The sequence below is a fragment of the Cebus imitator genome, unplaced genomic scaffold, assembly GCF_001604975.1.
Source record: "Cebus imitator isolate Cc_AM_T3 unplaced genomic scaffold, Cebus_imitator-1.0 Scaffold227, whole genome shotgun sequence".
Classification (NCBI taxonomy): Eukaryota; Metazoa; Chordata; class Mammalia; order Primates; family Cebidae; genus Cebus; species Cebus imitator.
Genome location: NW_016107542.1, coordinates 1,236,571 through 1,306,891, shown reverse-complemented (window position 1 = coordinate 1,306,891; position 70,321 = coordinate 1,236,571). Strand labels below are relative to the sequence as shown.

The 70,321-nt window shown below is 39.1% G+C and overlaps 1 protein-coding gene across 3 annotated transcripts; it reads left to right on the top strand.

Annotated features, from left to right (window-relative positions):
- Nucleotides 1-9,745: 9,745 nt before the first annotated feature.
- On the top strand, nucleotides 9,746-49,020 carry PUM3 (pumilio RNA binding family member 3). 3 transcript variants are annotated; one of them, XM_017496967.2, is made up of 18 exons: nucleotides 9,746-9,962; nucleotides 15,398-15,489; nucleotides 16,844-17,062; nucleotides 20,151-20,286; nucleotides 20,880-20,955; nucleotides 22,946-23,039; nucleotides 23,302-23,368; nucleotides 24,579-24,753; nucleotides 25,746-25,849; nucleotides 27,348-27,426; nucleotides 29,334-29,432; nucleotides 30,344-30,397; nucleotides 33,660-33,740; nucleotides 39,704-39,846; nucleotides 40,501-40,723; nucleotides 42,841-42,928; nucleotides 45,336-45,426; nucleotides 48,710-49,020. In XM_017496967.2, exons 2-18 carry the CDS (start codon nucleotides 15,408-15,410, stop codon nucleotides 48,840-48,842), a joined length of 1,944 nt encoding a protein of 647 aa, XP_017352456.1. In that variant the 5' UTR covers nucleotides 9,746-9,962; nucleotides 15,398-15,407; the 3' UTR covers nucleotides 48,843-49,020. The 3 variants fall into 3 exon arrangements, with proteins under 3 accessions (XP_017352456.1, XP_017352455.1, XP_037583224.1); XM_017496966.2 differs by lacking the exon at nucleotides 9,746-9,962 and adding an exon at nucleotides 12,598-13,468; XM_037727296.1 differs by lacking the exon at nucleotides 9,746-9,962 and adding an exon at nucleotides 13,782-13,938.
- The last annotated feature ends 21,301 nt before the right edge of the window (nucleotides 49,021-70,321 follow it).

Here is a 70,321-nt window from a genome sequence, read left to right as displayed (position 1 = left end):
TCCTAAATCGAAAAGATTTGGCTAAGCTGCCACCCACTAGGGGTGGTGGAATATTTTCAGTGGTGTCTCTAGAAGCCCTTCCTTCCCTCATGCATCATGAAGAGTCCCACAGGGCTTTGGCTGCCAGGGAAAAAATCAATGAACGGAGCCTTTAATCTTTGGTTCATTGTGGTTGTCAAGGAAATGCTCATTCCCCAAGCCCTCCAGACCCTCAGGGGCAGCATTCCCTTCTGTTCCGCCTTGTGTTCCCCTACATCGCAGGCGTCCTGTCTCTGCCCACCGCCTTCCACCTCCATTGCAGTCCCAGCACCACCTGCACTGCTCTGACACCTCGAATGCTTTCCCTCTTGGACATCTCGGGCCCATTCTTCAAGGAGCACAGCTTTCCTTTATCTTTCTTTTATTCTCTTTTCTTTTAAAGTCTGTTCTGTCTTGCTGAGGAGCAAAGGGGTGAAGAAAAGGGAAAATACCTCCCATTCTTTTTGTTACAGCTATGAGAATGAGACTGAATTAATGCCTCAGTATATTATCCTCCCATGCTTCTAGGTTTTTTTTTCTTTTTTTCAGACTTGACGAGGTTTTCTCAAAAGCTCCTGCTGGAAATATTTGGACAAACTGTTAGAATGTACTTTAAATTTTTTTTCATTTATTCCTAGTCATGTTTCTTGATTTCCATTATTTCTTATTTTTGGCTTCGTCTCCATGAAAAAGACAGAGTGGGTAAAACGAGCATGCCTGGAGTTTGAGGTACAGTTGTGTGTCACTTAAAGACAAGGATACATCCTGAGAAATGTGTTGTTAGAAATGTTTCATCATTGTGTGGGACAACAGGATGCACTTACACAAGCCTACAGGGTGTAGCCCAGCATACACCTAAGCTGTCTGGTACAGCCTGCTGCTCCTAGGCTACCCACCTGTACAGCACGTTATTGTACCACACAACTGTAGGCAATTGTAACACAATGGTCAGTACATCTGTATTTAAACATATGTGAACAGAAAACGTATAGTAAAAATATGGTACAAAAGATAAAAAATAGTACTCCTGCCTAGGGTACTTACCATGAATTGAGTTTGCAAGGCTGGAAATTGCTCTGGGTGAGTCACTGAGTGAGTGATGAGTGAAGGGAAAGGCCTAGAACACTACAGTATTCTACCGTAGACGTTATAAATACTGCACACTTAGGCTACATTAATTTTTTAAGTAATTGTGCTATGACATTATATCTGCAATGACAACACTAGATGATAGGAATTTTTAGCTCCATTTGTAATCTTGTGGAACCACTGTTGTATATGTGGATGGTTGTTGATTAAAATGGCATTATATAGCTCATGACTGTATGTTACACTACTATTCCATTAGTGTTTATTCCACCTGTCCCCACATCCTTTCCTAATGTGTATAATGTATATGTATTTTAAAACATCGATCTTATGAATATTTACTTTCCTTACTGTATTAAAAATAATGCATGTGGGATCGGGACAACATTTCTTTAGAGGCTAACCCCAAAGTCATTAAATGGCCGAAATCCTTTGTCACCTCATAAGACAAGGGTCAATCCGTGCAAGTATTCCTTTATACAAACAGAAAATCTTGTATAAATCTTGTAGAAAATCTTTGTTTTCACTCCCTTCTATTGGCACACTGGTCTGGGCCCATGCGACTTTCTGCTGAGGGGACTGAAATAGTCCACTGTTAACAATCCTGTAGTGGACCCTGCCAGTAGACCATCCAAGCGCCCACCCACACCTGTTCAGTGCACATTGTCCGGCCCTCCATTGCCAGCAGATGGATCTTTTTCTGAAGGTTTCTCTGATGCCACCAGATGCCACACTGATGGAAATGTTAGGGAAGTACTACCCCTGCACCCACCCTCAGAAGCAGTCCTCAACCATGACTGATGGGAGTTCATGTGTAAATACCCCAACTTCTGATTCCCATGGGTGGGTTATCTCTGAGGTTTATGTACTACACTGGCTCCCAAAGTTCCCCAATAAGATGACTCTTCAATTATCCACAATGGTAAATTGTTTGACGATGAACACTTTGTTGGCTATCTTCTGTTCCCTGCCTCACTCCCCACTCCCATACAGACATTTCCAGACTAAGCTATTTGCATTTAAATCTTTGTTTTAGGGCCTTATTAAGATTTAAACTTCCCTCCTGCAGAAAGAGAACACAGATGTCTCTTCCTGAAAGACAACATCTGCCCTCTTTCCCCACCCAGAGCTATCCCAGTTGCAAGGACCTGCAATAATTACCTACAGCATGTTCTTTCAAGAGTGGGGGAGTTCTCAGGGACAGGACTATGAGGGTTCTTGACCAAAGGACTGGAAGACCAAAGTGAACAAGCAAGAGTGTATTGACCTGGGGTCACTTTCTCAGAACACGGTTTTTAGCACCCTGGTAAGGCCCCAGGGATGGGACAAACACACGGTTATGTGGCTTTCCAACACCTAGAAGAAGCAGTGCCCAATTGCTGAGCAAAGGTGAAATGCCTGAGTTGCCACAGCAGATGGTAAAAAGGATGGAAAAAAAAAATAGATGGAAAATAAGATCAGAAACAGTTCACATTCCTTGGAATGAACAACCATATTCATTTACAGTTTTGCACCAGGGCTATGTTAGCTCGCCCACCCTCTGTCTTAATATAGTCCGAAGAGATCTGGACCATCTGGACGTCCTGTAGAATACCGCATTTGATCCATTACATCAATAAAATGAAGACATAGCTGCTATGCTAGGAATCTTGGTAAGAAACATGTGTTCCAGAGAGTAGGAGAGGAACCTTACAAAAATTCAGGTACAGGCCACTTTGGTGAAGCTTCCAGGAGTCAGATGAGAATGTACACAAAATATAAACATTTTCACATGCTAATACCCATCAAAAAGCATCCACTAAGGGAGAAACATTGAACAATTAAGTAGACAAAGTATTGGAGCGAGTTAACGTTAGTCAGTCTTCAGCATTGGGCATGATGGACATATGAACAGAGTGGCCACAAGGGCAGAGGTTAGGGCTACACATGTGCCCAACAGCACAAACTGATACTCACCAAGGCCAATCTAACTGCTGCTTCCTCTAAATGTAGAGTCTTCCAGAAACAGGAACACACGCAGCACTCCTGATATGGTTCTATTTCCCAAAGAGACCAACAAGCCACTTAGTGGCAACTTGACAACATTTGGACTACTTTTACTCTGGAAGGGCCAGCAGTTTCTCCTCAGTGGGGTAGTCTTATTCCAGGTATGAGTTTGCCTTTCTCACCCACACGGCCTCAGACAGCATCAATATCCAGACACTTACGCAGTGCCTAATCCGTAAGCATGTAATCCTTCATAACATAGCATCCAAATGGGCGGCACAGCTCACAGTAAAGTGGGTGCGGGAGTGAGTCCATCGTCATGTGATTCCCAGATCACATCACAGATGCTCCATCAAGAGGCAACGAACCCACAATAGAACATTGCAGTGGCCTATCGAAAGCACAGCTGGAGCACCAGTTCACAGGCAATAGTCTGCAAAAAGGAGGTTCTATCCTCCAGAATGCAGAATAAATAAATCAGAGATCTCTATAGAGTGCTATGCTCCTAATAAGAATACATGGGTCTAGGAACCAAGGGAAGGAGGCAGGAATCATCATTCTTGCCATGATTCTCAATGACCCTCTGAGGAAATGCATGTTTCCTGTCCCCATAACGCTGGGGTCTGCAGGCTGAAAAGTCCTTGTCTTCAAAGGAGACACATTCTTGCCAGGGGACAGAGCAAGGGTTTCATTGAACTATGGATGCCTCCTGGACATTTTAGACTCCTTATGTCCAAGATCAACAGGTAAGGGGTGTCTCCATCTGGGAAAGTGTGATTAACTCCAATAACTAGAGGAGATAGGATGGCTTTTAGTTAACTGAGACATGGAGGAATACATGTAGAACCCAGGTGATCCACTTCAGTACCTCTCAGTTCTCCTTAGCCTCCACTCTAATGGTAAATGAACACGGGAAGTAACCCTTGCCTTAGAGGCTACGATTACTAGTCTCAGACCCTGTACAATCAATAGTTTAAGTCACACCACCAGGCTAGCCATCAAGATCTGTCAAGCTAATAGCCAAGGATGAGGTGAATTTAGAATGGAGAGTGATGGAGTGAGATGATGAGTACTTGCTGCAGCCTCAGGAGACTATACTGTGTCCCCCAGTCTCGCTCTTCTAACTTTCCTCTCCCCAGCAGAGGACCACAGGAACAATGGAGGAGCCGCTCCCCAAACACAGATGGAGAAGTAGCTCTGTGCTGTGTGAGTGGTAGACCCTGGCAGCCATGGAGTGAACTGCTCCAATCTCCTTTCAAGAGAGAACCTGCTGCGAAAGGTGTAGTTAGCTGACGCCTCCAGCTGCCACACCTTCAACATCCACCACAGCATTCATGCTGAGGCCATGCTCTCCCTGGGTTGCTCCCAGCCAATGACAGCACAGCTGGGGTGCTTCAGCTGGACCTTTCCTACTCAATTTGGGTTTTCTTTAAGGAGAAATCTTTTCTCTGCAGTTCCATGCTGGCCTCACCAAGGCTTTCTCGGAGCTTTACTACAGCCTGAAGACTTTCTACCACACCCTCCTTCCTTCTGCCTCTCTCTTGACACATCAGATCTGTATCATGGTCTCAGGCTGCCCCTATTTACTGCTATTTCCTTTCCCCTCATCTTATTTTGAGGTTTTTCTCACAATATGTCTCTTTGCCTCCTAATTCTATCTTGGCATCTGCTTCCTGGAGAATTCAAACTGACGTAATAGGTTTGAAAAAGTGGGTTAATTTTTTCTTCATTTTAAAAGAAAGAGGTAGTCTGGGCACAGCTGCTCATGCCCATTAATCCCAGCACTTTGGAAGACAGAGGCGGGAGGATCACTTGAGGTCAGGAGTTCAAGACCAGTCTAGGCAACAGAGCAAAACCTATGTCTCTACAAAAAGAAAAAGAGGACTATTGGGTAGGTAAATAGAGCTAGATCATTATTCTAAGTTCAAACTTGAAATTTCTATAGTTTTTAGACGTAAAGTGGGAGGAATAATTAGAAAATTATCATTCTTTATTCATATTTGAAACAAGTTTCTTATTTTTTCACCACATAAAATATATGCTTGGTTATCAAGTCTTTATTGCTCACTAAGGAAATCACAAGAAAAAACTAATCGATACTTCCATAGGAAATAATTTATCAAGCCTGAAAGCAGGATTTTAAAAACTTAAAATGCCAACATATTAATCGTTCTTATCCTAGACAAAAAACTGAAGCTGATATGTGTTGCTTGAGGAGTTTTGTTTTACAACACCACAGGGCATTATAAATGCATTATAAATGCACTGTGTGTAGGTGACAGTTCTTGGGCTTTAAGTGATACTACCTACTTTTTATTTCATTTCTCCATCATGAGCTGACACAATCTTTTATTAAGGTGAGACTACTACAATCAGATAAACTTATATCTTGGCCATATAATTTTCTGCTGCTCCAAAGTATGTCACCAAAGAAAGCAAAACAGGACAAGGTTAATACTGTGTTTACTAGACTGCAACTGGAGCAGTACGAATGCTCAGTTAATGTTTAGACTATATTAGCGCACTTTGTAGCAAATGTATGTTATTGGAAAACATAATACACACTATTCAGAAGCAGTTATTTTTCACTAAAGAAAAATGTGTTGGCAACTGCTCCGTTTCCATGGATTTATGATTCTAATAAGTCCTGAAAATAAAACCAGATCCTTGCCAAAATCTCACTTATGCTTTATATCAGTAATATGCCCTCTATCCCTGCTTACGCATTTGAGAAACAGAAAAACAACACAATTTGTTAAAAATCCACTAATTAGAACTCAAAAGAACTGATTTTAGGGAGGGGAAGATGTCGGAGCTGACACCTAACCTACTTTATTTTTATGAAAAAAAGAAAATTGCACAAAATTATGTGAAACAAAAGAGAAGCAAACATTTTATAGAATATGTTTGAAGTTGTATAGTTCAAATTTAAACCATTTTTTAAAACATCTAATGACATTAAATCACTTTAGGAGAACTCAATCAGCAAGAAGGATACAATTCTGCCCAATATGTTCTACTTACAGAAAGAGGTATATTGTACATTTAATTCTTAAATTCTGGTACCTGCAATACAAGGAGGAACTAGGAGATTCAAATCCTAGTTAACTAAAAAATTAAATCAACAGGCCAGGTGCTATGGCTCACGCCTGTAATCCCAGCACTGTGGGAGGCCAAGGCGGGTGGATCACCTGAGGTCAGGAGTTTGAGACCAGCCTGGCCAACATGGTGAAACCTCGCTTCTACTAAAAATAGAAAAATTAGCCAGGTGTGGTGGCACACACCTGTAGTCCTGGTTACTCAGGAGGCTGAAGCAGGAGAATTGCTTGAACCTTGGAAGTGGAGGTTGCAGTGACCCGAGACCATGCCACTGCACTCCAGCCTGGGTGAGCACAAGACTCTGCCTCAAAAAAAAAAAATAAATAAATAATCAACAACTTGGAACTCCATTCCTTAAATAACTGAGTCTTAACCTTAGCTGCATGTTAGCCTGATCTAGACACCACATTCTCAATGTTCAGGTCCTACTCCAGACCAATTAAACCAGAATTACTGCTATTTAAAGAAACAAAAACAAAAACTCCACAGATGATTCGGTGTGCAGCCCAGATTGCTATCCACCACATGGGATACTATAGTTATTTTAAGTGTTAAACCAGATTAATTTAAGTCACAAATTAAATCTCTACTGCTGGATAAAAGCATTTTTGCTAAGTGACCTTTAGCTTTACCAGAGTACTAGAAAAAGAATGAAATCCAAAGCCTATTTAATATTATATCTGATTGTCTTTCAATTCTGGGTGGCCATGTTTTTGGCATTGAAACAGGAGTCCCCGCTGTGCTTTTTCCTTCTGGGATAAAAGGACAGAGACCCACTGGGAGGGAGAAGTGGATTTCATTTCTTTCTCCACTTTCACTAGCCCTCAACTCTTACATAAATACAGAAACTGAAGAGTACATCTTCCAATCAAAAAACAGTAAGTGGGAGAATAAACAGTCAACATGCTGAGGATGGTGGTAGAACAGAGACTGGAAGAGCTTGGGTCTTTGCTGACATTGCTGTATCTTTAAACCACAGCAACCAACTGCCTTCTAAATGTTTAAGAAAATGATTGCTTAAGCCACCATTAGCTGAACTTTCCATCATTTGAAGTCAAACATATTTCTTTTCTTTTCTTTTAAGATAGAGTCTTGCTCTGTCGCCCAGGCTAGAGTACAGCGGCCCAATCTCTGCTCACTGCACCTCTGCCTCCCCAGTTCAAGCAATTCTCTGTGTTTCAACCTCTGGAGTAGCAGAGAGTACAGGCATCCACCACCGCACCCAGCTAATTTCTGCATTTTTAGTAGAGATGGGGTTTTGCCATGTTAGCCAGTCTGGCCTCGAATTCCTGGCCTCAAGTGATCCGCCTCCCTCGGCCTCTCAAAGTGCTGGGATTACAGGCGTGAGATACAGTGCCCAGCCCTAAAGTATTTCAAAGGGATACACCTTGGTTCTCTCTTAAGCTACAAATCACTCAACATTTACTATTGGCTAAGAACTTTAAGATATTATCACTTTTAAGCCTCACAGCAACTCCAAAAACAAGTATTCTTATTCCCATTTTACATATGAAGAAAGTGAGGCCCATACAAGTTCACTATCTTGTCCATGGCCATACAGAATTTAGATTTTAAGCCAGGTTCCTTTGATTCTAATCTCAATGCTCTTCATTGCATTACTTTGGTACTGTTATTAACCTCTTGGATGTGTGCAAGTCTAGTTGCTGTGATTAAATTGTGTATCATGCAAGAAGAGCATCTTAGGCTTCAAGTACACCTGGTGGTCTACATTTACATCATTAAATACTTGAAGAATTAATGAGCTTACTTGACAAAAAACAAAATTACAGGATGAATATTTTTTGTGCTGTTCTGCAAAACCACAAGATACTTTCAAGTCACTCAAAAAAAAAAAAAAAAAGTCCAAATCAATCCACTTTCACGGAAGCCTTGATAAAAATGTTATTAATAACAATCGAGGGCTTTGGTATGTGGTAACATTTTTTTTTTTTTCTCCCTGGTAAAAAAGCAAATGAATAGTAGGGTTTTAGCATAGATGTTTAAGGCAACTACATGGACACATCTTCAAGGATATGGGGAGCTGTTATCTGTCGAGTTGAAACACAAATGTATCCCTTCCCAGGGTTGTGTGATAGGTAGGTTTTGTGATTTTTTTCTTTCTGGCCAGCATTTACTTCTCTGGTGTTTCAAGGTGTCTAATATCCCCACTACTGTACTATTTGCCCAAAATGCATTGCTGACGGGCCTCCTCCAATTCCTGTTCCATACTCTCTTAGCATTTACTGAATTATTGAAAGGAGTACAGAGGCAGCCACGTTGTTTAGAGTCAGGCTCACCGGACCATAGCTACTATGTTTTGCCTTTCTCTGTAAAATGAGAAAAGACCTACTTCAAAACTGTTCTTATGAGACTTAAATAAGCTGAAATATAAACAAACTAGCAACAGTTAAGGTAGACAAGAACTTATCAAGTATCTATGTGCTGCATAGTGAGTTAAGTGCCTAGGAAGTAATGATGGCCCCTGGCATCAAGAAACATAGAATCTAGTAAATTACCAGTTTCAATTCTAACTCCTTAGTGGGCAGAAAACGGAGTAAGTTGGAAGATAGTAAAATCTCAAGTCTGGCACCTGGGACCAAGTGCCAGTTCCTCAACTTGCCAGATGTGGTGGGTTGAATACGTAGTCTCCAAAAGATATGTCTATATCCTAACTCCGAGAACATGTGAAAGTGACATTATTTGGAAATAGGGCCTTTGCAGATGTGATTAAATTAAGGACTTCCAGATGAATCTGATGATCTTGGATTATCCCCGTGGACTCTAAAATCAATGTTCAGTGTCCTAAAAGCACGCGGAGAGATGACACAGGCACAGAAGAAGGCCATGAGAAGACAGGCAGAGATTGGAGTCATACAAAAGCCAAGGGCCGCCTGGAACCATCAGAAGCTGAAGAAGCATAGAGCCTTCAAAAGGTGCAGACTCTGCCAACAGCTTGATTTTGGACTTCTCGCCTCTGGAACTGTTAGAGAATAAAATTTTGTTGTTTGGCACGACCAAGTTTGTGGTGTCAGTTTCTTCAGCCGGAAAACGTGGCATATATCCTAACCACAAACTTATTTCCTGAGGTGGAATATGGAATAACAGCACTATACAGGCACGAGCAGACATTAAAATGGCAAACATTTATGAAGATCGTTCCATACTAAGCACTTTGCACGTATAACTTAATTATTTCTGTCTTATTGATCGGGAAACCAAGGCTCAGAAAAATTTAGTAATTTACCCAGAGCCACACAGCTAGTGAAAAAAACGGGATTACAGTTCAAATCGACTCACGATACCCTTGTTATCCTCCATGCTGGACTGTTCAGAAATTACACAAATTAACACACTTTAAAAACTTCAGCTACTTCAATATTAGTTCAGAGTATGGGATTAACCGTCCTTTATTAACCGCGCCAGTGAAGTCTCTCCTTCAGCTACCGAAGTTCGCCTTCGCAACAGCTCTCCTTTTCTTTCCAGCACGGAAGCGACAGGGTTAATGACGTCATTTCGCGTAGCCCGTGTCGCATCCTCTGCCCCACGGATCCTTTTAAGGGACAAAACCCTCACGGCTCAAGAGACGGCTTAACAGCAGCGGACCAATGGGAACTCCGAATTTTTGTATTTTTCTGATAAGCTCCACCTATTAGTCACTGATCTGCTGGGGAAGAAGAAAAAAGCGGCCCTAGGGCGGAGCAAAGCAAGGAAGCGGAAGCGAAGCTGTGGTGGGTATCCGGCGCGCTAGCTGCTTCTGCCCCACGTGTGCGGTGAGTGTGGCGTGCTCAGCGGTCGCTCTTGGGAAGGGTTCGCATCCTGCCGGGCGCTGGGGTCGGGAAGGTCTCTCCGGGCTGTTGTCCATTGGGCATTCTTCCGTGACCTCTTTCTGGGTCAGGAGTTCGGGCCTGGCAAGGAGGGCAGGGTTCCGATCTCTGCCCCAGCAGGTTGCCCTGGTGCAGGGTTAGATTGAACTAGCTTCACTCCAGAATCCCAGCCCGTGCTGGGTCTGATCAGCCTGTGCCGTTTCACAAACACCTACTCCAGAGCTAGTTGTTGAGTTTACAGTCTGAATGAACAGTTGCAGGTTGTAAGTGCTTGGAAGGAAACAAACTGGGTGCTGATTTGGGAGATAGTGAAGTCTGAAGAAGTGATCTTTAAGCGGAAATCTAAAGCATGGAGAGAGGCAGCCCGGAGATCTGGAAGCCCAGGGAGTACTTCAAGCAGAGGCAATAATGGGCTAAGTCCCTGAGGTGGGAGCTAGGAAGAAGTACAGTGAAAGTTAGAGTAAAAGATAAAGTTAGAGGGATAGAGTGGAACCAGGTTCTGTAGGGCCTTGAAGATCATGATGGGGATTTTTTTTTCTATACAGTAGGAAAACATTTCCGTTCCTGTTACCATGTGTAGAAAACATTGAAGGCTTATAAGCAAGTTAAAATCATGAATAGGCCCTGGTTCTCTTTAGAAAATGTGTTTAATTTGGAAGCTCAAGAGATTGTATTGTATTGATAAATGTATTTAATTTGGAATCTCAAGAGATTGTATTGTTTGTATTAGGGAGGTGACTTACGGGGGATTTAAGAGAACTTATGGTTCAGTGTGGCAAACAAGGGAGAGGAAAATGTCAAGGGTAACTCGTACGTTTCTTACTTGAGCAGTGAAGTAGACGATGTGCCATTGGCTGAGATGAGGGACAATAGGGCAGGGGAAAATAGTATGTTGTTTGTGGGTGGTTTGCAGTAGAAATATAGAGAATTTAGTTTTGTACATATTAAGTGTAAGGGGACTGTTAGACACATAATGAGAGGTGTCAGATAAGCAGTTATACACAGATTTGGAGCCCAAGGAGAAGTTTATAATGGAGACATGATTTGGGAGTACTAAGCATAAAAAACCAGGAGATTGGATGAGACCACCTAGGGAGAAGTGTGGAGAGAGAAGGGAAGTTCACTAGGACAAAGATTTGAGGAATGCTAACATTTTAGATGTTGGTCTGTAAGAAAATGTCATTTAAACTGAATTTGAAAAATGGGTAGGAATTGTGTTGGCAGAGAGAATGGCTTTAAACTTCGCTATGCTGATAAAGGATAAGAAGAAAGATTGGCTCCTCTGTCGTGTGGATAGGTGAGTTGAGTTAGGACCACATTTTGAATGGTTGTGAATGCCTGAGTTGGAACTTTTTCCTGAAGGCAGTGGGAAAGCTTTGAAGCTATTGGAGCATGGAAATGACGTGAAATAGGTTTGCTAGTGGAAGATTAGTCAGGCCACAGAAAGTGGCTCAAAATAGATTGGATCTAAAGAAAATAATCTGAGCAAGAGGTAACCAGAGCCCGAATGGGGTAATAGAAGGAAAGGACAAAGAGGGGCCGATTCTGAGAGACACTATGGAATGCGATGATTGGTTATGAAGATAAATGGTCCCCGAGCACATTGCATTTGCAGAGTGCAAGAAGCAAATCCTGAAAAGTTACATATTGTGTAATTCCATGTATATGAATGACATTCTGGAAAAGGCAAAACAGGAATGAAAACCTGATTGGTGGCAGTCAGGGAAGAGGGAAGGAGTTAATTACAAAGGAACAACACCAAGGCATTTTTTAGAGGGATAGGACTTTTCTGTAAGATGCTGTGGTAGTAGATACATGACTCTTAGCCATTTGTTGAAACCCATAGAATTATACACCAGGAAGAGTGAACTTGACTATATGCACATTTAACAAACCTGCCAGCATTTCTGGACATGAAATGCAGACTGTGGCAAATCAGTTAAGCTGTATTATAAACATAGAACGTCACTAAAGAGAGTGAGGAAGTGAAGGGGTGATCTAAGTAGCTTTTTTTTTTTTTGAAAGGAAGTCTCACTGTGTCGTCCAGGCTGGAGTGCAGTGGTGCAATTTTGGCTCGCTGCAGCCTCCCGGGTTCAAGTGATTCTCCTGCCTCAGCCTCCTGCGTAGCGGGATTGCATGTGTGCACCACCACGCCCAGCTAATTTTTGGATTTTTAGTGGAGACAGGGTTTAGCCAGGCTGGTCTCGTACTCCTGACCTCAGGTAACCCACCTGCTTAAGCCTCCCAAAGTGCTGGGATTACAGGCATGAGCTACCACGCTTGGCCCTAAGTAGCTTTTTTTAAAAAAACAAACAACAAAAAACACAGGGTCTCTGTTGCCCAGATTGGAGTGCAGTGGCACAATCATGGCTCGCTGCAGCATCTGTCTCCTTAACTCAAGCCCTTCTCCTGCCTCAGCTTCCCAAGTACGTGGGACTACACGTGTGCACTGCCACACCAGACTAATTTTTAAATTTTTTTTCTAGAGATGAGGTCTTGCTCTGTTGGCAAGGCTGGTCTCAAATTCCTGGTCTCAATGATCTACACTCCTTGGCCTCCCAAAGTATTGTGATTACAGGCGTGAGCCACCATGCAAGCCTCTAAGTAACTTGGAAAAATGTTTTAAATGGCTACAAAAAAGAACTGTACATCAACACTGTACTGTCGTCGTAAATTTATTTCTCATGGGGTACAGGTTAGCAATTCTGAAGCCATACGTGTATAGTAGGGTTGAACGTATGTATAATAAGTTGTAGATGGTGGGAAGCAAGTTGCTCACTGTCAGAGAAAGAAGTTACAAATGAGCAAGAGGAGATGCCTGGAATAAAAGCTGTGGTGCCTGATTAGGTTTGGAGACATCAGTATGAGCTTCATGTTATTTTAATAGATATAAAAATAAATATAGGTATGTGCAAGTGCATAGGTTAATATACGTATATGTATTTCCTGAGTCTGTCTGCTGAAAGGACTTAGAAACAGGGACACCTCCGTGACAACAAGCACACCTAGCACTCACATCTTGGTTTTTAAATACCATTCTCAATGAAAGAAACCAGGATTCCTTGGAGAAGTGGCTGATTTCAGGGCTAGGTTAAGGAAAATACAGAATGAACCTGGAGCTAGTGCCAGGAAATGAGGCTGTGCATTAAAAAACAAAATAAAACATGTGGGCCATGTCAGAAGGACACAGAAGCAACCTGAAAAACTCCCACTATCTGCAGCTGGAATTATTTGAGCAACAAAATAACAATGGTATTGGTTTATAACCAAGGAATGAAATGTCTGAGACTATATTATACAAGTAAATAGATGGAAAAGATGGGACAAGTCTTCCCTACGGAAAAGTTCAAAATAACAAACGTAAAAATAATAAGGGAAATAGAAGATCACCATTCAAACAAACGCAGTCATTGCTGCAGGCAAAATCCACTGACCAATGCTAAAGTTAGCAGGTAAGACTTAAGAGGACATAGGATGTCCAAGTATTCTCCAAACGTCTTGTCTAAAATGTTTATTAGTTGCTGTGGTGGTTTAACATAGGCCTGGGTTTTTCAGTACCCCTCCCTCTGGGAAGTTTTATTTTCCTCTGAGTTTGGGCTGGACTTGGTGGCTTGCATCTAATAAAGATGGAAAGGTAAAAATGGCAACTTTACAGTGGAGAAACCTGGAAAACACTATGACCAAGTGATCAAAGTTAACAAACAGTAGTAAGTCATGTTAATGTTATGTACCTCCTGATAGGTTACTATGAGAAGAGAACTTGACCTCCAGTAGTCTTCCAAAAAAATGTGTAGCCTTAGCCTAATCGTGAGAAAACATCAGGCAAACCCCAAATGAGGAATATTCTACAAAGTACAAAGGAGACTTCATGGCCAGATTCAGTGTATCCTGGTGCAGAAAGAGGATATTAGTGGAAAAACTGGTAAGCTCCAACTCAACCCTGTAGCTTAGTTAATAGTATTATATGTTAACATGAGGGGAGCTGAGAATAGGGTGTACGGTAACTCTGTATCTTTTCAACTCTTTTGTAAAGTTAAAATTATTTCAAAATAAAGATTAGAACAAATGTACAGAGAAAATACATAAATGAGTGGATTCTTAGAAAACTGCATGCATAGAAGAGCTAAGAGATGCAGGTGTGGTTATGATGGCTATAGCCAAGTGGTAATATGACCCTTCAGTCCTAACTGCCCTGAGCAAGCTGAGAAATTCAGGGGCTGTCCATTTTTCAGAATCATTAGAAAAGTCTAGATTAGAACAGCACTTTCGAAGGTACTCCTTGCAATCCTGCTTTTCCTTTACGATGTTCCAGGAGAAAGTGGTTCAGCTGGAGTTGAAAAATGCTGCATCCTTTAGCCTTTGCTTGGCAGTGGATAGTTTATATTAGCAAATTAAAGAATCTAAAATTTACGTATTTTCTAATGGGCTGATTGTTGTCATTTAACTTAACTGTGTCCCAAATCTATTTTTCCCTGAACCCTTCTTTTCTCTTATGCTAATATCCTGAGAAATTAGTTTCCTTGAATGGGAAATTCTAATCTAGAAGTATCTGGTATTGTCTGGGGATCCCTAACGTCTGTTGTTTAGAGTCAGCTTTGAAATGAGTTGATCATCCAACTCTGGAAAGTAGTGAAATGAGCCAAATGGCTTTTGCTCTTGATCTGTTCTGCAGCTTTCAGGGACCTTGGGTAGGTGAGGGGTTATAACATGTTTATCCTGTGTACCATGGTGTCTCAGTAGCCTATAAATCACCTATTAGACAAATTCCTTTGGATGAAATAGTAAATATTTCAACATAATCTTATTTTGGAGTTCACTACCCATTACTTGACTGCCTCTAAAACAAGCACAAATTGAACATTGAATGCTAATCTTTGTTTTAGCTGTGTTGGGTTACATAGGGATCTTTCAGATAATCCTTTATTGTCTTATATTAAATGTGTGTAGTGGTACCTGCAGCCTATTTTTGTGCCTGGCTTTTTAGGCTCCAAGAAATCAAGCTGTAATTTTGTCAGTTACTCATCCCCTAGTCTTTCCAGGTTACAAAATGCAAACTCTGATGCTTATTTTACTTGGTGTCAGTAGTGGTCTACTTTAGCCAGTACTATCGTGGAAGTGAAGTGTTGCCTCTGTATGTATCAAACACTGGCCAGGGTGCGTGTTGTTCTTAGTTTTTGTATTGGTACCTTGTTCATTTTCAGTTTAAAATCTGAGACACTGATTGCATAATTGCTGGATTTAAGTAGTTGCCCTTCTGTATCTGGCTGATTTGTATCGTGTTTGTAAACTGAAGGATTAAATGTGGCAATGACTACTTAACGACTCTTACCTGATGAGGAGAAATGCGGTGATTGATTTTGGTTTTGGTTTTTGTTTTCCAGAGTTGCTACAATGGAAGTCAAAGGGAAAAAGCAATTCACAGGAAAGAGTACAAAGACATCACAAGATAAAACCAGATTTCATAAAAATAGTGGTAAGATAGGCATACAAAACATGCTTCCCGTGTGGGTGTTGGGCTATTATAATTGGGGCATGGGGGGCATGTAGCAAATTTCAATTTGTATTCATTGGCTAGGATTAGGATTAAAAGAGTAGGAAGAAGTATTTGTTATTGTGTATGAGTTAACATGTTGCTCATGACATTTAGACACTTTAGAAGTTGCCAGCCGGGCGCGGTGTCTCACGCCTGTAATCCCAGCACTTTGGGAGGCCGAGGCGGGTGGATCACAAGGTTAAGAGATCGAGACCATCCTGGTCAATATTGTGAAACCCCGTCTCTACTAAAAAAAAATGCAAAAATTAGCTGGGCATGGTGGCACCTGTAGTCCCAGCTACTTGGGCAGCCGAGTCAGGAGAATTGCTTGAACCCAGGAGGCGGAGGTTGCGGTGAGCTGAGATTGTGCCATTGCACTCCAACCTAGGTAGCAAGAGTGAAACTCTGTCTCAAAAAAAAAAAAAAGAAATTGCCAGAATAATTGAGGAATGCTTTACTCATGAAAGACTCCTGATCTCAGTCACTGCTGCTGTTGCCTCATTTTATTCTCACTAGTTCACCATACGCTTTATTTTAACCTTTGATAAATTAGGACTGTTTAATACATACTGCTTATGAGCCAAATACTCTTAGGTTCCGAATTTATAACAGTGATGTCTTTATTATTCCATCAGGTGTCAGTATTGTAAAATAGAAAAGTCAGGGAACTGTGCAAACGACTAACGTTTCCTTAAAGTGTAGCCAGTCCTGCTTGTATCTCATTTGTTAGGTACTAATTTGTAAGCCTTCTGGACCAAAAGTTTGTATCAAATATTTTTATTATAGGCTTTAAAATTTTGTTTTCTTAAAACTAGAAAATTTGAAAATTAACATTTTATATGTTCTTATTATATACTTTCCAAATTCAAGAATATTCATTTTATTCTAAGATTTAGGTTAGTGAACTGTTGAAAATTCTCTGTAGACCATCATTAAAGCAAAATACAAAGGTGTAGAAATAATATCTCTGCTGTTTGCTTAAAAGTAGAGAAGTATACCAAATCGACCCCAGTGGTTATCTCTAGTGGCAGAATAATGGGTAGCTTTTATTTTCTATTTCTCTACTCTCTAGGTTTCTTAATCATGAACCTGTATTAGTTTTATAATCAGGGACATTTTTAATTTGGTTTTGATTGTTTAATCCAATTCTACTCAAAAGGCTGTATGTTGTGTATTTGAGATTAAGACAAGGTATTAGTATTAAAGAGCATTATTTTCTGTAATGAATATAGTCCAATGGATAAAAGAGACTTGGGCCCAGAATCACTGAACTTATAATTCCTGTTGTCATTAGATTCTGGTTCTTCAAAGGCAATTTCAAGGAAAGCTGCTAAGGAAGGTGGATCTAAAATCACATCTAACAACTTTGAGAAAAGTATCACAAAACCTGGGAAAAGGGGTATGAAACAGTTCAAGAATAAGCAGCAAGGGGACAAATCACCAAAGAACAAATTCCAGAAGGCAAATAAATTCAACAAGAAGAGAAAATTTCAGCCAGATGGTAAAAGCGATGGTAAGTACGCATTGGTTCAGCATGGTCTTTGCAGAGTCCTTGTCCTGCCTGAACTAGCTAGAACCATTGTGCGCAGGTACTTTGGAGGTGCATTAGAGAGCTCCCATTCTTGTTGCTTGGCAGGTAACGTTTTGGGACAGGTAGATGGGCTTAAATAAACAACAAAGCATCTTTCATGCTCAGAATTTCTCTCTGGTGCTTAGAGTTTATTTCTTAGCCCTTTTCTGAATTTCTTTAGCCATGGAGTGAAGATAAATTGTAATAAATTGTAATGGCGTTATACCATGAAACCTCAATAAAGCATTTCTTTCTATAAGCTAAAATGTATTCATTTATTCATTCAACAAGTATTTGAGTTTTCTATGCATTGTAGCATGAGATAGGGCAAGTGTGTGCACGTGCGCGCACGCATGCACACACACAGACACACACACACACACACACAGAGTCAGTAAGGATACAGGCCCCAACTAATCATCATAGAATTATGGCCTTAAATAATCAGTCTGTCCCCAGCTAAGTGTCAGCCTTGGCTAAGGATGCTTTGGTGAGCAAGAAACATACAGACCCTGCCTTCACAGAATCTAGGCCAGTCTAATACAGTCAACCCATCTGATGGCGCAGATCCATAGCAGTTCCAGAGAAGGTGTTGTGTACTCATGACAGATTTGATTTTAATTGGTTCAGGACAAGTTGGTCAGTGATAGGCAGTATCGGCAGGTCTCCTGCTTGTCTGTTGAAACAAACTGCTCATCTCTGTCATGATGTTCAGTGGGTCATTTCTAACCCGGAGCTTTGCTCTCTATAGTGTAACATTCCACTGTTGTGCATTATCCTACACTGATCTCAAACAAGCAGCTTCCGTGTTACATGGATTGTCATATCATTACTTTCTTTGCAACATCCTGAGAATTTTTCTGGTGCCTTTTATTCTCTTTTTCCCCATCCCAGCATATCCGAACACTGCCCCTTTATTACCAGCTGAGACTACTGGGGATGGTCTTCTCAGTGCCATCTCCTAGTCCTGGTGCATGCTTTTTACCTTGCCTAAGGGCTGCTTACCAGAGGGACAGCAGCCTTAAGACCAAGAGGTAGGGAGAGAGGAAAGAGGGGAAATGGCATTGTTTCTCGTTAGGGCTGTAGGATCTTCTCAGGCTCCAGTTTCGATCTTCTCTTTTCATTTTTTCTTCTTCCCTCATCTTCCTCCTCCCTGACCACCAGTAGTTTCTCTTCAGGCCTGTCTTTTCACTGTCTCTTTCCTAGCCTCTCTAATATAACCCAAATCTTCCTTTCTCTACTGGAGTTTTTGACACCTGCATTTTAAAGACATGTACATTCATTTCTCACATTGGTGTGAGAAAAACCGTGATTTCTTTTGCTATAGGAGATACGTTCCTGATATCTCAAAATGGGACTCTTGATTTCATTTCCTCATATTTTTGTATCAGTAACTAGACTGATAGAATAACATGAGAAATTGGGTACTAGACAACTCCCACACTGGTAAATGTCCTGCAGCCTAGCATGGCATATGTCCGGGGCACCCAAATATTTATGGAAGTAAATTAGCCCTGGATCGGTTGCTATCCTCTGTTGTGTAGTAAAGGATACTATATTAATCTAATGGTAAGTATGCCCTCTGTTGCCTATAATCTTTTGTATTTCTAGGCAGGGAATATATGAGTAAACAATAAGGGAATAATAAATACATTGTAGCATATTGTGTAGCCATTAAAAATTATGTTATTGAGGAATGTTATGAAAACACATAATCTAATCATATTAAGTGAAGACAGATTCTGAATTTTTTTCTTTTTTTGAGATAGGGTCTCACTTTGTTGCCCAAACTGAAGTGCAGTGTCATGATGATGGCTCACTGCATCCTTGACCTCCTGGGCTCAAGTGATCCTCCTGCCTCAGCCTCTGAAGTAGCTGGAATTACAGGTGTGTACCACCACACCCGGCTAATTTTTTAACTTAATTTTTTGTAGAGACAGTGTCTCACTATTTTGCCCAGGTTGGTCTCAAACTCCTGCCCTCAAGCGGTCCTTCTACCTTAGCCTTCCAAAGTGCTGGGATTACAGGTGTAAGCCAGTGCACCTAGCCATATTTTTAAAGATTAAAACATACATGGAGAAAAATCAAGAGGAACATAAGTGGTTATAGCTAGGTTTTGGTTTTATAGGGTTTCTCTTTTTTGCGTTTTTCTAAGTGTTTTTTATAGAGAAGGGGAGATATTTAGAAGTGACTAATTCCCCCAAAAGATTCTATGCAGGATACTCATGTAAAAAATACCCATTTTAGTAAGTCGTCCTTTGTTTGGCATCATTAGTTCAATTGGTAAGTTATTTGGATTTTGAAGACAAAAATGTCGTGATAGACACTCGACTTTTGTCGTATCACTGTATTTGTGGCGAACTTGAAAATTTTGGTTGTGCATTGCCATGACTAAGACAGCAAGGACTGTTTCTAGGTTTGAATCCTAGTTCCATCACTGCGGGTTGTGTGGCCTCAGAGACTCGACAGCTTGGTTCTTTTTCCTCACCATAGATGGGAGGATAATACTAGTACCTACCTCTTGGGATTATTGTAAGAAATAAATGACTTAATGTACAACAGCACTCAGAACAGTGCATTTTTTGAAGTTGTTTTTCCTATTTGCATTGGAAATAGGAAATTTTTGTTTTCCTATTTCCTACAGGAAATAGGTCTAATTTTTGTTTTCATTGAAAGTTGATTATACCTAAAGTCCAGGGATCTTAATCTTAAAAAGTAGAATTTTATTTTACAATTGAAAAAGATATTTAAAATACTATAGTTACTTTTATAATTATTTTAATGTCTTTTTCTCTTAATAGATATTTTGTTAGAAGAATTAAGAAAGATTTAAATTTAACCAAACATAAAATGTACAAACTGCTCAGAAAGTGAAGTAAAACATAAGTTTATGGGGGATGGTATGTTCCCCTTTCTAGCTTCCAGAATGAGCATTGATCCTGATTAGTGATTGCCCTTTATACCGAATTTGTATTGGTTTATGGCACTCAAAATATTGAATGTAATTGAAAATAATTTCTATAATAACTAGAATCAGCAGCCAAGAAACCCAAGTGGGATGACTTCAAAAAGAAGAAGAAGGAACTGAAGCAAAGCAGACAACTCAGTGATAAAACCAACTATGACATTGTTGTTCGGGCAAAGCAGATTTGGGAGATTTTAAGAAGGTAATTCTACGTAAAGACGTCTTTGTTAGTCCCTTTGCGACAGTGGAGAAGGAAGTGTACCTTGTAAATAGTGAGATGTCTTAAAATAAATGACGTAACAGTTGTGCTATTGAGGGAGTCTTCATGACACCCCAGTAGAAACATCAGTACTTGGATATCTGCCCATTGCAGAAATGTGTAGAATCATTACGATGGCATCGGATATGCTTATGAAAATGTATGAGGTTGAAATAAATTTGACATTCTTCCTGAGAGAGATCTGAGAAAACAGGACAATTTCTTATCAGCTAGGTTTTGAGATACTTAAGTCTTTGGTATCTTAGATTTGTTTTATTGTTTTTTTTTTTACTTCTGAAGTTCTGGCTGTTAAGATTTGGATTGATACATAAAATTATACCTTGTGAGATGAGTTTCTGCCTTTGAGAAAATTACTTTTGTCTGGCTGCTCTGAAATAGTAATTTTAATGTCAGAGGTTTGCTGCCTTAGAAAAGAAAATCATGCTGAACTTGGAGAAATGTTATGGTTTTTAATTTTGTGTGTTTAAAATAACCTTTTTACTTAAACTGTGTTTGCTTCCTCTTCTCATTTGTAGAAAAGACTGTGACAAAGAAAAAAGAGTAAAGTTGATGAGTGACTTGCAGAAGTTGATTCAAGGGAAAATTAAAACTGTAAGTAGGACATACTTTAAACAGTTGAGGTCTCCTGACTCTCAGGAGTAGCTGACCATTCATGACAGGTGAATGTCATTGTTTCCAGTTTATTTGGCCAAAAATTTCAAATACATCCCATAACACTGACTACATAAAAATTTAATTGTGGGGGACCTTGCTGCTGGGGAGTTTTGAAAAGATTATTAGTTGGCTGTGTCGTTTTTAAATAATTTACATAAAATAAACCATTGTTCTCTTGAAGTTATCTCAAGGAGTTTATTAGTTCAGTAGTATTTGTTTAAGTGTCTTACTCTGAACTCCATATAATTTAGGATGTTCTCAATTGCCAACTTTTTTATATTTGTAATGTAATCATATTCTTTCTTTTTTTCATGCTTTTGTAAACATGCAAAAATCTTTAAGTAAAATATAATCATTTAAGAATTCTAAAGTAGTTTTCATTGTTGCTGCTTAATCCTGTCTTGTAAAAAATTTCTAGTGACCCTTGTGTATTTGGATTAATATATAATGGCTTGGAAGACAACAGATCTAATAGTTTTACGACACCTAGAGGGGCAGCCTTTACCAAATCAGATGCATGGGTTTAACCAGATGCTATGTTACAGTTTGAAGGAAAATAGCAAGTCATCAGCTGCTGCTTTCTTATAAATTCAGCAGAATCTTTTAGGATAGAACTGCCCTCTCAGCTCTTGTAATTCATAAATATTTCACTTAGGATTCTTTCTCAACTACCCTGAGGTCACAGCTGTATGACCATGGTCTTAGAAGTGAGTTTGGTATTCAAATCCTGATTGGGCTGCTTAAAATATGCATGCCTTTGAACAATAACAGTAATCTATGTATTGATTATTTATAGGCTGGGAATTGTGTTAACCAGCACATGCAGTGTGTCATTTACTATATGTCATTATCCTTGTATATTTAATGTGTCTGGGACTGAGAGAAGTAAACGTTCTTCCTTGGGGTAACAGAAGGATCGAATTCCTTCTGATAACCTTATTTTCCTCATCTATAAAGTGGAAATAATAACAGCTCATTCTTATGGTTGCTTTGAGATATGAATGAGAACACTATGTTTAAGGTACCTATGTTAGTTATATAATAGATGCTTAATATAGGCACAAAAACAGAGTTACTTTTTACAAAGATACTTCAGAGATGTCTTACAAATCTTGAAATTTATGACTTTGATGGAAGTATACCCTCACCTTCTGATTTGTTGGAATTCAAAAATTTTAAAGACACAGCGAGCAACAAGTAAGCACTTTTGAAGTGGACTGGTACTGTAGCATAGTAAAAATAATTTTGCATGATGATTTGTAGACAGTGCTCTAGAAAATGGATCAGTGGGTCCTTCCAATAGTCATGAGGAGGAATGGGTTAGAGGATCAGATTCAGAACACAACAGTTCTTCTAGAAATAGAACTGGATGTATGTGCAGGAATTATAATGAAAATGTGACAAATGGATGATTAACTTATATAATTGCCAATGTGTACGGCTATAGTTATATTTCTTTCTGTAGGAAGTCTTTAGATTGATCTTATAGGTATACTTCTGATTGCCAAAGCCAGACATTCTTAGATCACTTACATAAAAATCATACAGCGTAATAGACCTTTTAAACAAAAATATTTCCCTTTTAGGGACGGTAACTATTAAAGCAATAAGAAGTATAGTCCATATAATCATCAGATAGTTTGGATTGATTTGGTTTTAATTACAGTGATAGGAGTCTTGCAAAATGGTTAAATTTATCCTTGCCTCAATGCCATTATTAATTATTTATATCTATTAAATATGGTAGGCATCAAAAGAGTGATGTTCTGATAACTAAAACAAGTAGTTCTCAGTAATATAGGTTTGATTTTATCCATGAATACTACCTTTTTTCTAAAAAGAAATTCCAGAAGAGGTTGCAATAAAAAAGTAATGAGAAACATAACTCTTAGAAGAGAATTAGTCTAACTCAAACTTTTTCCTACAGATTGCATTTGCACATGATTCAACTCGTGTGATCCAGTGTTACATTCAGTATGGTAATGAAGAACAGAGAAAACAGGCTTTTGAAGAATTGCGAGGTATTTGTTACACACTGAAGATTATGTTGTCATTTGTAATAAGTCATTTGTTTTCTCTTGAAATACCCAAGAGTGTTCTAGAAAATAGTTTTTGTTTAGGTGTGTCTTCTCAGATCCTTTTTTATTTTGTTTTTTTTCCTTGCCTGGGACAAATTGAGAATTAGTTGTGTTTCCAGGATTGTGCATTTATTTAGTTCCTTCCTTTGTTTCCAGAGAGCTGAAATGAGATCTCAAGTCATTGTAATGTATTTTTGTTTTTCAGGTGATTTGGTAGAATTAAGTAAAGCGAAATATTCCAGAAATATTGTTAAGAAATTTCTTATGTATGGGTAAGTTGTTGTATTTATAAAATACATTTTTCTTTGTCTTTTGAAGGCATAGATGCCAACTGTGCTCAGATGTGAGATAGTATGTCTGTGGTGTTTAGAAGCAATAGTAATAGTGTTCAGCAGATGCTTGTGTTGTTTTTAGAGAGTATCATCTTACGTACAATTATTGGAATTAATTTAAAATTATGGTACTACCTTCATCATTCCTAAAGAGATATATCAGAGATGTCTTGCACATCTCCTTGAAATTTATGACTTTGATGGAGGTATACCCTCAGCTTCTGATTTGTTGGAATTCAGAAGTTTTAAAGACAGCAACAAATAAGCACTTTTGAAATAGACTGGTACTGTAGTATCGTAAAAATAATTTTGCTTGATGGATGATTTATGGATGTTTATCTTGAACCTCTAGAAGGGGAAAAATGAAATAATTAACTTGTAATTGGCCACCAGTATTAAGAGGGTAGACAGTGGGGAGGGGCAGGTAAGTAGACTAATACAGGGTCAGTAGGTTAGAACATGTCAAGATGGGAGAATTTCCTAAATTAAATAGAATTAATACTTGTCTTGACCAATCTTTTTGAGTATAGTAATGTGCTAGAATATGATAATCAACAACAAAAAAGTATAATATATGCAGTTGACAAAATTTTCAGAAATGTATTCCTAGCTGTAATTACCAGCTGTTTGATTCTTTTAGGATATAGTTAAAATACTTGTGACTAAGTCCCATTTTCCAAAAGAATCTTAGAATATGATTTTCCATTTCCCTGAATATATGGCTTTTATCTTTTTTCCTGCTCTACTTTTTTTTTCAACCAGAACAGTTTAATGGGAACTGACATTTACTGAGCGTTTACTATGTGCCAGTCACACTTCTCAATGCATGCTAGCTCACGGACTCCTCAGAGCAACCTTATTTTTGTTTTTTGAATGAAGGAGCTGAGGCATCGAGGTTGAATAACTTCCTCTGCGTGTTTCAGCTGATACGCAAAACCAGGTTTCAAACCTAAGCAAGCTGGCTGTGGAGCTGCTTAAAGCTTGAAGTGGAAATACAAGGTAGTTTAGTTCCTACTCATAAGACTGTCTCTGTGGGAGACTCACATACACACAGATTGATGAGTTGGTCTTGGGAGAAGTAAGTTGTGTTTTATTGTCGCCCAGCTTTCTCGTTCCATCATTATTTTTTCCATGATTGTGTTGCGTGTAGAAGTAAACCACAGATTGCAGAGATAATCAGAAGTTTTAAAGGCCACGTGAGGAAGATGCTGCGGCATGCGGAAGCGTCAGCCATCGTGGAGTATGCATACAATGACAAAGCCATTTTGGAGCAGAGGAACATGCTGACGGAAGAGCTCTATGGGAACACGTTTCAGCTTTACAAGGTGACAACTCCAGAAATCTTTTTCTAGTATTTTTACTTTTTTGATAGGCTCTTCCTTAACTTCCAGTGCCCTATTTTTAGAATGTATTTTTACCTCGGCTGGTGCTTTAAGAGACCGTCTTGTGCCCTTGATTTTCCCTTATGCTTTATTTTGTCTCTGGTGTAGTGAGCAAGTAGGCTTGTCTTTCTCCAGAGCATTGGCTTTAAATCCCCTTCAAATAAAACTTTTGTTCCTCTCCTGAGTGCTCTGTGTAGAGCGCTTCAGTACTTCTCTTTTTACAGTCAGACTGAGGGAGAAGACTCCTAATAGTTATCAAAGTGGTGTAAGCACCCCCACCCAGCTCTGGCTGAAGAGTATTGGCTCTCTGTTGCTAGCTTCTCCTGTGTTTTTTCATGTGCATGCATTGCCCTTCTTCAGATTGTATCCAGAGATGAAGGGGAATAGAGAGACCTAGCCTTGGAAAGAATAAAAGGACTGAATTTGAGAATGGCTAGCAGTTGGACTAGATGTTAAAGAATCTGTTTCAAACCTTGGAACATAAATGTATACATTTGTCTGAAGGGATACGAATTGATTCCTAGGTTGCCTCCATTAGTCAGGAATTCTTGGGTTGAATTTGTTGCTGTACTAATTTTGTTAACACTTCATTATATTAATAGGAATATCTAATTATAAAACATATGGTGGCAAGAATTTGTGAAGTGACTACTTGATCTCATAATTAGGCAAGAGCCAGGTGCTTGACGAGTAACTATGGACTGGTTAACTTGGTTGGTGTTTAGCCTGGCTCTTTAAATGCATTGATAGATACACAGACTGAGAATCAGCTAATCAGGTTACTCCACGGGATATACAGCACAGTTTTCATTATGTAAATGTGGAAAATCTTATATTTGTTAAAACTTACTTTAAAATGACTATAATTGCTTTTCTTTGTCCTGAAGTGAAATACTTGATTAAATTTAGGGGGGTTGATTCTTCTTTCGTTGCAGTCAGCAGATCACCCAACTCTGGACAAAGTGTTAGAGATACAGCCAGAAAAATTAGAGCTTATTATGGATGAAATAAAACAGATTCTAACTCCAATGGCCCAAAAGTAAGAAAGTTGTTTTTGTTTTTTTCTTAACAAATGACATTCAAAGGAGGAAGGTTTTACATAACTGTTGCCAGAAGAGATGGATATTTCCTGCTTACGATTACTAATCTGTCCTAAATAAGAGTGCAAAAATGTTGGTTTGAAACCATTCTTGGTGCAAAAGAATATTTCTTTTTCTGTTACCATACCCTATAAAATGGTCTAACATGCAGTCGTGATTTATGAGCTTTTTTAAGCAATGAAACATTCTTTCCCCAAATAAAATGTTACATGGAAACCATGTATACTAAACAGTTTCACAAATATAATCTGTTATTTAAATTTGGTTGTAGGCAAGGCGCAGTGGCTCATGCCTATAATCCTAGCACTCTGGGGGGCCAAGGTGGGAGAACCACTTGAGGCCAAGAGTTCAAGACCAGCTGGGACAATATAGCAAGACTCCATCTCTACAAAAAAAATAAGGAAATTAGCCAGGCTTGGTGGTGTGCGTCTTTAGTCTTGGCTACTCAGGAAGCTGAGGCAGGAGGCTTGCTTGGGCTGCAGTGAGCCATGGTCATGCCACTGCATTCCAGCCTAGGCAACAGAGTGAAACCTTGCCTTAAAAAAATAGAAAAAAATAAAAAATGGATTTTAAGACTTAGAAGCCTGTGCGTGTGCCCTTCGTGGCATCTGTCCCATTGTGGAGTGGCTGAGCATAACTTTGGGACCAGACTGCCTGGGTATGACTCCTGGTTCTCCACTCCCCAACTATTACTAACTGTGTAACCTCAGGCAACTAAACCTCTCTGTGCCTCAGTTTCCATGTCTATAAAATTGGGATAATAATAGTACAGACTTCACAGGATTTTTATGAAGATTAAATGGGTTAGTTGTTCCAAAACACTGAGAACAGTGCTTTGCCCATAAAGGCAGTGTTAGTTTGTGCTGTCTACTTGGATATGGCCTATGAACTTTAGGTCTTTGATGCTTGACCATCAGCCTCCACTGTATACCTGGATTCACCAAGTGTCGCACTAAGGGGCTTGGATTAAGTAGGTATTGTTGCAATTGCTGACAATGTTTGGTTCATTCAGGTTTTAATTCTGCAAAAATTATTTTGTGAAGCAGGTGGATTGTGAATAGTGTTGGCACAAATAAAACAACTATTTAAAAAATAAGGTCCACATGTGGATTTCTAATCATTATGTCCAGTGCTGGGGAAGAAAATGTAGATAGCCTCATTTAACAGAATAGAGCCTGTTTTGAAGGTTTGCTGATTAAATCCTAGAAATTTGTACTCAGGTCTTGGTTGTAGATAGCACTAAATCAATTTTGCCATCTAAATTTTTTAAATCTTAGTATTTCTGAAAGATACAGTCTATTTTATGACAAACTGTATTCAATAAAACCATTTCACGTGTTTAGATTACTTTAGGACTTCTGAGATTTCCTATCTTTGTATGACTGTAGTGCCAAATCTGATGTGTCTTTTGTTTTTGTTTTGTTTTTCTGTTTTCAGGGAGGCTGTGATTAAGCACTCACTAGTGCATAAAGTATTCTTGGACTTTTTTACCTATGCGCCCCCCAAACTCAGATCAGTAAGTGCTTGGTTTTTGTTTTTAAACTAAAACATGGAGGAGGAGCACTGTAGAAATTTGAAAACTGCTTTGATGTATGTTGTCTACTAATCATATTGAATTTTTATATCTTAATTATAATCCAGAGAGTATCCTAGCTAACCTAATCTAAAAATTAACTAACTTGTGGAGGAATATTCAAGCATTTGGGTAGTTTTAAATTCAACTGTGCAATACGAAAAAAAAAAAAAAAATAAGAAAAAAAAAAAAAAAAAAAAAAAAAAAAAAAAAAAAAAAAAAAAAAAAAAAAAAAAAAAAAAAATTAGGTTGACATTAGAAGGTTAGAGGAGGATACGTTTGTAAAACCAGTGGACCATGAAAACCTGGGCTTTATATGATAGAAGAACAGAGAGTGAAGGTAAATTGCACTGCCCTTCTAGTCAGTCATGGGAATAAAAATGAGAATTCATCATTCAGTTCCCTGAACTTTGCTTGTCTCATCGTACAGTGAGCTCATTGTCCATTTGTCCTCATTTTCCAATCACAAGGGATAACGAAAATAATGAGACTGACTTAACAAATATGCCAGACTATACATTCATTGGAGTTTTGACCCTCTCAAAATTGGCATGCAAAATAATTTCCCAACGGTAGCCACCCACCTAAGCTTATGATTCAGTGACCATAGCAGTACCTTCTCTTTTGGGGATTTCTCTTCATTTCCTGCAAAACAGAGTGTCCCACAGTTCTGGATTTACTAGGCAGGAGTGTATGTTCAGAAATGACACAATGATCATTTGAATATTTTCAGTGGTAGAAAGTATCTTTTTAGTGTTGAATGTTTTAGTAACAGCAAAAAATCATTTGGAACTTAAGTCGTCTTTTCTGGTACTGGGGGCATTTTCAAAAGAGACTTAAAAAAAAAAAAAACCTTTGGGGAAAACTGAAGCATAATTGGAATATATGCGTGGCTTTCCATCTGGGTAGCTTTGAAGAGATTCCTAAGTTCAGGTATGTTAGTTGAAACTACTCTTGAGAGTCATGTTGGAAAGGATTGTAAGATACTTCAGGGTGAAATTGTTTGTTCATTATTGATGAAATTAGGCACCTACCCTCTCTTTCCTGGCATAAGGCTTCATATTTATTTATTTAACATACATTTTTTAATTGGGAATAGACTAAAATGGGGCCCTGCAGATGTGAGTTGCCAGAATTCATTTACATCATATGTGCTTAGACTTTGAAAATATAAATAAGAAATTATATACATGGAAAGCAAAGGCTAAAGATGAAATTAAGCTAAGCTACCTGTGAGAAATTAAATGATTTTTTACTAACGGGTCATTTTTAGGTAAGGTCTTAGTCTAAATGTTAGTATAGAAATTTTTCATAAGGAAATGTTATATAAGCAGGTTGATGGTAAAGAATATGATTTTTTGTGATAATCTAGTTGTAAACTAAACAGGAAACTTTTTCAGTAAAAATGAGTGTTTTGATTCTGTTTATTATTTATGTGTCTCTTTTAGGGAAGAGCATTTTCTTTATCTCACTATTCTGTTAAAAGTTGCTTTCTTATCACTACTACCTCCTAGGCATCTTTTTCTTGGAAAATTATTTAAAATATATTGTACTACACATATAGCCTGTGACGTGTTTTTTTTTTTTTAACAGACATTGGTTTAAGTCAGATACTGTGTTTAATAGAAATTGTGTACCAGCAGTATTCACTGCTCTTGATGGAAAAGAACATTTCTAGAAAGAGGTGGTTGTTTCTGTTTGATTGTCTAAAATGAAATTGTTTGCTACCTGCACTCTCTTCCTTTCCTTCTCTCTGCATAACTGCCCCCTGCCCCTGTAGACAGACAGTTAAAACAGCAGAAAGAAGAAAATAAAGCAAAGCCCTGTTCCTGACAGTATTTGTTTCCTAGGAAATGATTGAAGCCATCCGCGAAGCAGTGGTATACCTGGCACACACACACGATGGCGCCAGAGTGGCCATGCACTGCTTGTGGCACGGTACCCCCAAGGTAAGTGTGACAGCACTTGTGTGTTTAAACTGTACAAGTCAGGGCCACGCTTTATCTTCAGGCTTGACTTAGCTGTCCTGAGACTTTTAATCCCCTTTGATCTTTGCCATATTGTGCTTGGCAACGTTATCTTCTAAAAGTTGTGCCTCTGGGTCTGATGGGAATGAGCCATCTTCTTTAGGCCTAGTATTTCTTCTCTGCTTTAGTAGAAACCTTGAAGTTTCATTAAGGATGGGAAGAGATCTGTCAAGCAAGTAAACGTAATATGTATTTAAGCTTAGTTTGTAGAGGTTTTGGTACCCATTGGGCGCTTCATTCCTCATTTAATAATCATACTGTGGCAGGGGGAAATAGGAAGGGAAAACAAACAGCTGGCCATGCACATTTGCTCCTGTGGGTATTAAGTACTTGAGGGGAAAGGTAAAAATCCTTATTAATCACAGAAGTTTAACAGAAATGATCATTATTTCCTTGGTCAGCATAATTCTGCCTTTAAAAGATAGTTGTACTGTATCTACTTTTTTAATGCAAATTTAATTTTGTTCAACAAATGCATAAGAGTACTAACTGTATGCTAGACTCTGCATTTGAGGACAGTTCAGACCTTGGAAGAGGGATCTCTCAGGTCTCACTGTGAAAGGTGCCTTCACTAGGTTTGCCTTGCAACTTGCAACTTAATGGTTCCATATTTATGTCTGAATGGATTGTCATATACACATCTAAGCTTGTAATAGCTCTAAGAGAGCTTCTTTGGTATGTTACAGTTTTTCATTCTGGCTACATAACTATTATTTTTACTAATGAAAAATATGCCACTCAAATGAAAACTTAATAAATATTATATTAAAATGTTTATGAAATACCCTTAATATATAACTGAAAGCTCAGTGAGACAATCTTTACTTTTTAAGGACAGGAAAGTGATTGTGAAAACAATGAAGACTTATGTTGAAAAGGTGGCTAATGTAAGTACAATAGAACTACGTATTTTTTCTAATTATTTTTAAGATGAATTCATATCTATTACAGAAAATTTTGAAAAATTCAGAAAATTACCAAGAAGAAAATTATTAGTTGTTTTATTATAATATTTTTCTGTACATGTATTTTCCTATTTTATTGACACAAAATGGGAATCATGCCACATGCATTCTTTTCTTTTTTAATTTAACATTGTATTGTGATAGTTCTCCACCTTTCTTAGATATTCTTTGATATTTACTAGCATCTTTGGGGAATTTGTCCAGTCATGTTAATTAAACATGGGAATTACTGCCTGGATAAGGTAAGTACATATTTTAGTCTCTGGGTAAATGATGCCAGATTGCACTTCAGAAACTTGATAGAATTTTTTTTACGACCAAAACCATAAAAGAAATTAAAATGTATCTTTTTATTTTTTTAAGAATAAATTTGCAGTGTGGTTATGGAAATTTTGAGTTGTTAAATTTTATAGTTCTTTAGAAATGCAATAACAGTTTTCCTAATGAAATTCATAGGTGCAAGAAGTTTTTTCGGGGAGATTTGTTGCTTTATAAATAGTGTTTATATATAATTAGATATTAAATAATTTTTCATACTGCTACTATAGGATACTATAACTAGAATATATCTGGTAAATAAAATTTTAATTTTTGAGTTAAATTTTATGTATTTGATGGATAACAGTTCATCAGTAAAATTCTAGTTTATTGATGAACTAAAATTATTTCATAATCAACTACTTGGTCCTTTGAAAAAAATCCAGTGAGAACTACTAGCATCTGGTGAATACTTCAACTTGTTTGAAATACTAAGTCAAACAATTTAAAATTAATGCTATGTTATTGTGTACTTAACCATTGTCTTCTGTTGGAATAGAGATTAGAGGAATTCAGAAGGCAGCTAACTTTCCTATAACAAAGTGAAGTATGGAATTCTCTGATGAGTTGTTTCAAGTGTATGCGATTTTTTATGATTCATAATTCATTGTTAAGTAAATTTTTATGTGTGATACTCTAATTTGAATACTTTACATTAAAATGAGTAAAAACTAGAATGTTAATAGAAAATTCACAGAAGTATTAGTAGTATGACATTTTTAAATAATAAAATTAGATTGTTTTAATTCTGCAGTTTGGTTATGCCAGGTAATTCAGCACCAAGTTTTTTTGAGAACCTAATCCCAGCATGGCATCATGATGGTAACAGAAATTAACAATACATATCTTTTTAAACCTCTAAGAGTTATTTCTAAGGGGGTGATAAACTAACATTACCAATGGATTTGATCCATGGATTATTTAGAATTATTAATTTCCAGATATTGAGGGTTTCTTGATACAGTCTACATTTTCTTGTTCCTTTGAAGTTTGAGACCTGTTTTGTGGCCTAACATATGGTCTAAGTATTTTTAAAATAATATATTGTGGAGTCGTTTGGTGGGGTATTCTATATATGTCCATTAGACCAAAGTAGTTGATAGTGTTTATACCATCATTGTTTTTACTGACTTATTATTTTCTAGTTCTATCAGTTGCTGAGACAAACATGTTAAAATTTCCAACTATACCTGTAGATTTGTCTGTTTCTCACTTATATTCAATTCGGTACCAGCTTCTGTTGTATTCATCCAGAAATATTTTATGCTTATGTGTGTCCAACTTAAGAGAACTGAAACCAGTGATTTTGTACTAGGCACATTGTTTTCTATTGTGTTTCCTTCACTTAATTCATATTAGGGGTCATTTTATTTCAGTATTTATACATCTGTCTACCTCCCTCTTCTCAGTGATTGTACTATTTCATCATACACCTGTACCATGATTTATTTAATAAGTCCCTATTTTGGGGCATTTTGGTAGTTTCTAGATTTTTTTAAATTACAATTAGTACTCCAGTGAATAAACTCATATGAAAGTCTTTGTACTTACAAGGAAACGTGTGCAAGAAATAAATCCTTAGAACTAGAATTGCTGGATCAGGTCATACCTGCATTTTAAATTTTTATAGGTGTTGTCAATTGCTCTTCAAAGAAGTTGAACTACTTTACATTCTCACCAACATTCAAGTGTACCAACTTTTCCCTAAACCTTTGGTAAATTAGTCTGTCAGAGGTCTTCACCATCCCCTATGGGACAAACGGCAAATGGCATTTCATTGTTTTAATTATTATCCTTAATTAGTTAGTACAGCATTATTTCACACCTTTAAAGACATTTGTAATTCTCTTTTCTGTGAACTGAGTCTTCATGTTCTTTGCCCATTTTTAGTTGGTTGTTGGTCTTTGTGTGGTAAGGATGTTAGACCTTTGTTGTTTATCTTCAGTTTGTCTTTTTGACCTTACAATTACTAGTTTCGTTATTGTTTCTGGTTGAAATTGTATTATCTGTGATATTCATCAGATCTGGCTTTGAATGATTGTGGGCTATAATCAAAAATCAAATTCCTATCAAAATTTAAAACAATTATATCAACATCCAGGACACTAATGCCACAAGCTCTGGAAACAGGCTTTTGTTTTCTTTTGTTTTTGTGTTTTTGTTATTAACATAAAGTAGGTGTTCTTTAAATGTTTGGAACAGTATTAGCATCATGGAAATAATTTTATTATTTCAAAGGATGAGTGTTGTAAAAGCCACATGTGTATTTCTGTGATCTCATGCAGCTGTACTTTTTTAAATAATGATTTTTATCTCATTCAATATATACCTTTCTAGTTTTTTTCATTTTTATATTCTAATTTTGTGAGTTCACTTTAAAGAAATTGAGCAATATAGAAAAGAAAATTAAAAATCATCTGGAAACCCAGAGATGACTATTCCAATGCTTTGCCTTCCGGGATTTTCTGTGTACATGTATTATGTATATCGTGTGTGTATGTAAAATTGTATGAGTTTATATTTTCTTTTCATGTTGGAATATCTTGTATATGTGTTTATATATGTAGGTTTTTTGAATTTAATCTTATAACTTGAACTTTTAACTACAGTTTTCAAGTAGCTAACAGGTATTGGTTTTAGGCTATTTGGTAACAAAGAATGTGCTTTAAAAAAAGTCAACCTTGCCTCTAGAATATAATTAATGCGGTCTTGATAAGAGAGGAAATTCGTTGTAATGGCTTTTATTCATCTTACTTATGTTAGACAAGTTGTCATTGTAGATACATTTATGAAAGTATTCTATGTATGGAATAAGAGGGAAAACCTATGCACTTGTTTTTAACCTACTGGCTTCCAATTCTTGCAGGGTCAGTACTCCCATTTGGTTTTACTGGCGGCATTTGATTGTATTGATGATACTAAGCTTGTGAAGCAGATAATCATATCAGTAAGTAATTCTGATGGTCTTGAATTTAAGTTACATTAATAAACCAGTTGCGGATGTAAGCTTGATTTCACTATGCATGTGTAAAGACTTTCAGCTGTGCTTTCTATCAGGATTTTTGCTTACTTTTAAGTTAATTATGTTTTATTTTGGAGATTTGTTTTATTCCTGTATCAATCTTAACCTTGTAACTTGATATTAATACTGTTTTAAATATTTAAAACTGGTCAAATTAAGATTTAACACTTGTATTTTAGATTAGGATAACATGGACTTTAGATCATATGCAATTCTAAACTATGAAAAATTAGCAAAGCGATATTTAGATATGATCAGAAATCAGTCAGCATAGTAATTCCTCAGTTATTCCAGAACTCAGATACAGGCAGAGGATGTCTGTGACCTATTAAATTATCTCTTTATCTATGGAGAAACAATTACCTCTGCACAGTTACCCAGTTAATCAATATATCTATGCTGGATTGAGCTGATAGAGAAGAAAAGTGTACAGAACTCACTCAGTTGTGATGCTCCTTAGAGATTTTGTAGGATCAGATTAAAAGTTATTACTAAAATTAAAATTCTAACTTCCTTTTTACATTTCAGCAATTCCTTCTAGTCTAGGATAATGACCATAAAATGGTAGTACTTGAATGTAGTGTATTTATCCCTAAACTCGCCTTCAGAAAAGCCAATTGTCCTCTTAAAGAAAGTACTCCAAAGTAAAAATTGCGTTATAAACTGTTTCTGTTTTCTTCATTGTGCAGTGAAAGCCTCTTTTTCTCATTCTACGATTGTCTTTTCTCTTCCTTTTAATATATGAGTGATGTTGAGTAAATGGTAGATGTTGCAGCAGGATGGGGATAAGAAAATGCAAGCTTGATAGTAGTGACCAACTTGGAAACATTTTGAAAACCACATCTATATAGACATAGGTTATTCATCTGAAAGTGACACAAGCCTTTCTGTTTGATATACATGAAGGGAGCCTTTGGATAAACCTTAGTGCCAACAAGTGGTACTTTTACATCTGCAGGAAGGAAGAATATGGATGATTCAAAAAGAGAATTTACCTATTGTCAGGTGGTGGTGCTGTAGTGTCTCTTTGTAGCCTCTCGGGATCAGTAGAGCTGGGTGTATTAGAAAAACTGTACCAGCTAGTGGAAGGGAAGATTGTTTTCTCAGATGCCAGCTGTAGGTCCCAGTGTGTGTGAATTTCTCATGCCCTTGCTGTCATTTTCCAGCTTTACCCTTGACTATTTTAAGATTGTGATGACTTTCTTTGGGATAGGATTGTGGGAAGAAACAAGTTGGCAAGACTTTCATGTTACAAACTGAGTATTTTGACATGTTCCTTGTGACTTTATTACCCTTTTGACTCCAATCAATAATGATTGTTTTTCATTCCTGTGACCAGAGATGTGAGGCCATAGAATTAGCTAATGAATAAAGTTGTTTCACAGAAATGGAAACAGGCTGGGATATTGAAAGTTTGCTTTTGTTTAATATTTTGACGACAACTGAAATTTGCATAACTGTTCCAAATGAATTTCAAGAGAAACCAAATTTCCTTCACGATTTGCCAGAATGATCTGTTAATTTTTTCCAAAGATGTATGCCACTTAAAGTTGCTGTTGAAACAGTTTTAATTCCTTACACTTATCACTTTGATTCCCACGACTGCTTAACCCACATTCTTAATGACTTTCTCATACTTAGGGCAGCTTTCCCTGAATGGCCCGATTTGCTGATCTCTTGCCTGTAACTGACAAATATTCAGCAGGTTCTGTGTATTATTAAACTGTGTAGCTGGAAGGCTAATTGCTCTTGGATTTTTCCCACCCCTCGTCTACCGCAATAATGGTTACAGTATGCAGTGCTTTTTAAAAATAACCTAAAAAGCTTAAATGCTGCTAAGCACTCTGTTCAGGGCACCTAGACTTCCCAAAATGTCAGGTTGAAATCACAGCCTGGTTAGCTGAGCTTTTTGCCTTTCAAAATGGTTACGAGCTCTTTCTTACCTACTTTACTTTCCAAAATAAACATAAAGTTTCATCCCGTTTACCATGCAGTCATTGATATGAAGGTGGTATGGCAGCAGTGTTCATTGGAAAGTAAATAAGTACACTAGCTAATTGCTGTTTGAGGGTGAATAAATATTAATGCATATTTTTAAAGGCATCGTCTTTAAAATATACAGAAAGGTATGAATAATATAGTGAACACCCAGCCTCCCGGCATCTGACATGACATGAAGTATGACAAATGCAGTTCAAGTTTAAGCCTTTTGTGTACCCATCCCTGATAATCCTATCATCGGCCCATATCTACTATGATAAATTTGGAATTTATTATTCATATGCATTTCCTTATCCTTTCACTATATGTAGACATTTTTTATTTTACAAAACATGCATCTGATTTTACATGTTTGCAAGGTCTGTGTAAATGATGTCTTACATGTATTCTTCTACATCTTGCTTTTCTTCTTTTGCCATGTTTGTGAGATTTATCATCAGGGGTCAGCAAGCTTTTTTTGCAGAGGGCCAGATAATAATTATTTTAGCCTTTATGGGCTATCTGTGTGGTCCTATCATGTATTCTTATTCATTTTGTTTTTGTTTTTTAGAAATATAAAATATAAAAACCATTATCAGTTTGCAGGATGGACAAAAACAAGCTGTAGGCTGATTTTGACCAATGGGCCATAGTTTACTCATCCTTATTCTAAATAATTTATTTTTCGCTGCAAAATAGTAATTTATTACATGTGACTATACTGCGATTTATTTTCTAGTTTCCTGGTGATGGATGTTTAGGTTGTTTACAATTTTAAAAACTATCTTTAATTCTTACTAATTTTTGCTAATCCAAATCCATGAACATTCTTGTATATGTCTCCTTGGGTACATGTTAAGTTTCCCTAAGGCACTTTGCAGAACTGCTGGACTGCCAAATCTGCACATATGTTTATATAGAGTCATGTGTTCCTGTTTCCTGCTCAGCCACTACAAAACTATCGCCTTACGCAGTGCTTTTAAAAATAGCCAAGAAAGCTTAGTGTGTTGCTAAGCATTCCATTTAGAGTAACTAGAGTTCCCAAAATGTCAGGTTGATATCATAGCCCAGTAATCACTCCTTGTTTTCTGTTTAGACTAAGCTCTGGTGTAATCATCAGATAGTGATCTCCCAGTCAGATGTGGTCTCCCCATCCACTCAGCTACTGTAGTCTTTGTCTTTGCCATCCTTTCCTGGAGCAGTTAATCATGGTCTGACCCAAGGCTCACAAACCTGCAAACCTTCGCTGACCAGATAGGTAAATGAGTGGCCAGGCCAGGTGTGAGACAAGGAGATTATGCTCACCTCTTTCTTTCAGCAAAGTAACAAATTTTACAACAATTAAAGCATTTGTCCTCTTTTGTGAGTTGATTAAAGCTTAATGTATGTACCTAAAGGTACACTGAAGGCACACTCAAGGTACCCCATATTTGGGGCACTAAATACTTCATTATCAAAAACACGTAGATTGGTTGTGTGCCGTGGCTCATGCCTGTAATCCCAACAGCTTGGGAGGCCAAGGCGGGCAGATCACTAGGTCAGGAGCTGGAGACCAGCCTGGCCAACATGACTAAAACCTGTCTATACTAAAAATACAAAAATTTGCTGGGTGTGATGGTGCATCCTATAGCCCCAGCTATTCCAGAGGCTGAAGCACAAGAATTGCTTGAACCCGGGAGGCAGAGGTAGCAGTAAGCCAAGATCGCACCGCTGCACTCCAGCCTGGGTGACAGAGCGAGAATAAAAAAAAATACACATAGATTGAGTTAACTCCGGGGCTTGTTTGCCTTGAGAAAGTTCTCTACCTTGTAATGAGTTCTGTATGTTTTGTGTGTGTCTTCCCGTTTATTACTGAATTTTTAAATTCATTTTCCCTGGGTAGTTAAAATTATATATTTATTTTGAGGTAGTTAGGGCTATTGAATCTGCTCTCTGAAAACTTTCATGTTTTATATGGGAATCTTTATACTGTGATCTTAAACTTCAGCAGTAGTTAGGAGAGCATAGTGGGGACTGGATTGGTGGAAACAGGACATGGTGGTCAAAAGATTATGTGAGATGAGTAGTGTGCGGCTCTCAGTAGTGCCCGACTCCTAGGAAGCACTTAATGAGTGTTAGCTACTATTATCGGAAGCGTGCTATCTTTTGTGCAAAAAATGAGGGAAGGGTGGGATTTTAAAAAGAGAAACATGGTATGTAGAACCTGGAGTGGCATCACCGGCCGTGGGATCATGACACAGTGAGATTCATGGTCCCATGGTTGATGGCTGACTTGATTTTGAGCTCAGTTCCTCACACTAAAATTACTAAACTCATCATAATAAATAGGCCCTTTTAAGAAGAGCAGATCTGAATATATCATCCCTGAGAGAATTCCTTTCCTTAAGAGGAGGTTTTACGTTTTCTTTGAAAGAGGCTGGTTTTGGAGTTGGAGGACCAGGACCAGGTGAGCCCCGAAAGTGCCCCTGTGAGTCCTCTGGCAGATCCTCTCCTCTTTCTGGATGTCTCATCTGTAAACCTGGCCAGCTGGACAGAACTGTTTCTGAGGCCCAGCCAGTTCTAACGAAAAGGGGGTGCTCAGATATGCATATGAATATTTATAAAGTTTGTTAAAAGAAATAGGAATATTAGAGATGAAGAAACAAATTGATGACTCTTCTGTTGCATCTTCTCTATTAAGAATAAAGGAATTTTTAAAAAATTTTAAGTGGCTTTTCTGTCTTTGAAAACATCAGATTTTTACAGGAGTTTAGTTAGGGTGGGGATGACATTGCTTTTGTCCCTTAAATTCGAACAACTAGGAAAGGAGGTTACTGTTCTTGGATACGTTGATTGAAAATGTCTTGGTATAATTTGTAACTGCTCAGTCGAGTCTTTCTGGATTTGTCTTCCCATCCTCCTCTGTTTTTGTTTTTCAGTGCAGTAACTAAACAACCTTCATTTGCCATGCATAAGCAACCTAACTTTAAAAGCCTTTATCCACTTGTTCGATTCAACAGAGTTTCTTTATCTCCTTTCACATACATCTCAGCAGGGAAATTCTAATAGAAATGTTCTTCATTCATGCTGATGCTACATTTAAATGCAGCTGCAAATTAACTATCTCTACTCAGTGACCTCAGCAAGTGATGTCCCAAGTAATAGATGCCCAAGAAATACTGGCCATAATGAATGAAGATAACACCTTTAAATATTTTTTAAGGCCTTGGCCTTGGTCAGTTAATACAATTGAGTTGTTCAGTTATGCTAGTCACAAAAGAGAATTGATTCTGTGTTCTAAATGTAATTTCCGTGTCCTTTAATGAGACAATTTTAGAACTACCTCCACATTTTCCATGAAGTATACTGGGAAAAATATTAGTTAAATATGTATTCTTTCTTCACTATTCAAATTCCAGGCATACTTTAAGAATGTAGCTATCATTTTTTGTTTATAATTTTATAGGACATTGTGCTTACTTCAGCAGCACATATACTATAATTTTTTGGTTTTTTGAGACAGAGTCTCACTCTGTTGCCCAGGCTGGAGTGCAGTGGAGCAATACCGGCTCACTACAGCCTCCGCCTCCTGGATTCAAGCGATTCTCCTGCCTCAGCTTCCTGAGTAGCTGGGATTATAGGTGCACACCACCACGCCCAGCTAATTTTTTTTGTATTTTTTCATAGAGACGGGACTTCATCATGTTGGTTAGGCTGGTCTCCAACTCCTGACCTCTTGATCCACCCGCCTCCACCTCCCCAAGTGTTGGGATTATGGCGTGAGCCACCAAGCCAGCCACATATACTATAATTTTATAGGAAATTATCAGTTTGTTGCCTAGCATAGTAAATGACAGATATGGAAGGAAGGTCCTGTGGTAGTTTAAGAAAGCAGATATTGATTCTTCTTTTTGTTTATAATTTTATAGGAAATTATCAGTTCATTGCCTAGCTTAGTAAATGACAAATATGGAAGGAAGGTCCTATTGTACTTACTAAGCCCCAGAGATCCTGCACATACAGTTCGAGAAATCATTGAAGTTCTGCAAAAAGGAGATGGAAATGCACACAGGTAAAAGCAACTAGAATGGCTTGACTTTATTCCTTTGCTCTAATTGTCTACTAATGTTGAGTAGCACATGCTTCCAGAAATCCACTCATGTATCCCTACCCTCTCTCTAAAACTGCTCAAAAGGTGAATTCCATTTTTAAGCTTGTATTTTTGACAGATTCTTAAAGTTTTTATCTTGAAAAAGAAATAAAAGTGTCCTGCCAAAAGAACACCTCTGAGCACCTGGCACGTAGTAGGCATTTAAGTGTGTGGTTTGGCTTCTGTTTTGGTTTATTTTCAAAGCTACCAATACCACATATTTGAGTACCTTTGAGTGTGGTGTCCATACAGCCGTGTAAATGTGGTGTTTTGTGGCTATACTATTTGATTTTTGAATTTTTTTTTCTTTTTTTTTTTTTTTTGGTGTAACACGAGCCAGACTCCCTTTATTGAGCACTTGTTCTGTGCCAGAAACTATTCAGATCCTGGAGACCCAAACATGAAAAACAGAACACACCCTCAAATCACACATTTCCTATGTGCTTAACAGAAAGAGACAATAATAATAGAGTGTGATACAGTCTATGATAAGCTTTTAGAGGTTTTTGTGATAAGATCACCACATTTTTTTTGCCGTTTATCTTACCTTAATACCCCATTCAATATATTTAACAGTAGGAAAGATACAGAGGTCCGCAGACGGGAGCTCCTAGAATCCATTTCTCCAGCTTTGTTGAGCTACCTGCAAGAACACGCCCAAGAGGTGGTGCTAGATAAGTCTGCGTGTGTGTTGGTGTCTGACATTCTGGGATCTGCCACTGGAGATGTTCAGCCTGCCATGAATGCCGTCGCCAGTTTGGCAGCAACAGAACTGCATCCTGGTGGCAAGGACGGACAGGTAATGTACTGTTAAAGGACAGGCAGGAAAGCTGCAAAGGCCACAAAAACTTCAGTCACTATAAAGAGAATTGTAACCGCGATTGTCTCAACTCACCTTACACCAACAGTACATTTAGAGATTGTGAATTCACAACACAACCCCGTTACAGCCGTTGTCTGTCTCGGGAGCTTGCTCCACATTTCCTACAGAGTAAAAACAAAATCCTTTTACGGTGGCTCTCCGTTGTCCTTGGTAGATCCCGGACTGCCTTTTCAGCATATTTTCTAACTCCTAGCTTTAAATTTGAATTTGCTGTGAACACTTCTTCCCTCAGCAAGTTGAGACCCCAAGGCCTAGTAGTTCTGTGAAAACTCCAGGCTAAGGGAGCAGGCTGTGCAGAAGCGCTAAGGAGGGAAGGAGCTGGGCATGTTTGACAGCGGAAGGCTCAGGGGGTTGGAAGTAAGTTAGCAAAGGGAAGAGGAAAACAGAGACCAGGTCACATGGGGCCTTCGTCCTAGGCTGGGTTGTAAGCTACTGACAAATAGACAGTTATGGGGAATCTACTATTTCCCCATATAGTAGGGGCAGTGGCCTCTGCTTTCACTTAATTCTTCCAACAGCGTTTCATTATAATCCCCAGTGTTACAGTTCGAAGATCTGCATAATTTATTCAAGTTCCATGTATTTCATTCATGTATCAGAAATGTAGTAAACCTATACTGAATACCTACAAAGGGGTTCAAAGATGAAATGACAGGGTCTCTGCCCTTAAAGGGTCTGGGATCCATTGGAGAGACCCATGCAGACAAGACACGTACAGCAAGGTATTGTTGCATTGAGTTACGTTCAGCATGCGGTGGGAACTGAATAGTAACATTCAAATTTTAGTCCAAATCTAAGGACTTCTGATTAGTACTATGGGTCGTTTTAGCAAGGCATGCTTTGCTGCAAACACAGTGTCTCATGGTAGCAGTTAGGTGCTTAATTACCATCGTAAGAAAAACAGTGATACACTGTGCCGGGTGTGGTGCAGCAGCTCAGTGTCATCTCATCTCCCCGGCTCACCCACTTCTCCACAATGGTGTCTCAAGCAGGAATAAAAGAGCCAGAAGGCTTTTTCTCCTGGCACTGGGAAGGAAATATCCAAACAGGCTTCCCTGACGTTTTACTGGGCAGAAATGAGTCCCATAGCTACTTCTGGACCAATCTGGCAGAAGCGATTGGATTACCAGAACTCATTCAAACCAGTCGGGTTGTATCCTGATCACACAGGAACCTTTAGAAAACGCAGGAAGAGGAGGTGGGGTGCCAGTCAGTAGGAAGCTGGGGAGGGAGATGCCTGTTACCAAGAACCTCTCACAGTAGCAGTTATATTCATCTTTAATTTTCTCCAACCATCTGGGTCAAAGCCTGGAACTTGGGAATGTTTTACAGACATGTATTTGGTCATTGATGAAATCAATGCCAAGTGTTGAGTGCCCAAGGTGCTTCTGGTACCTAAGACTGGGGAAGAGAAGTGGGCCAGGGACCTTAGAGAAGCCCTGGCTCCTGACCGTATTAACAAATGGGAAAGCTGCATGCATCTTCAAAGTTTCTCTGTAAGGAGACTGAGCCAGTTGCCTCCCATACTCACTAAGGAGAGGCCCAAATAATTGCGGAAACAATTGGTATGGCTCTTGAAGGTTGAGCTGAAGAGATGCTTTCTTGATTTGCTCATCAGATAATTCCCTTAGGTAGTCATGTGTACTTAAACAGCATGCAGCATTGGGTTTTGATGTTTGTGCCATAGTGTTCTGTCTTGTAGGTTTATTCGTGTCTGAGAATGGCATATTGCAATCTAAGACATGACTAGCATTAAGATGAGCATTGTGCTGCTACTGTTCAGAGCAGATTTCATGAAGCCGAGACTGAAGTGTTGTGCAGTGGTTGTGCTATCTGACATAACCATCTTTCCGTCTGGGGATTAGAATAGATCTCTGGTGCCCCCAAGTATGGTGGTTGTTGAGATAAAGACTTCTTAAGCCTGTGGAACTTTAAAAGTGGCTCTGTGCGGTGACATAAATTGTACGTATCCATTCAAATGTATTTGCATGAATGACAACAGCTTTTAAAATGAACTGTTCTTGGCCCCTCAGCTTCACATTGCAGAACACCCTGCAGGACATCTAGTTCTGAAGTGGTTAATAGAGCAAGATAAAAAGATGAAAGAAAATGGGAGAGAAGGTAGGCTGTGCAATTTGACCTTTTCTTGTATCTTATAAGGAATTCCAGTAATTCCTGGCATCCCTGAACTTTATACTGGCTATTTAAGCGCAAATGAAGTTTGTCAAGTGTTTAGAAATGATGTCTGTGGATAAGAAATGATTCAGTGGTTGCTGGTAATGCTTTTTTCCCTAGAAATTTGTGTCAGAACTCTTTAATTTTCTTTCTTTTTTCCACCCTCCCTCACTCTGTTTTCCTTTCTCTGCTGCTGCAGGCTTCTAACCTGGCTTGGTCAATGCCCTAAAATGCTATTCTAATGAGGATGGTGAGAGGGGGCAGGGGGTCCCAATTGTTGAGTATCATTACCTCAGTAGAAAGGCACGATATTTATCTCTATGTTTGAGGAAAGAATAAGCGAAGAAGATTATCCTCATCAGAGAATTTTGGACTACTGCCTTTTTATTTGGCATTGAAATACATGTGACCAAAGAGTAAGCCAGTCTTTGGCACTTTCTGGTTTTTTGTAAGCCTTACAGCTGCTCTGTAGAAACTCAGCTCTCTAGAGAAGGACAGCATTAGCATTTGCGTGCCTTTCCCCTCTCCATCCTGTCTCCAACCAGACCTTCACTTAGGAAATCCAGATTCCATCCAGCATTTAAACCACTAGAGAGATTTTTTTTTCCCCTACTGAGTTAAAGCAGTTTGGGCTTTCCATTACAGTGTCTGAAAAAAGTGACAGATCATGAATTCATGTCTTAGGGCAAGTGGCAGCTCCGATGGCTAGTGAGTGAGGCAATCAGTATAGCAGCAGAGCTGTCACTTCTCACTTTACCTTTAAGAATAGGGACCCCGGGCCATTTGTCACTGTAAATTTTTTTTTTGTAAAAGAGAAGCTTTGTGATAAATATTAAAGGAAAAGAAAAGCATGGAATCATCTTGTTCATTATTTAAAAAGTTGATTTGTAGTTGAATTTATGCCAGAAAAGTTGTCTGGCTTAATAGCCAGTGGTTTTTCTCCCTCTTGATTAAAATGTGCTGAGAGCCCTAAAATCAGCCTGTTTGAGTCTGATGTGTTTGTCTTGGCATTTTCATATAGCACCAAATGAGTTTGTCTTGCTGCATGTCTAGCTGTTTTGATTTTCTGTTGCTGTATAGCAGCCACCTTAAAACTTAGTAATTTTCAAAACAGTGACTTGATCAGGATCTGGTGCAGCTTGCCTGTTCTCAGAGTCAGAGTCATCTAGGGCTGCTTGCTTTATGGTTGGAGTGTCCACTTTTCAAATAACTCACTCACATGGCTGGCAAGTGAGTACTGGCTGTTGGCTGGGAACCAACAGCCTCAGTTTCCCTTTCTAGGCTACTTGGGCTCCTTCATGAGATGGTGGTTGCTTTTTTAAGAGTGAGCATCCCAAGAGAACAAAGTAAATGCCTGGCACTTTGATGATTTATCCTTAGCATCAATTAATGCCACTTCACCATGCTGTCTTGGCCGAGTCAATCACAGAGGCCCACTGTGATTCAAAAGAAGACATGGATTCCCCCTGTAGATGGAGTGGCTGCATTCTAGAAGAACACACAGGACAGGAGATATTCTTGTGGTCAGCTTTGGAAAACAATTTACCTCACTAGCTGAATTCTGTCCCTCTTTAGCAGATTCCCTGAAAGGCTGAATAGCTATAGGCCTCTTGGTTTTTAAAGAGTCCTCACATTCCGGCGTCTTTGAATGAATTATATAGTACATGCTACCTGACTATGACATTTGTCTTCAAGATAGGTTATACCTCCATCTGCACTAAATCTTAGCTATCAGAATTTCTCCTTTGTCCAAGCATTAATTGCACAGTGAATAAGCTAATACCAAGACCTTGGGAATCAGAAGTGCTAGAATAACAGAAGACAAATGGTAGTTTTGATTTGTGAATATGTAAGCATTGCAAAGACAATTGCCAAGTGTAAGCTGGCACAGTCATTTATTCACTGTTGAACACGTCAACACTCTGTTGTGTTCATGGCACCTTCTGGGTGAGCATTTCTCTACAAGGAAGAACTTGATTTCAACCAAGCATGAGGTGCTACTGTGAAACATTTATTTCCTGAATAGCTTTCAGGTCAAAGTTAAATCATTAAATAGTACAAAGAAATGCAGACATAACCAAGTGAGTGTTTTATTAGAATTCCTTGTTTATCCTGAGTAATTACTGCTAAACATAGCTTAAGTTTTGGATCAGAGTTAAAAGAAATGGCTGTTTTAAAAATGCATTAGATAAACCTGCACTGGAATTTTTAGTGTTAAAAAGGAGATTGGGTGAAAGCTACTTTTATTAGCTTTTTTGAAAAAAATATTTGCAGGTTTAAGGGCAGCAGAGAAGGGGGTAGGGAGCATAAATCTTATTATATGATGTTCACTAAGTTTCAGTATATTTTACAGGTTGTTTTGCAAAAACACTTGTAGAGCATGTTGGTATGAAGAACCTAAAGTCTTGGGCTAGCATAAATCGAGGTGCCATTATTCTTTCCAGGTATGTATAAAGTGTGCCTTTCTTTGAGCAGGGCCTGGTCATGCAGAAGACATACTTGCTTCACATTGATTTCTCAGTTCTAATATTTGTCCTCAGTAGTCTAGTATTACTCCCAGTCACTCATGGTCTAGACAAGCATGCCAAATATTAGAAAGCAAATGTCCCTCTTTCAGTCAGTCCCTAGCTTTTTTTTTTTTTTTAAAGACAGGGTCTTGCTCTGTCACCAGGCTGGAGTGCAATGGCATGATCTCAGCTTCCTGCAGCTTCAACCTCCTGGGCTCAAGTAATCCTCCTTTAGCTGAGACTACAGGCACATGCCATCACGCCCAGCTAAATTTTTTTATTTTTTGTAGGGATGGAGTCTCCCTATGTTGCCCAGGCTGATCTCAGACTCTTAGGCTCAAGCAGTTCTCCCGTGTTCACCTCCCAAAGTGCAGGGATTACAGGCATGAGCCATTGCACCTGGCCCATAGGATTTTTTAACTATCATCCTTTTGACAAATTATAACATTCACAAGGTATCAGGGGGCTTCACCACATTTATGGTTTTGACCAAAACATAATTGTATTTTTTAATGACAATGTTGTTTTTTAAATCATGCCTAATTCTACGTGTAGTTTCCTTCATTATTGTGAAAAGATTCTAAAGGGGAGCATTTGCTGCCGAAGTCTGTATGCTAATTGTTGATTTCCGACTTAAAATGAGAAAAAAACAGTGATGAACTGTGGCCTGTTTTGTACTATTCTCTGGACTTAGTTGAGTTTATAATCAATCCACCAGTCATTGAAATTTCCATACATGCTATGTGCAGATGAAAACCTTCTGTTAAGAGCATTCATTTGAAAAAAGATTTGTATGTTGCTTTGAAGCAATTACTGTTGATTTTTCCCTTGCTGTGTTACTAAGGTTTGGGAAAACAGATACCAACCCTAGCCTGAATTTCTCAAGATATTTCACTTGCGGCCGGGCGCGGTGGCTCACGCCTGTAACCCAGCACTTTGGGAAGGCCGAGGCGGGCGGATCATGAGCTCAAGAGGTCGAGACCATCCTGGCCAACATGGTGAAACCCCATCTCTACTAAAAATACAAAAAAATTAGCCGGGCATGGTGGCGCGTGCCCGTAGTCCCAGCTACTCGGGAGGCTGAGGCAGGAGAATTGCTTGAACCCGGGAGGCGGAGGTTGTAGTGAGCTGAGATCGTGCCACTGCACTTCAGCTTGGCACCTGGCGACTGAGCGAGACTCTGTCTCAAAAGAAAAAAAAAGATATTTCACTTGCAACATGCTATGCAAATCTATATTGTTTGTAAATGTTATTTTAAATGTTGCTTCAACATATATGTGATCTGATACACATATGCTCACAAATACACACACACAGGAGCATTCATACCTTCAGGTATGTCAGTGTCTCCAAATATATAAGTGTTACAGATCATTTTGTTCATTTCTGCTTAAAATTAGTTAATTTTCCAGTTGATGTTAAACAGTCAGAATTCATTAACTGATACATGAACTTTTTTGTTACGAATTTTTTTTTACCAGGTATTTGGAGTGTTAATACCTACTGACACATTCTTTCATTACACTCAATTAACTGGAAATTTCAGCAATGCCATGAAATTAATTTATAAAGGTTGCTCATCAATCAGAAGTCCCATTAGGTGGATTTCAAACACAGGAAGGACATCATAGGTTTATTATGCAGCACCACGTAGAATTGGAACAGGAGCACAGGAAGTATTTGAAGTTCTAAATGGAAGTTGAGCTATATATAACAATAATTAATTCAAAAAATTGTTTTTGTAAATTTTGGATGAAAAGAAAATCAACCTTGTATGTTGGCTGAAAAATAACTTGGAGAAGCAAAAATCTCTAACGTTTGAGAGCATTGATTCTTGACAGACTGCCTGGGTCCCAGCTTAGTGTCTAGCCTTGGGAAAATTATTCAACTTTTCTAGGCTTTAGTTTTCTTGGTTGTAAAATGACATTAATAATAACCTTATGGTTGTTATGAAAACTAGATTCGATGATGCATATAAAATGCCTAGTGTTATGTCTAATATGTGGCATGTACTCAGTAAGCAATAACCGACTATGATGTGTTACATAACTGTTTGTTTAGCTAAGATGTATGAAATAAAAACACCCAGTGAGTCACAAATTTATTACAAGGGAACTTTACTTTTTAGCTTTTTGAGCATCACAGGTGGGAAGCTGAATTTGTTGCTTGTTTTCCGCAAGCAGTAGAATGCTGCTTGGTGCTGATAATTTATCCTCCTCTTTATTGACATAATGGAAGTTATTGGGACCAGGGACTTTGGAAAATACCTAGTACCTCATTTCTAGAATGTGTTTCAGAGGTCCACTTTTACATATGGTCCCAAAAAAGAAGAGAACAGAAAATTCAGGCCTTGTGCTCTGCAGTCAGAGCTGTAGGTCCTATTCACAGAGAAGTGGGCCTGCTGTTACCAACCTCTGCGACTCCCTTCACTTGTAATAGGTGCTCGGCCAGAGTTCAGAAAGCAGAGGCCGGGGTTATTTTGTTGAATGGCTAACATTTAGTGAGTGCTTACTAAGTGTCAGGCTCTGACCGGGTGCTTTAGATACAAGGTCGTTTGTGCCTAAGAAAGCAACTCTGTGAGGTGAAACTGGACCTGGTTGTGAACCCTCTTCTGCACTTCAGGAAACTGAGTCTCAAGAGAGTTTAAAAGCATGCTCTTGGTTGTACAGTTGCCTAGTGGCAGAGGCAGGTTTCACACCCAAGCAGTGAAGCTCTTTGCCCCTTCTCTAAATGTTAGTGCTGTAGAGTTCAGTGCAAAGGTCTGCTAACTCTGACTTCTCTGCGTGTCTGTTTACACATGTTCATTCACCCACATGGTGGGGATTTTCTGGCTCTCTGCTCCATACATGTGGCACCATGAAATAAAATACAGTCCCTGCTGTTGAGCTTACAATCTTGAGATGGAGAAGGGAAGACAGAATACATGTAGAATCATTTTAAGACAGGATGTAAGTCAGTCCTAAGATAAAGGGAAGGTGGGACTAACTCTACGGAATGGATGTCTTTGGTTGGGTGACTCCACCAGCAAGATTCTAAAACATTTTTTTCTGTGGTTTTATAATATAGACTGCGGTCCTCATCATTCACCCTTTGAGTGAAAAATAATGTGTATATAGTTAAGACTTGTGTCACAGTTAACGAACTCTTATACTATGGGCACAGGTAGTGTTGGAGATAATCTAGGAGTTCTTATGAAATTTAATTTTTTCCTTCTCTTCAGCCTCCTCCAGAGTTGTGACCCAGAAGTTGCAAACAAAGTCAAAGCCGCACTGAAAAGCTTGATTCCTACGTTGGAAAAAACCAAAAGCACCAGCAAAGGAATAGAAACTCTGCTTGAAAAACTGACCACATAAGTGGAAAGAGTTAAGAGCAAGATGGAATCATTTGTTCTGTTCTCTGTTCTGTTTCCCAGTGCAGAAAAGAAGGGCTAGGGTCCACCGTACTGGTAATTGGGGTGCTCTGTATATGTGTTTCTTCTTTGTTTATGAATCTATTTATATAAATTGTTTTTAAAAATGGTCTTTTAAAAAATCTCAGCTGTCTCCTCTGTTACATTGCACATAGTAAGCATATCACTATGTGAGGCAATAATGTGGTAGATTTAGCACTCATATATGGTGGGACTAACTAAATATAAAAAGTGTAGTTCAACGAGTTGATTTCAGGGAAGAAGATATCTTTCGTGAGCATAGTCTGAGAAGGCTTTCTGGAGAAGGTGGGACTTGGGAAGACTTTCATGAGGAAGGCAGGATGTGGAAAAGAAGAGCAAGAAGGAGTCGTGGGCACAGTAAAGTGGAAGTTAATGGGTACTGGGGCAGGGTGGGGCCCACAGCTGCATTCCTAGCTGTTTTATAGATTCGGTTCCATTCCAGATTTTGTTTGAAAGCCACTCAGATAAGTTAAGCTCATAGGAGGAAATGAATTATGGGATCACTGTGGATTGCAGTGTTAAAATCAGGGTCTCAGGGAAATTCTCCCTGTCTCTGATTTTGGGCCTTCTGAGTAAATAGCTCCTTGTGATTAGACTTTCTCCCTTGAGACTGTCCCTGAAATGTCAAATCCTCTAGAGTTTAAATAAGAAGGAAGAAGTTGGAAATTTATTATAGTGCAGAAGTTTAACTGCAGGTAGGATGTTTGTATTTTAAAACTGCAGTTGTCTGAGCAACAAAGGTTAGAAGGATTGTTGGCTCAGTCAGGCTCATGTAGTCATGCCTATGAGTATCTGGCTGCTTTCTCTAAGTAGTCTAATGTAACGGGGTACTCACTCAAATCTGTGTCACTGCAGTTACACCTGCTGGGGAATTGGCTGTGCCTTTGCTGCCCAGACTGTGGGGTCCCAGGACTACTCCAGCCCACCAACTACCAAGACCCCTCCTGCCACAGTGTATCGAATCCTTCCCAAAAAGCAAAAGCGCTGATGCCTGTAACTTTCGACATGGATTCTCCTATCACCCAAATATGAGGGTGCAGGTGGACAGCTGGAGGAACTGGGATGGAATGAGGAGGAGAACGAGGAAAAGGCAACAGTAGAACTTGCATTTGTTTGACTACTACATTGTGATTTGTGTTCTCCGTTTGACTAAGACGTTGTGATTTGTGTTCTCGGTATAAAGGAGCCATTCAGAGAATGGAGGAAAGAACCACTGCTCTTTGTTTCATCCTTGAAACTAAAATACAATAATATTTACATAATTTGGGGAGTACTTTTATAAAGCTTATAGTAGAAGCAGGAATCCTTCCTCTGCCCCATTCCCCTGCACCCCTGCCTTGCCCTCTCCAGACTACTTCTAATTACTCTTTGCTCTACTAAATGTCTAAATAGAGTGTATGTAATTTTTTTTAAATCTATCAGTTGCAGTTATTTTCTTTTGACTTCCTATTACAGGAAATGCAGATTAAGAACTTTTACCATCACTCTTCCCCGCTCCTCTTCTCTCCCCCTTCCCAATAGAATTGCATCATGTTTGATGAAGTCAGTGTTCGGGGTTTACCTTGTTATACCTACATAAATGTTGTTAAATATTGATTCAAGCACTGAGCAGCCATTACATTTCTTCTACTGTTTTAATTTTTCTGGAATTAGTCATTGCCTCATTTATTTTCATTTGCTTAGTTTCTACATCTCTATTGATTTTTCCTAAACTTTTCATCAGAATTGCTTAAATTCTTCTCATGAAGGCACCCTTAGCAATTACTCAACAGCCATTTTCCTCTTTTTTTAGCCCACCAAGGCTGCTGTGTTATTCTGGTGTCTACTCCTTTCCAGGTGGCTTAAATATCCTAACTGTTATAATTTAGTATTTCTCGAGCGGGTTGTGAATGTGTTGAGATTTTGACAATCTCATCCATTACTGCACCCAGCTGTACACCTGTTTCCCTTTTGTGTCCTATGCAGAAGAGCGCTGGTATGAACCAGTCCTGAGGGCCTATTTCTTAAATCAGTGGTGGATTTAGGAAGGAGCCTGGCCAGTGAAAATTGGAAGACAGATGGTATTCCTGGGAGAGTTTTCTTAGGTCTCTTGGGTTGTAGAAAGTCCCCTTCCTTCCCATCAGCTTTGGTATGTGCAGGACTCAGCCCAGCCTGCAAGCTAGGAGGCTGACAGGAAATAGCAAATATGCCAAGGAAGGCTGAGCAAGAGTTCGTGAAAAGGGAACATTAATGATGTTGAGCTGCTTAACAAGTTAACTCCTGGAGCTGCGCTAGCCCTGAACTTCTGATTATGTGAGAGAATTAACCCCAATTTTCCATTTTAAGTCAGTTTTGAGTTGGATCTTTTGAAACTTGCAGCCAAAAGTATGCTAACCTGACTGTCTCTAAATACCAATTTCCACGCTATTCAACATGTCAAGTTGGTGAGCATTTCCACCTTTTCCTGGAGACACCCGTCCTGGGTTTCAGGACGTCCTGAAGAACTATAACTGCACTCCTCCACCGTCGTCATCCTGAGCCTTCCCTTCATTTCTCTCCTATGAAAAGCCCATGTCTTAGATCCTATGCATCTCTTTCTTGCTTAACACCCTTTTCTCAATGGGGCACCCCCTCTAATAGCTTCCTGAGAAAATGTATTCTAAGGACCTTGCAAATCTGAGTGTCTTTATTCTACCCTTGCACCCAGATATCTAGTTTAGCTGGGTATGGGATTCTAGTTTAAAACGAATTTTGCCTCTGAATTTGAAGATGCTGGTCAATATTGTCTTTAGCCTGCAAAGTTGTAGTAGAAGTTTAATGTCCACTGCCATCCTTATTCTCTCAGTCTTTATATGCGGACCTTTTAGGGGAAGGGAAGAGATCAATCTGCAAGTTTACAACGTTTTTTTTTAAGTCTCTAGCTTTCTCGTATTTCAGGATTGTGTGCATTGGAATGCGTTATGTATGATTTTCCTTTTATTCTTTATGCTTGGCACTTGGTGAACCATTTTAGTCAGAAGAGCCAAAGTTTGATGTCCTGGAAGATGTTTTTCCATTTTTTTTTTTTTTCTCTAATTTTTTTAAATGGACCCCTCAACCCCCTGTTTTCTCTATTCTTTCTCTTTGGAGCTATTACTAAGAGTTGAGATGACTTGAGCCTCTAATCTTCTTTCTTTTCCCTATTTTTAATATTTTTGGTTTTTTGCTTTGCTTTCGGAGTGAGATGTTTTCTCTACCTTCTCCGCCAGCCTTTTGTGTTTTGGGTTTGTTTGTTTGTTTTTGAGACAGGGCCTAGCTCTGTCGCCTGTGCGGGAGTGTAGCTGTGCACCTCGAGCTCACGGCAGCCTCTGCCTCCTTGGCTCAGGTGATCCTGCCGCCTCGGCCTCCCAAGCGTCAGGAACCACAGGCGTGCACCACCATGCCTGGCTGATTTTTGCATTTTCTTTGTGAGACAGGGTTTCGCCATGTTGCCAAGGCTAATCCTGAATGCATGAACTACCATGGCCGGCCACTCCCAGCCTTTCATTAAAGTGTCCTTTTCTTTCTTCTATGCATTATCTCTTATGTCTCCTAGGATATTGTATTTTATGGTTGACTGGTTGATTGCTTTATTTTACTTTGCTTGCTTGCTTTTCTGTCATCTGCTCTTTCTGTTTGCTTTGGTCTCTGTTTAGACTTTCCTAGAGAGGTCTTTAGCTCTCTTATATATTTAAGACACTTAACACCTTAGAATGATGAGAAAGAGGGCATTCTTTTCCTTTTCTTGAATGTTGACTTTACCAGTGATTAGGTGTGGATCCTGCTGTTTCACTGGGGCCCTCCAGATGTCAGTATCCATAAGCCTTTCCTGTGGTCCATTCAGTGCCTCAGAGAAATCCTCCTGCAGCCAGCATTCATTTGCTCAATAGTCAGTGTGCAGATTTTCATTTACCTACCTGCTTTCAGCACAGTGCCTCTCCCTCATGTGCTCTCATGTCTGGGGCTCCCTAGTCTTGAGAAAATGAGCCAACATAAGTCCACAAAACACATCCTCAGTCTGTTGGCAGGGTAGGGAGTGGTAGTCAGGCAGTTTGGGCCAATCCCCCTGTCTTACATTCCAAGGCTCACCCCAGCCTTTTCCAGTACCTGGCACCTCTAGCTGCTGGGATTTTCTGGTCTGTCATGGTGAGAACTGACTCGCTTCTCTCCATGTGTTAGGCATTCCGCTTTCGCAGTTCTGCCTTCTTTACTGCTTCCTGTTCTTCCAGATACTTGCTGCCATCACCCACTGTGGCTTCTCTCCTGTGTACTTTGTTTCTGTGAGTTTATACAATTTTATTTTTCTAGTCTTACTCTTTCTGGAAGGAACAGAGATAAACTCAACAATACACCATTTTTAAGCAGAAATTCACAAATGGCTTTAAACAGACAAAACAACCTACCTGGCTTCATGGTGGTCTTCTTTTCCATGAATGAACTTCGTGGATCTGAGAAAGTCTTTTATTTGAAAATACAGCTTGTTTTAGTTTTCAGTTTGCCTCAAACTCCGCTTTTCCTAGGAATCAGCTGTTGTTAGAAGGAAGGAGAAACCCATTTTCCACTAATGTCTGGTATAATAAGCGTTTGCATAACAGAATAAAGACCTCTTAGAGGAAATGGCTTCCTACTTTACCAAACTCAAAAGGTTCACTCTTGAAAATATGAGATGGCATTTCTCTTTCTATTTCAGTGAAACTTTGAAAAAGTTACATCTTAATTTTAGCAGATCAGTCACTTTTAAGTCTGGCAAATTTTTGGATGTATGTATTTAGAATAATGGTTAAGAGAACGCAAGGTCTCAAAGCAGCAGCTGTTAGTATGGAGCCCATAATCAAACTATTTCTAAGCCAAAATTAATGACCTAAACAAACATAAAAATTTAAGACTTGAACTTTTGTCTTACCTTTTGATAGTGCTTAAGGAAACTAAGTTTATGATCATCTTCATCTTTTCTAAACTTAAAAACACCTCCACCAAAGTGCCCCGAGTCCCCTAACTTCCCCAAATGCATTAGTAAATTTTTTAATAGCCTTAACCGAGAGATACAGTATGCTCTTTGGATTGTGTATGTTTTATGAATAGTAACTAAATGGCTGCTCTGCATTCCAGAGTGTGCAGACACTGATGGCTATGTGTATGTTTGTACCCACAACAATGCCCTGGAAGATACCGCAGATTACACCCTATAAAAGAACAGTGTTGGGCCGGGCGCGGTGGCTCACGCCTGTAATCCCAGCACTTTGGGAGGCCAAGGCGGGTGGATCACAAGGTCAAGAGATCGAGACCATCCTGGTCAACATGGTGAAACCCCGTCTCTACTAAAAATACAAAAAATCAGCTGGGCATGGTGGCACGTGCCTGTAATCCCAGCTACTCAGGAGGCTGAGGCAGGAGAATTGCCTGAACCCAGGAGGCGGAGGTTGCGGTGAGCCGAGATCGCGCCATTGCACTCCAGCCTGGGTAACGAGAGCGAAACTCCGTCTCAAAAAAAAAAAAAAAAAGTGTTTGGAATATTTTTCATCAAAATGTTTTATCCAGTTTTTAAACATGGGCTCATGCCCATGGCTGAATGTAGGTGGACAGAGTTGCAAAAACGTGGGAATGAGAAATTTTGGTCTATGTGCTCTTGTTCTTAGGGAGTTAATTGTACCTTGGGAGGAGATGATTAGCTCTGAGTTGTGCTTGATATGTGATGACTACTTGAGTGAAAGGTGAGAGGACTCTGTTAAGGTCATGGGAATCATCTGACTTTGAGCTCTTGATGACTATAATTAAACATAATGACTAATTTAGATATCTTAAAATGACTTCCAGATGCTTGACAACAGACTTTCCTTTTAGATAGAAATCCTCTTGCATTTAAAACTTAGGTTCTTATTTGATACACCTACCAGTAAGCACATACTGATTTGATGTTATCACATTCAGCAGTAGGCAGTGATAGGAAAACTGTGAATCTTAAAGACCTGTAGCAGCAGGAATATGCGTTTGAGGAAACAGACCAGACCTGGGTTCAGTTGTTCTTACCAGATCAACTGTTTGGCCCCATTTGTGTTACTCAATCTCTAAGTCCAGTTCTGAATATCTGTTGGAATCCACTCTTTTGGTAATAATACCATGGTGGACATACACTTTGATCTGCGTGGCACCTTTCTGCAGGTTCACCTCCTCCTACGTTTCAGTCGCCTCATTTGGATGGGGTGGAATTATGATTTGCCTCAACCACAGTGGCATGTGACTCTGGCTTCTGAACCACAGCACTCCCTTGGCTACCGTGATTAATTAATGGATAAAGTATACATGTCCCATGGTAAGTTGAAGAGCATTCTGAATTTGTATTGCTTTGCTTCATCATTTTGACTTTTGCAAAGTTGAAAAATCTTAAGTAGGCTGGGTGCAGTGGCTCACATGTGTAATCCCAATACTTTGAGGGGCCAAGGTTGGGGGATCAGTTAAGGTCAGGAGTTCAAAGCCAGCCTGGCCAGCATGGTGAAACTCTGTCTGTACCAAATATACAAAAATTAGCTGAGCGTGCTGGCACACGCCCATAATCCCAGCTACTCGAGAGGCTGAGGCAGGAGAATCGCTTGAACTTGGGAGGTGGAGGTCGCAGTGAGCTGAGATCATGTCCCTGCACTCCAGCCTGGGTGACAGAACAAGACTCTGTCTCAAAAGAAAAAAAAATATCATAAGTTGATCTATTATAAGTCGGGGACAGTCTGTACTCTTAATACTAAGTAGTACCATATCAGGATCTGGCATGAGGCTGAAACCAGAGCACTTACAGTTCTCTGGCTAAAACATCTGCTGCCTACTGTTGAATGTAATAACATCAAGTCAGTTTCTGCAAGAAAAATCATGAAAGATGCTCTCTCTTCCCCTGGGATCTCAAACTTAGATGATGGCCTGGGCTGCCTGCCTGCGTGTTACTATATTTCATCAATTCTAAAAATGTACATTTTTATTTTGCATTTAACAAATTTTTCAGGGTGTCGCTTATAGTCAGTTGCATATTAGCATGACCATTGTTTAATAGACAGTTTACTTCCTGAGTAATAGATAAAATAAGGGTACGTCTTAGAGTCAAAGTGTTGTAGTTGGTAAAATACAGTTCCGTCTTTTCCTCTCTCAAATGTTTCCCAGCCTCCATAAGCCTGTTTTGCTTTTCTATAGTAGCATTTCACCCCTCAAAAGTTATCTTTATTGCTGGACCTTCCTACAGATGAGCAGGGTTGGCATGAGGTGTTTTCTGCTATAAGCTTGCATATAAATCACGTCCTTTTGGAAAATGAAAATCAGGTGAAATTAAAGGCAATATAAAATAGTGGCTGGGAGCACAGGCCTGGAACCACATTTGAAGCCTGGCTCTGTAGCTGGATGACCTTTGTAAGTTACATACCCTCTCTGCTTCATTTTCATCATTTTAAAAATGAAAATAATCACACTTCACTGTGTCTTTTTCCCCTCCTTGAGATTTTCCCATTAAACATTTCAGCAGCTTCTGCCTCTACACGCATAAGAACACCCATAAATCAGTACCACTTTAAAATATGTTATTTACAATTTGAAACATAATCAAAATGTGAGTCTTCCTTCCATCAGCAGCTGGTGCTTTGGCTAAGGTTGAGTTTGCAGGCTCCTTGTAATCACTTCTGCCTATAGATTGGGGAGGAAAAGGTGCAAGTACTTAGGCCAAAATGGGCTTCTTTTAAAATACAAATAACCCTGGTGAAAAAGCACCTCTAGCTGTTGCCTGTTATTAACACCTTCCTGTGAAGTCTGTAACCTTGCTGAGGTATATGGCAGAAAGCTAGACAGGTTAGCAAGAGAGTTTGTTTCTTGGGGCAGGAGAAAGGGGTGAATTGAACTCACATACCTGGTCTTATAGGCAGAGGTACAGCAGAGAAGTGGGGGCTTCAAGTTGTTTGGTGATCTTGGCATCCTGATATGAAATTTGGGTCAGCGCCAGGGACAAAGTGGACTAACTGCAGGTGATTGTTTTGTGGAGGAACTAGCCTTTGCCTTGTTTGGGGAACTTGGACATGATTTGGGTTCTGTCACTTGCTAGGCAGGTGATCATGGTCCTCGGTTTCCCCGTCTATACAATAAAATCACCTGCTTCATGCTCTGTCAATTTGTCAAGGGTTTTTTAAACCAGAAATTTCTCTGCATTGTGAGGGGTTGTTGAGAGCAGCACCACAGTGAAAAGCCGTTGGTGTTTGTTTTCAGAAGATCTGGCTTTGCAGATTACCCCTGGTTCTGACCAGGAATGTGGGCAAGTCACAATCTTTAGGAACCCCTATTTTCTTATTTGTGAAGGTAGGGATCATATCTGAATATCTCAGGAGGCTGGGTTCAGAATCAAGACTGTATGTGAAGATGCCTTGTAAAACTGTGTGTATGATTCCCCAGATGGATCCAAATATTTCTTGCCTTTTTTGATTCCCAACAGGATTGTAGTTTACAGATATAAAAAAAAAAAAAAAAGACCAAAGCAAAAAACTTCTACCACTGTTAAGTAAAATTATCCAAAGCCTAGAGGTAAGGCAAAAAGATTTGTCCCATATAAAGACATACTAGGGCTTGGTCTGCAAAACCACAGGGCTATTTGTCTTTCTAGGGGGGTGTGATTTTGTTTGACCTGTTATTCTGTTCGGGCCCAGACTCTGGGAAGGAGGATGATGCTGAGTAGAATATCAGTAAGTTGCAAATGATTTCTGCCCAACAGTAGAGACAACTCCAGAAATTAGTTTTATTGCCCTATTTATTACCTGGTGTTAATCTAATTGCAATCTTATTCCAATAGACTTCCTTTTCTTACATGGACCTACAGAAAAATGTACATTTATAATTCAGCCCACTGTATCCTCTTTTGAACTAGTTTTACCTGCTTGTTTTCTCATGAATGAGTTTTGACATATATTTATGTGAGAATCATGTTTTTACTATTCTAACATCACAAGGTAGCCTTTTGTTTCTGTATTGCACTTTAGAAGTAATTGTGATTTTGCTACCTTTTTGTACAACTGATGGTTTTGCTTTGTGTCCCGACCCAAATCTCATCTGGAATTGTAATCCTGGAATGGGGGACCTGTAATCCCCACGAGTTGAAGGAGGGAGGTGATTGGATTATGGGGGCGGTTTCCCCCATGCTGTTCTTGTTATAGTGACTGAGATCTCATGAGATCTGTGTTTTATAAAGGATTCTTCCTCTTTTGCTTTTTCTTCTCTCTCCTGCCGCCATGTAAGACATGTCTACTTCCCCTTCCACCATTATTTTAAGTTTCCTGAGGCCTCCCCAGCCATGTAGAACTGTGAGTCTATTAAACCTCTTTTCTTTGTAAATTATCTAGTAGTGTCTTTATAGCAGTGTGAAATGGAGTGATACAAAACAGAACCTAAGAGATTTATTCACTCCTTTTAAAAGCCAGCTGATACCCATTTCCCGAGTAGAAGAACAAACTGTTTTCAGTTACCATTTGTTGTCAACTGTGGTCATGATGTGACTATTCTGTGGGAAGTGATCCTGTTACATTTAGATTGCATTTTAGGTTTCTTTTGTTTTAAAGAAAGCCTTTGAAATACACAGTTTTAGTTACTGGTTAACATTAAGCCCTTTACCAGTTTGCAATTTTTAAGTTAAATTTTATAATTGAGGAAAGCATAGGACTGATGGAAGAATTTTTCTTTTCTAATTGGAAGACCTAAATGAAGTAATTTTGCCCACTTACTTGAGAATTGTTTGAATCAAGAAAAGCTATGAAAGAAAAAGCAGACAACACGATGAAAACGTTTATTGTAAGAACTAGGTGAGCAAAAAGCAGTGATACTGCCATGAAAATGAGCATCGAGTTAAAATATCATTGGAGAAATTCCTTAAGGCAAAATTTTGCCAGAACCAGAAGCATAGTCAGAAGAAGACATGAAATTCCAGCAAGTGAGGAGGATTAAATTTGCAGCCCATATTTAAATCAGTCAGCAACAAAAATCAAAGATGAAAAAGAAAATAGCCATGTGCCTATGTGTAATATTTCATTGCATATCTGTTTTCTTTTTCATACAATAAGGTAGCTTCTCTCTATACACAACTTATAAATTTTATGTCCCCATGACCCAAGGAACTATTGCTTTTTCCCTTTCAGTGGTACAAATGCTACCCACTGGTTCCATTCCCTGCCTCTTGCCTTCCCCAGGGTGTGCCAGGGACTTGGCTAGTGGTACAGGGTGAAATAAGGGGAGAAAGAACAGCAGTTCAGGAGTAACCTCTAGTGACTTAAGCTGAGGGAGTACCCGCCCCTTGTCTACTAGGGCTGCAGTGGAGGAGACATTTTCTGACTTTTCTCATAGAAATGGGTAATACCTTGTGGTTTGGCTCTATCTTATACTACAAATACTACATGTGGGATAACGCAAGAGACAGCTCAATAAAAGGCTTTTGAAGGCTGGCCTAGAAATCAAAGGATTATTATGGTATAGTGAAAAGATCTGTGGATAGTTAACAGTTGTAGTCCCCACCCTGCCAGTAACCAGGTGATGACCTAGGGTGAGTTATTTAGTCTGCCTGGGTCTTTGTTCTCTCCCCCATAAGAAGAGGGGCTTAGAATAGATCAGGTGGTTTTCAGATAGGTTCCTTGAGACCCCAGGATGCCCCAAGATGCCTCAGGAGCTGCAACTGAAACCACCTTTGCAAAGATGACAGTGAGAGGAGTCTAGCATGGCTGACCCCATCTTCTAGCCTCACAGGCTGGCTGTCCTCGCTTTTTCCTGAGCGTAGCCCAAGCTAACTGTTTAAGGGTTTTCTAGAGAGACAGAACTAATGGAATATATATATATATATATATATATACACACACACACACACACACATTCTATATATATTTCGGAGTATATATATATATGAGTTTATTAAGTATCATCACATGATCACAAGTCCCCACAATAGGTCGTCTGCAGGCTGAGAAGCAAGGAGAGCCAGTCCAAGTTCCAGAACTGAAGAACCTGGAGTCTAATGTTTGAGGGCAGGAAGCATCCAGCACTGGAAAAAGATACAGGCTGGGAGGCTCGGCCAGAGTCTCTTTTCACATTTTTCTGACTGCCTATATTCTAGCTGTGCTGGCAGCTGATTAGATTGGGCTCATCCAGACTAAGGGTAGGTTTGCCTTTCTCTTTCTTTCTTTTCTTTCCTTTCTTTCTCTTTCTTTCTTTCTTTCTTTCTTTCTTTCTTTCTTTCTTTCTTTCTTTCTTTCTCTTTCTTTCTTTCTTTCTTTCTTTCTTTCTTTCTTTCTTTTTCTTTCTTTCTTACTTCTTTCCTTTCTCTCTCTCTCTCTCTCTCTCTTTCTTTCTTTCTTCTTTCCTTTCTTTCCTTTCTTTTTTTTTCTTTGAGTGGAGCTTGCTCTGTCACCCAGACTGGAGTGCAGTGGTGTGATCTCGGCTCACTGCAACCTCTGCCTCCTGGGTTCAAGAGATTCTCCTGCCTCAGCCTCTTAAGCAGCTGGGACTACAGGTGTGCACTACCACGCCTAGCTAATTTTTGTAATTTTAGTAGAGACGGGGGTTTCACCATATTGGCCAGGCTAATACTGAACTCCTGACCTAGTGATCCACCCTTGACTGAAATGTTAATCTCCCTTGACCACACCCTGACAGACACACCCAGGATCAATACTTTGTATCCTTCAGTCCAATCAAGTTGACACCCGTTATTAACCATCCCGTTAACCATGGGAAAAATTTAGTTTATAGTTCAGCTTTAAAGCAAGGATGATGATAGTCCCTCCCTAAAACTGGCCCCCTCCTTATTCAGGGACTGAAACTGTCTGTGTAAAACTAATGAAACACCATAAGATAGGATTATGGAAGGGGCCTGAATTCTGCTAAAAGGTAGGTGGACTTTAATCCCTTACTGCTCTGCAGTTACGTGGCCAGAGGTCACAAGGTTTGTGACTTCCCCAAGTGCTCCAGTATATAACATCACTTTTGGAGAACATAAGAGTGGTCATTTGAGATGTGTTTCAGACTTTTGCATCCTGGCAAGTAAATGACCCCACCTGGACCCATGACTAAAGACTCAACCAGTCCTATGGCCCCTACCCCGAGGTGGGCTCAGCACACAAGGACCGTTTCCCACATGATTTCATCCCCAACCAATCAACAGCACCCATTTGCTAGTTCCTTGCCCATCAAATTATTAAAACTCTAGCCTCCAAATTCTCAGGGAGACTGATTTGAGTAATAACTCCAGTTTTTCTGCTTGGCCAGCCTTGCGCTAATTAAACTCTTTACTGCAATAATGCTGTCTCAGTGAATTGAGCTTATCTGTGCAGCAGGCAAGAAGAACTCATTGGGAGATTACACTATGGGTAAGAGCAGATGGGACTTCTGACCAATACTACCTCATCTCCAACCAGAGCAGCCACATTTTATCTGTTCACTGTGTTCAGATTCAGCAAGGTTTCCTTTTGTAGCAGGGTTCTGCCATTAAGAACAAACTAAAGTTAGAAGACCACTGATCAATGTCATCTCCAGTATTTTCTTCTAGAATTGATGATTGCTTGATGTCAGTGACCTGCACTGTGTCCTCGGTGCTACTGGCAAGCAGTGCTGGGAGAGGAAGCATTATGCTGGAGGTAGATTTTCCCATGAAGCCTTGAGGCTTAACTATCACTGCCTCTCACTTGCTGGGCACTCCAAAGCCCACTACCTAATTGTGTATTCACAACTTAATGTTGTTTTTGTTTTTCTTAATAGGGGATCCTAAATTATACAAGCCTCAGGTCCCATGAGCCCTGGATTCTCCCCAGCATTAGCCCCAATCCTTCTTAATGTGCTGACACCACTGCAGACCTGTCCTAAGTGACCTGAAAATACAGTCTTAGAACAAATCAGCCATTTGGAGTGCGGTGGGAGTTGCTTTGCAAGCTCAAGCTAATCAAATGATGGAAAAACCAGTGTTATATTATTCCTGCTAATGAGGAACAGATATAAAGTGTCAGTTATTACTCATTTTTCATCTCCAGAATTTTTATCAGAATAGCACATTTTAGAGGCTAAGAATGCGTGTGTCGCAGATAAACCGCCTGGGTTGAAATTCTCCATTTCCTAGTTATGCGACATTAAGGACATTAACCAATCTATAATAACCCCAGTTTTTTTTTTAACTCTACAAAATGAGAAAAACAATTCCCCATAGAGTTATGAAGGTTAAATAAGATACTGTCATAAGGAATTTAACACAGTGCCTGGATATATCAGCACTCATAAGTTTTAGTTTCCTTTATTACCACTGTTGAATAATTAAGGCAGAAACAACTAGATTACTGTCTTAGCACCTAAGGAATAGAACCTTCATTTTTAGCTGGGTGGTCATGTGTCCAGCTAAAATAACATTTTCTAGTTTTCTTCACAGAAAAGGTTTTGTGCCAGTGAGATGTAAGAGGACAAGAAGTCCTCTCAGACAGGAAGTCATGTGAAAGAAGAGTACCCTACTCTAAGTTTTTCTCCATCCTCCTGTGAACTTGGATGTGATGGCTGGAACTCCAGCAGCCATAACATTTCATGTGGACAAGGTTTGCGGCTTAGGGGTGAAGAGATGGTGAGCAGGTGAGTCCAGGTCCCAAGTTTATGAAATTGCTATACTAGCCTTGCCCTGTCTACCTCTCAAATTCCTTTATGGCAGTGGTTCTTAAATCCCCTGGAGGGCTTGTTAAAACAGATTTCTGTGCCACACCCCACAGTTTCTATTTTGGTAGGTCTGGTTTGAAGCCCAAGAGTTTACATTTCTAACAATTTCCCAGGTGATATGGATCATGCTGGTTCAAGGACTATATTTTGAAAGCCAGTGTTTTCTGTGTTAGAGAAATAAACTTCTTTTTGTTTAAGCCACTGCTATTTTGTGCAGTTTTTGAATTTAATGTATTAAATTCATTAAAGATGAATTTAATACATCATTTAAAATTTGTAACTCATTCTGGTGATAAAGAGCAGCAAAAATGGTTAAAATGCCACCCAAAATGAAGTAGAAAGGGTGAACTGCAAACTGAATTGTTGGCCTCTGAACCATTCATTTGTCAAAAGAGTACTGAGCACCTAGGATGTGCTAGGTATTTACAAAAATAACCAAGACATGGACCATGGTTTGACAGCAGCTACCACCTAGCTGATACATGGAATACTCAGTTGAGTCACACTCCTGATAACCAATGTCTGCAATGGAGTGATGAAGTAAGCCAATGATTTTTCATCCCTCAATTAGTCTGGAAATGGGCATGGTCCTTAGGGACCATCAAATGCAGTAGTAATCGACCCCACCTTCACACTGGAATCATCCTAGGAGCTGTAAAATACTTATGCCTAGGCCCTACCTCCAGGGATTCTTATTTAATTGGTTTAGGTGCGGAATCTGGATTAAAAATTCCCTCAGTATTTCTAATGTGCATCAAGATTTAAAATCACTAATCTAACCCAACCCAAACAAGTGAGGTGACTGCCCCAAAGTGACTGGCAGAGAGGGTCACAGGCAGGTCTGCTGTTCATTCAAGTGCTCTTTAGATGCCTGGCTGGCCCCTAAACCTGCCCGAGGCTGGGTGCACGGCCAGGTTAATTCTCTCAGTCTTAATTGTCAATGGCACACATCTGCTCTCAGCTCAGTACCAGAGAGCTCGCTGCACCTCATCAGTTTCCCTAACAAGATTTTCCTTGGTGACAGCCACACAGATCATTTTAATTAGCATTAGATAATGAATTTAAATGGCATTGCAGTAATTCTAAAATCTCCCTTAACTGCACTAAATAGCGTCATGCCACTAGATATTCCAGTGAGATTTATTGTTGAAGAATATTTGTGGTAAGAACACAGCTGACAAAGCTCCTTATGTGAGATTATTTTCTCTGGTTTTTCTTTGAAACTACAGCCAGGTTAGAACTAGACTGTCAGAACTACAGGGATCTAGATATCATCGGTGTCTTGGCTCCTTCTGTGTGTTCATTCTTATCCACCCGTCCCCAGGATGCGGCTGTGGCCCTCAGCTTAGACTCTGCTGGCAATACGGTGTTTGTTCCCTATCTCCCAAGGGTGCCCCTCCACCAGAAAGTTCTTCTTTACAGTCAGCTGAGAAGATCACCTGTATTCTGCCCTTGTTCCCGATTCTGTTCTCTGGGAATTCATTCTCTGCCCTTCCGTGCCAAGGGAACAGCGCAGCATCTCCGGGTCCTCATAAGGGATTTGAATAGATGGGTTTGGGATGAACGCTACCGCTCTTAGGGACTGGGAAAATAATGCCTTGTCCTTCTGGCCCCAAAAGACCTTGCAAGTAGAGTTCCCCTCCCCCTACATTACTATAAGATTGGCAGGGGGTATTTTTGACTCACATTTCTCTGAAGGAGGAGAAAGAAAAGTCTTGGCAACTCTTAAGCCTTTAGGCTGTGGGCATGCTCATATTGTTATTAGAATGTTGGTGTCTTCCAGGCCATGTTCTGATTTAGAAAAAGGGGCTCTGCCTTCTATTTCTAATTGGCCTAGCCTCACTGTGGACAAACTGTTGTTCCATCATTAGACCTTAGCTTCTTTAAGCTAAGATTTCGTGTGCTAAAGACTCCTGCGTTGCATTTTTCTTGCATTTTTTGAACACAAATTTCATAAAGCGAGATAGTGAAAGAGATAATTGCCTAATCACTTATCGATGTGCCAGAATAAAAGTATTAATTTTATTTGGTTCTTTGCCTTAAGAAAATAGAATTTAAGAATAACAAGGCTCTTTGGAGGTTATACAACCACCTTCTGTATTTCTTTAAGTTAGGACATGCTGTGACACCAACTGACATACTGCCAAGCAACTTCAATGCTAATCACCCAGTGTTGGTGTCAGACTTCACAGGTTTAAGGGCATAGTCACCAACAAGACTACCTTTACTTCAAATGCCGACCCCACTTCAGGGGTTCTCAGCCCACCCACACTTCTGACCACTAGCTACAAATTCATAGATTCCCACAACACCCTTAAGTTTGATAATTCACTAGAACAACTTACAAAACTCAGGAAAGCACTGTATATACAATTACAGTTTTATAAAAGATGTAAATCAGAACTAGCCAAACAAAGATGACAGGACAAGGACTGGGAGGGTCCTGAATGCAAAGCTTCCATGCCCTATTTCTATAGAACCAGCATGCACCACCCTCTGGCACATTGATGGGCTCAAAAACCAGGAAGTTTCCGCACTCAGCTCAATGTCCAGAGTTTTCACTGGGGTCTCACTATGTAGACATGATTGCTTGTCATTGACCATGGACTGCTCAATCTCTAGCCCCTCTACCCTTCCTGGAGGTCAGGCTGGCTCAAAGTCCCAAAGCTCTCCTCATGTAGTAGGTTTTTCTGGTGACCATCCCCCATCTTGAGTAATCTCATCTCTTACCATAAACTCAGGTGTGATCTAAGAGGTTCATGAATAACAAAGGCATTGCTGTTAATTGGGAAACTCCAAGGATTTAGTCTCCCTCCCAGGAACCAGGGACAAAAGCTAGTCAAATTCTTTGTTGTATAATAGGGTGATTCAACCAAACATCCCTGTGAGAGCAAAGAATGAGGTGTTTACAGCAATGTACCTACTATTATACCCCATTAGTATGTGCCCCAAAGGGAACGTGAAATAGGATACTTGAATCAGTGATTGCAATGGTTGCTTTATTTGGTTCCCACATATCTACAAAACCTCTTACAGGGTTTTGTGATGCCAGTATTTAAAAAATTGCATTCTTTATTGTGCATTCTTAAATATACATTTGTACATATGCATCACATGTCCCAAAACCATGATTCATATATCATACTTTACAGGTGATTTTCAAGGCAATTTTGACATATGTGATTTTTGCCTTACTGACTTTAGAGCCTAACTTTGAAGTTAAATGCTATCCTACTATGCAGCGTCCTCAGGAGACTCTTCAGTAGCCTTCCAGAAGTTAAATCATCCAAACCCTGTTTGAATATTTTTAATGACAAGGAGTCATCCCAGACTTAAGGGTCGACCCATCTTATTGTTTGGCAGCCTTCATTGTTAGAGGGTAGTTTCTTATCTGGAACCTAAATCTTCCACCGGATGTTGTGACTGTACCCTCTAGAGCTGTTCCCAGTAGTAAGGGCTATAAATCTTTGAAGACACAGATCCTGTATCCCCTAAGTCTTCTTTTCTCCAAAACAAACATTTCCTGGTATCTTCAACTATCTTTTTGTAAATCTTTCTACATATATATTTTTAGGACAACCTCATCTGCCTTCTCTTGAATGTTTAATGTCCCCTATAAAGTAAAATGTCAAGTACTGAATATCATACTACAATAGGAGAAACAGTTATAGCTGTATCTTTCATAATTTGATATTCTATGTTTATTAATTCAAGGATCCTAAAAATACACTTTTTTGAGGTGAATTACAATTCCTCACTCTTTTTCACAGATCAAGTAATGCACTTGGGCATGTGTTGGTGGGCATGTGTTGTCTTTGGGTGCCCAGCATCCATTCCCCTTTTTCCTGGTACCTGCTTCATGGTTTTTCCTTGGCCAACACTTTTCTGCCCTCTGTCTCTGTACCTAGAGATGGAAATAATAACCCAGACTAAACAATCAGTGTTCTATCCCCCTCATCAAAGTGACTGGATCTTTTGCTTAAGCTATTGGGGTTGCATTGTGGATATGATAAAAGCCTTGAATTACTACTGAAGGAAGCCAACATGGAGGAAAGCAGAACTGAGCAACATGGGGAAGACACAGTCTTTGTGACATCACTTGTGTCCAGCTTCCTTGCGCCTAAACCCAGCTTTAACCTGTACTTTTCAGCTTGAAAAAAATAAAACTAGATCAAGTTAGAACAATCTAAAAGTTTTTAAGGTACAGGCCATGATCTGGGGAACTTCAAACTGAAAGCATTAAAAAGCTCAGCCCACAGCAGTTACAGGACAGTTTATAAAGTGTGAATGAGGAAGAACATTATTCTCTATCGAGATTGGCTAGTTGAAACACCTTTTCAGGCCACTGTGCTCTATAAGCTTATCTGTTGATAGCTAATAGGCTGGAAATTGTAAGGTCATGCTGACCTGGGAGAGCTTGAATTGTGTTTATGGTTCCAGCTAGTAATTCAGGGGAATCGGGACAGTTTTAATTTTCACTTATATGGCTATGAATGTCTGTTTAGGGGGATAATCAAACTGTGGCCTCTAAAAAGTATATCCTTAACATTCTTCCCTCTTGGTCACAATCTCAGTTAACTGGGAGTGTGACCAACTAATAAGTGTGACTCTCAGTCACCACATATTGTTTGCTTCTCCCATGATCATCTAAAAATTGCATATTAAAATTTTAATAGGTTATTATGATTTGAGTTCATATAGTTTCTGTCCTTCACTTCTCCTGGAGATCATCCAGTGATTTAGTGGCTGCTGAGAAGCATATAAGCCTCTTGAGAAAATACAATATACAGTGGATATTGTCAATATGACTAATAGGAGGGTAATACCAGGAATTTGAGAAATACCCCAAAGCCAAGGTCCCCCAGAGCCAAGATTTAACCATTAACGGATAAACTGTTTGGGCTTTCCCAATGAGGTAGAATATTTGAATTTTATCTTTTAGGTCTCCAGATTCTGGGCTTAAAATTCCTTGTTTATTGACATAAAAACAGCATTTTCCTCCAGTAAGCACACAAGCTCTTCCTTGCTGAGTAGTTAGGGTATCGGGAACTTTTCTGCTTTGAAGTATAGAAGGTCCTCAACTTACAATGCTTGCACTCATAATTTTTCAACTTGATGGTATAAAAGGGATACGTTTTTACTAGGCTCCTTGACTTAAGATGGGATTATGTCCCAACAAACCCATGGTAAATTAAAAATATAAGTCTAAAATGTGTTGTCAACTTGAGATTTTTTTTTTTATTTATGATGGCCTTATCCAGATGTAGCCCCATTGTAGGTTGGGGAGCGTCTATACTACTGAGGTTAAACGTCTTACTTCAGATATTATCAGTTGAAGAGAATTTAAGGTACCATTAAATTATTTTGCAAGAGTTGCAGAAATACTGGTAAGTGATTTTTCTAATTTAGACACTCCCAGTTGAGGGCAGAGTTCTCTAGAAAGAGAATAAGATCCAAAAATTCTTCATATAATGAGGTTTTGAAGCTCATGAGAAACTTACTTATTGAAGAGGGGGGTTGTTCTATGTACAAATGGTCCTGTTAAGAATTAGACTTGCATTTATAAAGTCATATTTAGTTAATTGGGGTGAGAAAGAACCCAAATCACAGTGTCCAAATTGTTTGAATGGAAAACAGTTTTAGGTCTTATTACCACACAGAATGAACAATCCAATATTACTGAGATAAGGTATTAAGACAGATCCCACTACCCAGCAATCAGGAGTGAGGTGAATATCATGATTATTTTTTGTCCTGTTGGCATGTGCACATTGTCAGTTTGAATGATTGTGGTTTAAACCAGAATAGGAGCAAAAGACATTTCTTTGAATTTGATAAAGTAATTCATGCATTTAGTCATCAATTAAATATGATTAACTCCCTTTCTTGATATGTCCTGTATATTGACCTGTCCAGCATCCAAAACTGTTATCTGCCTTACATAATGGACTGCCTGCCACCATCCCTGACTATTTAAAAAAAAAAAAAATGTTTGTGGAGTCAGAGCCTTACTGTATTGCCCAGGCTGGTCCTGAACTCCTGGGCTCAAATGATCCTTCTGCCTTGGCTTCCAAAAATGTTGGGACTACAGGCATGAACCACTGCATCCAGCCTTCCCAAGCCTTTAGATGGCTACATAACTATCAATTATTTGGGTTAGTGAGAAAGGTTATGAGTTGTAGAGTAAATCTTAGTATGTGTTCAGTTTTTGTAGTATATGTTCCTAATAGAAATAAAAATGTGAGTTTAAACACTGCACATTAGATTGCAAAGTAGTAGGATTATAATCATCCTACTCTAATTATTTTGGAAGTTAAGAACAAATTCTAGAAAGATAAAAGGGAATTCAAGAGGGCCTTGTTCCGTGTTCTTGGGCAGAAGCTGTCCACCTCATGTTGTCATCTGCTTCTGGGGAAAACTATTCCTTCAATATACTTAATAAGTCGACTGTGGCTTGACATGTCCAATAGTCTGAGGAAACTTTTTAGTTGAGAGATATGGACCCAAGTTTTGATGCCTTGTAGTTTAACTACTGTATGAGAAGTTAAAAGAGCATAATAGGATTTTTTTTTTCAGTGAGGCTCAAGTACAGTTTTTCATTGATGTCTTTTTCAGAACATCCAGTCATCAAGTTCCAATGTGTGGGGCATGAAGTCATCATGAGGCAGTGAGTTTTGAAAATTTATTTTACCTGTTGTAAATATACTTTGGAATATTGAATTAATGCTTTATAATATTGGATGTGTCAGAGTTTATAAGTACTGGATGAACATGGGATTCTATCATTGAAAGCATGGATAATCAAATAACCATTTCATAAAAAGTCAATTATGTTTTCTAAAAGGTGTAGATCATAAGAGCTAAAGGCAACACCTTAGACCAAGGTGATCCTGTGGTTTCCATTAGTTTTGCCAGTTCTAATTTTAAAATGCCATTGGCGTATTCAGCCTTTGCTGAAAGACTGGGGATACTGGGGGCAATGATAATACCATAATGTTCGAATAATCTTGTTTAGTTGTTTTACAGTTTATACAGTGAAATGAGTCTGTCTATTACTAGAAATTTTATTTGCAATTCCCCAAAGTGGAAAAACATTTTCCAATAATTTTTTGACTATAGTAATTGCATCCACCTTTTAACAGGGAAAATCTTCCATCCATCCAAAAACCGTGCAATTGTTATACACACATATTAATAACCCATAAAGATGGGAAATTGAATGAAACATCTGTAAATGTTCAAATGGGTCTCATGGCTGGGGAGTTGTTCCTGGGGCCACTTGAATGGTCTTGCCAGGATTATGAGTTTGACAAGTCATACATTGATTATATCCCTATCTAGCCACCTTAGAGCAATCTCTTCAGGAATATTCTTCCATAATTTGTGTCATCTTATCAATACCATTATGATTTGAATGTAAGACTTTTGACAAAGGAAGTTTTAAAGACACTGGAAGTACCAAGCATCCACCTGGGCCCTCCATGAGTCCCTGTTTTTTTTTTTTGTTTGTTTTGTTTTTTTATTAAATTTGCATCTGTTATGCCAATCTTGTTGCATTTCAGGAGCATACCATTGCTTATTAACAAATCATCATAAATTATTTGATTTGGATCAACCTTAGGGAGCTCATTCAAGTTACAGAGCTTTAGTACCTTAGGTGTTTCTGGAGCTGCAGCTTTAGCATGAACATTGGCCACAGTATTTCCTTGATATTCAGACTCAGAT

Excerpts from the sequence above, each read along its gene's own strand:
- PUM3 (XM_017496966.2), top strand. The coding sequence starts at position 13,326 with ATGGAAAAGATGGGACAAGTCTTCCCTACGGAAAAGTTCAAAATAACA. Across the intron at positions 39,847-40,500 it reads GGAGATGGAAATGCACACAG|TAGGAAAGATACAGAGGTCC; the intron begins GTAAAAGCAACT and ends TATATTTAACAG. Across the intron at positions 40,724-42,840 it reads CTGGTGGCAAGGACGGACAG|CTTCACATTGCAGAACACCC; the intron begins GTAATGTACTGT and ends TTGGCCCCTCAG.